General features: G+C 39.9%; 3 protein-coding genes across 3 annotated transcripts; all 3 read right to left on the bottom strand.

The window, feature by feature from the left end:
* Window positions 1-24872: 24872 nt before the first annotated feature.
* On the bottom strand, window positions 24873-37766 carry cygb2 (cytoglobin 2; the record flags this gene model as incomplete). The annotated part of the gene is made up of 3 exons (XM_083972833.1): window positions 24873-25037; window positions 27472-27703; window positions 37564-37766. The coding sequence occupies 3 exons, from the start codon at window positions 37764-37766 to the stop codon at window positions 24873-24875; spliced, it is 600 nt and encodes a 199-aa protein (XP_083828959.1).
* A 7745-nt stretch (window positions 37767-45511) lies between these two features.
* LOC310994432 (GTPase IMAP family member 8-like) lies at window positions 45512-50978 on the bottom strand (the record flags this gene model as incomplete). The annotated part of the gene is made up of 6 exons (XM_083983132.1): window positions 50908-50978; window positions 49230-50296; window positions 47676-47793; window positions 47132-47176; window positions 46122-46845; window positions 45512-45527 (listed from the first exon to the last, which is right to left on the bottom strand). The coding sequence occupies exons 1-6, from the start codon at window positions 50921-50923 to the stop codon at window positions 45512-45514; spliced, it is 1986 nt and encodes a 661-aa protein (XP_083839258.1). The 5' UTR covers window positions 50924-50978.
* An 8799-nt stretch (window positions 50979-59777) lies between these two features.
* LOC310994423 (GTPase IMAP family member 8-like) lies at window positions 59778-65776 on the bottom strand (the record flags this gene model as incomplete). Its single annotated transcript, XM_083983120.1, has 5 exons — window positions 65702-65776; window positions 64029-65095; window positions 62462-62582; window positions 60717-61631; window positions 59778-59791 (listed from the first exon to the last, which is right to left on the bottom strand). Exons 1-5 carry the CDS (start codon window positions 65715-65717, stop codon window positions 59778-59780), a joined length of 2133 nt encoding a protein of 710 aa, XP_083839246.1. The 5' UTR covers window positions 65718-65776.
* Between the last annotated feature and the right edge of the window lie 6313 nt (window positions 65777-72089).

Genomic DNA, 72089 nt, shown 5'->3' with positions numbered 1-72089 from the left:
CAGACAACTGAGTGGGAGGAAGGAATGTCATATACCTCAACATTAAGTTAACATTGGCATCTAACATGACAGATACCCTGTCTGGGTCGCTTAGCACTGATGGCTTGCAGAAAGGTTTCGCCTGTCTGCCTAGCTCTCCTTCAGTTGCCCCTTAATTCTGCTCTGTTTCTTCAGATGCCCACCCCCTTTATCAAGACGCTGTCGTAATTATATAAGAGTTATGCAAACCTGTCTCTTGCTGGCAAACAATGAAACATTCCTAGCCCTGAAATGAGAGATATACAGCCACACATTGCGAAAATTATCATTTAAAACTAATAAAGTTGTCACTGCGAGGGTGCCTCGTGGAGAATAATTTTGTGTCATTTCATGCAAAACCATTCTCAATCTTCTGTAGACCAGCTACTGTGAAAACTGAAAATGTGATTCTAAATGGGATGATGAGGAGATGAAAGCCGAGCTAGCAGCTTTGTGAGGCTTTAAAACACAGCAGGACTTTGAGTTAAATGGTAACATCAGCATGCTAACATGCTCACAATATGCTGATATTTAGGTGGTGCAATGTTAATGTTTATGTTGTGCCAGCATTTGTTAAAATTACTGACACACAATATCAGTCATTTTGCAGGTATGTGGTTAAGGTATGGGATGAGGTATGATCTCAGGTCACTTCACTCTGAGGAGACATACATCATCATAATTTTCAGTGCAGACATTCATCCAAGAGAAGAGATAGAGTTAGATATTTCACTCAAAAACCACTAATGGTGAACTGATGGTGTCACATAAGGGGACACCAAAGTCAGGGGGATTTATCCTCTGGGGACCAAATGTCATGGTAACAGTTATTAAGATTTTCAATTCAATTCACACCAAGATAATAGACCAACCAACTGACCAACATAAACAAGTCGTATGATATAAGTTTTAAGAGATGAACACAATAGATGAGATAAAAACCAAACAATATCATTTTTGTTATAAACAGATAACAGGGATAAAGATAGAAATGTTTTTTTTTTAAGAAAAAGAAAAAGTTTGCCCTTCACACCCATTTCAGCTTTCTAAAATAAGGGCATCTTTTTGTCCTGACCTCTCTCTCTCTTTCTCTGTGTTTCATTTGTCCTGTTCAGTGGTCTGAAAGCAATTCCATCTTTAATCTGTACCAAACTGAAGATATTCAAATGCTGTCGCAGAGGAGAAAGAAAACCAGCACATATTCACATTCTCATACCTGCTGCAACCAGTAAATCCTGCATATTATCCATGACCTTTGGCAGATCCGTTTTCTCACTCTGAATCAGCTGAGTCAGCACCAGATAGCTATGTTACATTTAATAACTGATTATTTATCATAGGCCTATGTACTCATCCCTGATGCGTGAGTCATTGGTGTTATTAAGTGCACGGCTCTCTTCTTGAAATACAAAGAGCAGCAAATTCCAGTATCCTGAAAACACCAGGAGGAGAGAAGCAGCTTGTAGGGCCCACCAGGCCATCTTTAATTCAGCTGCAACCCAGCCGCCATGGGGCATTCAGAGGGCTGAGTCACTCACTGAACTGAAGATATGCCAGGAGGAACAGACGGGGGAAAGCCCAGGCCTCTCCCTCGGCAGTGGGGGGAATCACGCCTTGTTACATGGAGATGTGGTTTATCAGGTCACCTCCATTCTCATGGCCTGGCTGTTGAAGCGTGGTTGTGGGTTTTTTTTTTTGTGTGCAAGCAACTGGATTAGTATGATGGTATGAGCACTGATATGTGTCATAGGAGGAGATATGCACGCTTGCAAAACGACTGAACAAACTTGCCTGACTCGATTAGAGGGAGTCCATGTAACTCTAGAAATGCGGCGTCGTTTTGGAAATGCGCAGATATTTGCAGCCATGCGGGCATTACTGACATGTCCTGGGGGTAGGGTGTGTTTACTGAGATGTGGCGTAGATGGGGCAGTATGTTGGCAGGCAGCAGCCACTTCTTTGCATGTACAGTTTTAGATGGCAAATGTCATGGCATGGTGAAGCAGCCAAAGAAAGAGACAGAGAGAGATCCATTTAATGTCAATGCGTTTGTGTCAAAATCTTCAATACACAGTCACATATTTATGGCAGCGACAACCACAGTACATGTATCAGGCCGCTCACTGCTGTGGTTTTCCATCATCTCATTTCCTCCATCACAGTGTCAACCATGGGGTCAGCTCTCATGAGGCTTATATGTAACCTATTATAAGTAGCTCCTCTGTATATCGCTGCTCATTTCCTGAAGTGGTGGCCTGGTGGTGCTGAAAGAGGAGAACAAACACATCATGCTGGCTGAAGAGACACCGTTCCCACAACCTCTCTGATCCACTCAGACCCCCTGACAAAACCACACAACCTATACAACCTTAGAGAAAAAGAGAGCAAGTGAACGCGCACGTGCGTGTGTGGGGGCGTTTTCAACTGTGTATGTCTGAGGGGGCTGGTTGAGAGTTGAGAAGCCCGTTATTGTTGCTGGTGCGTGTTAATTGCCTCTGAGTGGAATCTTGTCAGACTTTTTGCTCTCACTGCAGGAGGCCGTCGCTCACTGTACCAACCTGCTGCTGATTACTGAGGTGCTCCGCTCTGTGTTTGCGTTACCTCTGAGGCACGTTTATTTGCAGACATTTCAAAAACCAGAGGTGTTGCTTCAGCAAAAAGATGAAAAGCTGCCCACACATAGCCATCTGGCTCCACAAAGCACTCTATGGACATGACGTTGTTTTTGACTACAGATGATCTTCTTTAAGGTAAATATATCCCATCAACATGTATTTGTGCTATAGGTACAAAACACATGCCAGTGTTACTGTGCCCTTAAGTAAACATGACTCATGCAGGAATCTTGATGATTTCATTACTGCTGGGCGTACTATTAATTGCTGTTGCTCCCCATTATGATCAAGTCACTAATAGTTAATTAGATTAGTTAATGCTCAATGGATCATCAATTAATGAGTGTTATCTCAATTATTTCACACATTCATTTATATGTCACTGAATTAGTTCAGTTAAATGGAACAGGGCATTGCAGACTGTTGTATCTCTCCGCGTTAATATAGTATTCTCATAGTGTAAACAAGACACAGCATTATTCTAGGGGTGGCAATAATGGTCTGACTGACAAATGGTCCAGGCAGGCTGATATTTGTCAATAACCACTGTGTGGACTGACAGAAAATTCCTGGACAATGAGTTCTAATGATCCCTCGACTTCTGTTCGAGCTCCATGTGACGTGGAGTCTCTTGAGAAGTTTGCCGTGAGACTTGCTACCGACCTAATATGCCTCTCAGCATAACTATGAATCCCTGAATAAAACTGCTGTTTGTCCAGTACTTTGGTTTATCATCATCATCATCATCATCATCATCATCATCATCATCATCATCATCATCATCATCATCATCATCATCATCATCATCATCATCATCATCATCATCATCAACAACAACAACAACAACAACAACAACAACAACAACAACAACAACTGTATTTTCATTCAACCTTAACTAAAGCAAGCTACTGTTTATCATGTTAATGTCAAATCCCATAGTGCAATAAAAGATTACAGTGATGAATTCATTTTATTTTTTTCTTTTGATGCAGTGACCATTGACTTATTAAAGCCATCCTAAAACAAAATGTTTGGTGAATGGACGAATGTATCCTTGAATGTATGAAAAAACAAAACAAACCATATACAATACTGTAGGTCTGAATGTCCACCTCTCCCTGCATGGCATGACTAATATGCTAACAAAAGCTGCCCTATGTTTGATGCTAACTTGACTCCTTCTTTATGGTACAGTAACATAAACACATACAAGCAATGCCTGTGGGCTACTATGATTCATACCAGATAACTTTAAAACAGGTCACAATATTGAGCTGATGTCTAAATGCCCTGCATCCTTGTGCTGCCAACAGTCAACAGCACAACTATAAGCCTCTGAAAGCCAATTCATTTACTTATTTTCCTGCCTGTCCTTGCTCAGGGTTTTCTCTACATTGAATCTCAAAATCTAGTGGAGAGATGATTGAGTCTGCAGATCAACTGTGCTGCCCCGATGATTGGGGAAGAAAGGCCTCTGTATAAGAGTCTCCATCAGTCCCTATAGCTCTCTCTCTATCTTTCTCTGAGGACATTATGAGTCGCGGCTCTCTCCCCCATCATTAGATTAACTCCCATGCTTTGCCAGAGAGTGCAGGAAGACCATACTCATTACCCAAGCTGCTCTGCTTTAGCAAGCACACAAAAGCCCCGCTTTCACCTTGTAATTTGAGTCAGATAGGCTCATCAGGGCAGGAGGCAACAGCGAGATATGGAAGTGCTGCTGCCACTATCGGCAGATACTCGTGTCCTATACCGCCTTGATTACACAGGCGGATTCAAAGTGCATGGTTGGCAGAGGCGATGTTCCTGGGGACATATTAGGCACATTAGTTCCTATGGCAAGAGCAAAGAGAGATTTGGTGCACGGTTGTCACAATAACAAATAGAAACATCTCGGATAATAGAGCTCTTAATAACACCAAGCCACATTCCTGTCACAGTGATGCTTTTGGTCCCTTTTCAAAAATAACTCTGTAGCCTGGTGGTCCCAGTGGAACATAAATTGAATGCACACCGGTGTCCCCCGGACAACAAACAGGAAAACAACCTTAATATCAACAAGGATTCAATCATAAATGTAATCAGGGAGGAAATAACAAGATCTCATTTCGTGCGAGGGAAATGGATACATAGAAAACAGAGTTCGTAGCAGAGATCCTGCACATAAGTTCTTACTGTATAAGACTATTATAATGCTCATTTAATGGGTTAACATGACTGAAAAAAATAAATAAAAATGATACAATAGAAAAACCCTGGTGGCTTGTTTTTATGTGTGTGGTGCTTTTGTGCTGTTGAGAGTGTGGATGTGGATTTTCCTTCGAATAAAGACGTGATGTGAACATCAGAGAGAAAACACTTTAATTTCTGAAATGGCAGCAGAGTAATGACAAAAAGTTCAGCAGTTGTGTAACATTAACTTGGAAACCACTTGCCATTGCTTATGGGACAGGTGAGTAATTATACAGTTACTTTCATCCTCTGAAGAACGGACAATAACTTAATTAATAGAAGAAGAGAAAACTGGGTTCAATCAAAGTTGCCTGTTACATCTGTTACAGTTTTGGTGCTCATGACACAAAATACAAAGCATACAGTACAGTGCCATCCCAGCAGGCTTGTAGTGGGCGAACGACAAGACTTTGATATCTGTTTAAATGCAGTTTGTGAAGTCATTGGACAAATTTCAAAATCAGGACAGTGTGTAATACCAATTACAGCTGAGCTTGATTTTTTTTGTAATGTTCAGTAATAACAACCAGACTCTTTCCAACGTCTTATGCTAACGCCATTTTGACATATGCATGATAGGAGTAAAACCCAACCAATTTTAAACATCACAATGTCAAATCGCCAACATTGAGTCTTGATGTCAACACAGTTTAAAATTTCCAACCAAAAAGTCATTACAGTCAACGTCTCACTGATGTAATATTGACATAGTGCCTGCTGGGATAGGTGCCTATCTTGGTGACATCCCTATTTTCCTACAAACATTTAAGATAATTAATAGGACAAAGACAAACATATTGTTTGATTTGAATAAAAGTGTATAATTAGTTGCAAGATAGTTGAATAGCTGAACATCTAAAGCCGCCGACTGGGGAGAGACTTGCTGTTGTTTGAAGAAGATGGAGGACGACACAGTTGATGGTTCCCACTTACGTTGTGTGATATTTCTGGGAACAAGAAAAGGTATCTCTTATTAATTGTATTGTAGGTTCTGAATACCTATTGGCCACTCGTTGTATATCTTCCTCATGCTGTGAATATTTATGATTAATTGTTTGACTGATTCATGCCAGCTGGTGGTATTCAGGGAGGTCCTGAATGTTGTATACAGTATATATGGGCTACACCCATTCAGCTCATTCACACTGAGGAAAGCCAAGGGCTGAAACGCGTCCGTTTGACACTGCTGTGCGTTTAATAAACGTTATAAGTTTCTATCGTGAATGCTGACATTTCTGTTTGTTTGTTTGTTTTTTTAACAAGAAAAGGTAAATCAGTTTGACACGTTATTGCTCATAAGAGGCTACAAACAATCACATCCAAAAACACCTCATGAGTTCACAATTGTTAGGTTCCTCCTGATATTTTTTGGTCAAAAGAATTTTATGTGTTTTATAAAATTGTGCCAAAACTCACTTTTTGAGACCTGGATGGTAAATGATGATTTTATAACTGACACTGGAAACAACAAACTGTTACAGATGGCAGCTAAGTTGAGGGATTTTTTTTTTCAGTTTTACACAACCACAAGTAGAGGTCTCAGGATACACGGCATAGATATGATGGTCAATGGCAGGATCTTTGTTAAGTACCTCATAAACAGGTAAACGGTCAGTCAGGTAAACAAATCCAGTGGATGAGGCTAAACTCTTATTGGCCAATGAAGAAACTGGTCATACACACCAAACAAACACAGAAAATATTGGTATCTATGTGTATATGTACAGTATGCAATGCATGTATGCAAATACAGACGTAACGCAAACACAACTGATGGCACTAAAAGCTCAGACTCTGACTGTAATTTAAAAAAAAAAGGCCAGCTTGATGAAAAATAGTTAATTGAAAGGAGGAACAGCAGACAGAGGAACTTCAGCAACATCAGTGGCATAAATGAAGGTGAGAGATAATAAGCAGAAAATACAAGTAATACAAAAGACTAGGAGGAAAAAAACAAAAGACTTAACTCTACTGTTTCCAAGAAAACCGTGTTGTATTTGTTCTGCCTGAGCCAATAGTGCTTCATCATTCAATTGTGACAGGATTTTGACATTATATAATCAGAGGGCTGTGGGCTGCCTGTGGTTTCCACAGTTTTCACTGTGCATCAGTTTTGCTCTGGAGGATGTGACAATGGTGATACTCTCTACAAACCACACATAATACATATAGACCCATATACTTAAAGCATCACAAGCCGTGTAAACTGTAAGGAGGAACTAATGATATCACTTTATTATCCACTCTGACTTCATCTGCTCCGTCATATACAATCGATATTTGAACATAGCTTCCCAGTTCCCACAAGCAAAATGGCTTCTGTGGTGTGTGCCTCTCGTGAAGTACTCACCAGCTGTCTGGCCATGGACCCGAGGATGCCCTGCACATCTGCAACTCACATCTGTGGAGAGGAGAGTGAGAGAGGGAGGGTGGGAGCAGAGGGGACAATGTGAAAGTGACAAATTGACAATGAAATATTTCATCATTTATAGAGACAGGATGCAAAGCGGAATCGGCTCGTGTTGCTTTTGATCATAGTAGACCCACTTCTGATTGAATGGAGCAGTTTCACATTTTGGCTGATGAAATTTTTAAAAAGCTCAGGGGCTTTTAATAGATATCTAGTTCGATTGTTGCTACGGCACTGTCATGGTCTGTGTCTTTCGTTCCCTGTTGAGTTCCTGCTTTATTTTGAAGTTCAGTGTCCTGTCTTCCTATGTGCTCCCACCTGTGATTACCTCATGTGTCTCACCTCTGTCTTGTTTCCTTGTGTATTTAACCTCATTGTTTTCCCAGTGTCCTCTATCGGTTCATCTGCGTTGTTGCCTTGAGTCCATGTCGTGTTCCTGTGTTTTCCCCTGCATGTTCCTTCAGTTTTCCCGTAAGTTTTATAAAATATTTTTGTTGCACTTTATTTGTTTCCATGGCAAGTCTATATTTTTGGGTCCAGTTACTGAAAACCTGACAGAACCAACCAACCAATATGGACCGAGCAGACCCTCTTTTTAAACAGGACCCGTACGAGCTGCGTTACGACCTAAGGTGTCTGGTTGCACAGTGTCGGGAGGAGTTTGGCCTGCTGTCTGGCATACACCAGGATCATGGAAGCACCGTGGTTGCAAGGACTTAATCCAGAGCTTTGGTTTCCAGCTCACTGCACTGCGATAGTACAACTTCGCAGGCTAATTCACGGCCAAATCAGGTGCCGTCTCCTGCTGGACTGCAGCTACCTCCATAGTTTCATCCAGTTGGGCCTCCTGTCCCCTCTTCTGCTCCTTCCCTGTTCCAGCTTCCCCAACCTGCTCTGGCTGGGAAGCGGTCTCCACGTCCCCCTCCCGCTGGGCGGCAGCCACCACCTGCCCCCTCTCCGGCCCCGACCATGGCTGGGCCTTCGCTTCCTGTGTCTCAGCTTCTCGCGAAACCCACTTCTGTCTCAGCGCCAGGGGTCAGTGCAACAGCACCATGCTCAGTAGAAAAGGTCAAAGCACCTAGGAGGAGATGTAGGAGACAAACACGCCGATCCTCGGCACCATTCAGCCGGTGGTGCATCCATCTACAGCCCCTGACCTCCAGTGGGCAGTCCAGTTCACCTCGGTCCCAGGTCTCCAGTTGGCAGTCCTCCGACTTTGATCCATCGCAGTCTCTGGTCTCCAGTCGGTGGTCTGCTTGCACCATTGCCCTTCCGCCTGGCCTTCAGAGGGGTCTCACCAGCAGTGTTGCCCTCCAGCCCTGCCTCCCGAGGGGACTTGCAAGCGGCGTTGCCCCCCTGGTTGGTCCCCAGAGCCCCTGTGCCTGTCTGTCCAGCCTCCTGGCCTGTCTCCAGAATAACCATGCCCGTCATCATCGTCTTCATGACTAGTCTCTGCTTTTGTTTTTACTGTTGTCTTTCTCCTTGTGCCTGACAGGCACAGCAATTGAAGAAAACACATGACAATACATATACAGTATAGTCTGCAGATTTATAATAAGACGAAGATATTTTCTCACACAGGGAGTAAGGTCCAGTTTCCAGATCTTGGACAGATATGTATTAAATTAAAACATAAATTAGAGATACTTTTATGTCTTTAATACACTGTCCTAAAATGTCCTGTTGGTTTTTATCTCTAAAAGCTTTTTTAAATAGATTGTTCATAATGGGAAAAAAAAACACATGAACTGTCATTATACATTTTAATACATGAAACCATCCAATAAATATATAAAAGAATATGTAGTACCAGCAAGCTCAGGTATATACTGCTTCTGAGGATGATATTTTATTCACCCAGAACAATGGGACTCAATCATGTATGAATCGTATTTTTATAAAAACATACAAAGACTCAAGAGAGCTGTTACACAACAGCCCCAATACAGTTAAGAGATAAGTAAAGAAGAACTGCCAATGATTGATCCTCTGGACAATACCCAGAGGCACTGTACATAGAATAGCCTACATAACAGACTTTCTAAATGACTTAGTATTGACTGAACCAGGAGAAAACAACGAATAGTACTGTAGCTTTGTGTTCAGTCTGTTTGCACTTAAATGTGCAAAAGCTATGCGAAGGACTATTCCTAGAAAACAGGATCACAAAATGTTCAGGCCTCTGTGTGCAGAACTGTCTAACTCTGTGGCTTTGTCTCTTCTCTTTGCTACAATCTCTCATCCCTCCTGTGCCCTGGCCAACATGCATCATTAGCCCGACCGTCTCCCCTCCTAGCCGTGATGTCCCCTCCACCAAGCCAGTGCGCTGGGTCACTGCACTAAGCGCGTCCGCCCCCTCAAGTGTCCAACACAGTTTCCTGCGATGTAACTCGACTCTAGTAACTGATACTCTAAAGCAAAAAGCTGAACTGTGGGTGGGAACGGTGTGCAGGATCGAAATTATTCTGCTCGACAGATAATGTGGCGGCACTGCAGTCCTATTATCAGTCCGAAAGCTGACACAATGCACATCTCAAAATCTAGATGTCCTTTTCACTGCAGTGTTTCTGATCAGCTGAAACTGTTTCATTGTGTTATAAACATTACAGGATCCCAGAGTGTAGGTTTGGCTACATGTGCCAGTCAGAATAATGCAGGTCTCACCTGGTGAACATAGTCCTATTGAGTCTGAGCTTTAAATGTAGTTCCCAGCTGGAGGCTGCCTACACATCTGTGGAGACATCAAACACATTATGATTAAATGGGGCAGCAGTGTTATTGTAGCTATATAGTTTTATTGGAGTTATTAGAGTTTAGACTCTGATTTTATTGAAGTCATATCAAAATATTTCAGATGTTTTATGTAAATCCTAGAAAATATTGCAGAAATTTAAAATGTGGGTGGACAACTTCCCCTTTGGTTTATTTATAGTCTGCATCAGCCAAAGATTCTTCACTGACTTTACAGGTTTAAATCTCCACATTAGTCAATAACACTTAACACTTATTGTAACAGATACACACACTGTGACGTTTCAACCTTTTGTCTCCAGCTCTTCCCTAATTAAACTAACTCAAAGTCTTCACCCTAAAATGTAGGATTTATCTCAGGATATGGGGATGAAGCCTACTGTTGATCCGCCTAAAGAGGTTTGTGTGAACAGAGACATGCGTTTGTCGTGGCAATGTCAGTCAAAGGATCTGAACAGATATTAAATCTATTGACAAAGGAAACACTGCTACTTCTTTTTCATCTTGTCCTTTAAGGATCTACAGCACTTGGCATGCATCATGTTGTATTACTGCTTCGCTCTGACTTTAATCACCCATTACAAGCTTAAGGCTAATTAGTCCAGTTGCTTTCAGAAACGTTAATACATGTTTCCTCCCCACCTTTGAGCAAATCTTTAACGCTGATCTCTACTTATCCTAGACCCTCGAGCCCTTATCTTTCACGATGGATACTCGTTTGTGCTAAATCACTTTAAAATACCAACAATCATGGCTGCAATTGAACAGCAAAATTATTTTCTCTTGCTCATTTATTTTTCAGGCTGCTGTGACCCTTTTTTGCTCCGAAACAATCTTATAAGTGAAATGAATCTATCTACCCATTGCACTAGTATGACGGTAGTGACTACAGAGATGCTGATTGTATTATTTGTCCCAGATTTTAAAAGCCTTAACCCATCAATGTTCTGTCTAAGGAAACACAGCTGTTACTAGTTTTTATCATTAAATAAAACGTTTCTAATACACCTGTCTAGGTCAGTTTTTGAGTCATTTTTTGACTCAAAAATTGAGCAACGGCAGACCTTTTATACTGTAGTTAGCAGAAAGCACACAAAGTCTGAGATGCAGTTGGTGGTTCTGGTGACATTACACAATCAAAATGGTTCTGTGTGAAAAGAGGAAAGCTTTCACAGAAAGGATTGCCCTCTGGTTGAAAAAAAAGTCACTTTTTCCACAAACGGCTGATCCCAGGGTTGACTCTGACATGCCGACCTTCTGTCAGAAAAGCAGAGAAGCAGTGATCTGTGGGAGAATAAAACTGTATCTCTATCATTGTATACCTGAGGTGGATGCCTGGTAACACACTGGGCCTCACTTTTCAGCATCTCTGCTGCTCTGCACTCGGGACGCCTCGTTCTCCCCCGAGTCTTTTGGGAAACTGAGAGGAGGAAGTGATGGAGGTGAGGAAGAGGTCAGCAGAGTGGGAAGTGGGTAGAAATGTACATTAAGATTATAATGAATTAAATGAGGGAGATCATGATGAGAAACATTTTTGAGGGTGATAAGTGGAGTAATGATGGTGGGATAACAATTACCATAGAAAGTCGGGAGCAGTAATCCAAATAGAGAGAGTAGGCTTATGAGTCACACTGTCTCAGATTGTGTGTGTGTGTGTGTGTGTGAGAGAGAGAGAGAGAGAGAGAGAGAGAGAGAGAGAGAGAGAGAGAGAGAGAGAGAGAGAGAGAGAGAGAGAGACTTTGTTGAAGGAACGTTTCAACAAAGTATTTTAAGTCATTTGAATGCAAATGCAAAATGAATCTGTTTGGCAGTGGTTTATTCTGCGCGATCACTTTCTGAACCAGCGGTTATGTTGTTACTGCAGTTTGTAGCTGGTTGGTAGAATTACTCAAGTGCACACAAAGCAAATTTGATTCCTTGATGATGTCTTTTAATCCAATCAAGAGAAGAAACAGTGTAAAAACTTCATTTTCTACTTGTGCTGCTGAACATTTTACAAAGTGGGTTTTAACATGCACATTTCTAGTGTATAAGCAGCTACTCTGAAAAAAACTTTTAATTTCTAGTGTAACTTGTAATACTGTAAGTCACAAATAATTAAACATTTGATTTTGTTTTATTTTGTCACACAACCGTCTTGGTAAGAGTTTAGCCAAGGTGTTTTTTCAGCTGTTGGATCTTTGCTAACAATAAATTCTGTAGCAGAATGCCAAATACCTGTTTACAGTAGTGTAAAAATATTGTCTCAGCAACATAGTTCACTCACCAGAGAGCATAACGACCTAATTTAGATTTTTACTGTAGCTGTTCAGTCCACCTGTTTTCCCCAGACAGAGATACAATTTCCCAATAATTTTATACAAGACATTCAATGTTCCCAGAGGATATATCATAATAACCCAAACATGCATTATCATACCAGCCAAACATCAATTGTAATTGCCATAATGTTAGTATACTAACCTTAATGTTTTGGGCATTTGTGCCTCACAGGGCTGAAAGTGTGATGATAGACTGTTGAGCTTGTTTAATTTGATCCCATATGTTACAGTACCTCACAGGTCATTATCACAGTAATGGATCCAAATAAAACTTGTCTAGGTGAGTAATATCTTTATATTCAAGAAATGTATGATAAACAGATGTTATTTTTGTTATGATAGATTAAATCATTCTGTAAATTGACCTTCACTTTTATATAAAACGAAGGAATAAGCTGCTTGTCAAAGGTTGAAAAATTCAAAAACTCATGAGCTTTAATCATGTTTTAGGTGCCACCAGCAGACGTTTTAAGGAAGATAAATGTGTAAACTGCAGCAGGACCACCGCTCAACCCAGACCAGTCCAGAAGAAAAGAAAGGGCTTCTGCACACTCAGATCTGTGCAATATTTCACTTTAATGTGATCTTTCGGTCTAGCAGACCTTCATCAGAGCATACATGATTCAACAATGAAGAAGGAAGATGAATATATTATTTGTGACATTTTTCAAGTCTATCCAACAGAGTATTATCAGATTTAGACTCTACAGGGATGCTATGCACATTAGTGTGTTAACATTTACAGAGAAGACAAAGTAGAGCTACAGCTGAGGCTGCATTTTCTTTTATGTGAAAATGAGTCCACATGTTGAAATTATGTCTGGATGGTAATGTGTTTTCTCAACGTACATCCGTTAGTTGGTGCAAAATAATATACAAGCATAATTAATTTAATTAGGCACTATAGCTGAGCATGGAAAGCAAGGTTATTTCATTACTGGCCTTTGACACTGATTAAAAAACAAAAACAAAAATGAATACTTTTACTTTTTCCTTTCTCTCTGCATGTCTGTTGAGTCTTTTGGTAGCTGACGACAATACAATTATCTGTTCTCTGTTTATTTAGTTTAATGTCAAAACAAATAGATGATTATTACTGGATGTACCTGATTGCGATCAGTTTAGATCTGTGGTGTTTCATGAGAAAACACGCTGTTCCTGAGGAAAGTTCTGTCTACATTTATCACATACAAGTTGTTCATGACATTCCTATATTGAACTTCCTCTGAAATGTCATATTTATGCCACGTCCAATCATGGCGTCATTGTAAACTTTATAGTCATGGAGCCAACCTAAACATCTGTCATATAATGATGAGTTGTTTGTTCAGACATTTATGCGAAAACAACCCTCGATAACCCTACATCAGTATTTGAACTGTGTTACTGTTCTCAACATAATAGTCCTGGCATTTGCAATCAGTATTTACCAACTCAAAATAGCATCCAGCTCTTGGAGATTCCCTTTAGTGACAAATCAGTCAGTATGAGGCTGACTAACCCAGACAGACAAAAACATTTCACAGTAATCAGCACTCGTTTCCCAGCACACAGTCACCTTGGAATCAATTCAGGCCCCAAACCGTGGTGTTATTCACACCACATGATTACTTTGTTCGTCCGCGGATGTTCAACGTCGTAATGAGCTAAAGATCCAACGACAGACACTGCCCGGGGTTGAGCATCTGAAGGCAAGAAAGCTTCTCAGAAAATGACTCATGCAGTGGTCTCTACTTGTCATGCTCTGGCATTAGACATGGATCTCCAACTGAGGCACCGTACCTCATTACGCATAATTGTGTGGATAGATCAACATCTGACACCCTGAAGATGATAACATCTAAAGCAATTTATTCTCAAATATTAGGACACATCCAGAGCACCAAAGGAAAGCAAAGCTATTTCACAGTATTTAATGAAAGAGATTTCAATCTGAACCTCCTGAGCAGTAAAACTGGACCAGACACAAGGTGAATTAATGTTTTCAACATCACTTAATTGTGCTACAATACAGATGGAGGATAGAAAAGATGTGTTGAACAAGCTTTTGTCCTGTGTTGACTTCATAGAAAGTGAACAGATTTAACTTGTTCTAAAGTTTGGATTACTACTGAATTAAACAAGATTAATTTCAATCGTGTATTATGTTATGTCATAATTAGTTAGAGCATATGTGCTGGCCTGAGGGTGCTCATTAAAGCTGGAATGGCTCACAAAAAGGCCAACGTTTGGTGATAATTGCATGTGTGATATTTTGACCGAGCTGGCAATGAGGCCTCTGAATTTTTTAAATAAACTATTTGTTTTTCTAAAACAAACAAACATTTTTGTGACGAAATCCAGCCTAGACAAGCTCTCAGTCTGTAACAGGGCTTACATCTAAAGCAATAAATAGCAAGAAGCAATTGCAATAAAACAACTGCAACTTCACATGCTTTGTGACAGTATATCAAAGTGAAAACTTGTCAAAAGTAGACGGTTGGTTCAACAGAGATTTCACAGATGTGTTCTGTTTCAAAGTATTTTGAGGCAGTCAAGTTGTAAAAAATGAACATGAATGAAAAAATTATTGTAGTACCTAGAAGGGGTATGAATAACTGACAAAACCTTGTGCTTTACACATAAAGTTTAAGCAGAAAAAAAAAAACTTACGTTTTGGCTCCGCTGGTGAAATGCTGGCGCAGTACGAGAGCCAGAGTGGAGAGGAGCATGATGGTGGTGCACATGGTCCCCAGAGACCACCACCCTGCAGCCAAACAGGCAGCAGGGTCAACATGAACCAGCCATAGTGAACAGCGGACTTCTCCAGTCACCAGGTGTTTGTCTCTCCCTCTCTCTCTGCCTGCTTGCCTGGATAAGGAGTGTCAGGGGATTAGTCAATCCCAGATTAGAAAAGATGACATGGTGCATTATTGAGGCGCAGTGCTGCTGCACATCTAAGCTATGTTATGATGTGTGTGCAGTTATTATGTTATGTGCATGATGCAGATATTAATGTGAAAATCTCTAATGAAAAGCATCTATCTTCATGTTTCTTTTGTTTTTTTTTATGACAGCACCACCTTACTTTTTTTAAGTTTTGCATTATTCTCTGGTTTATGCCATTTCTCTTTGCTCTAACATTTTATACCAGACTCTGCCTCATGGCCCAGCAGCTGTGCACTCCCTGCTGATCTCCAGTCACCTGCTCCAGGTGGGCAGGGCTGGGGCAATGGCTGAAGGTGGTGACTGCTTTGTTGTGACATCACAAATTAATGGATGCCCTAGCTGACGGCTCATTTTAAGGCTCAGTATTTTCAGTATTGCTGTGTACTTTTCTCTGTGCGCAAAGTGCTTTGATATTTTCTGTTATTATAGAACACAGACCTGAATAAATGTGGAAATATCAGTTAATACAATGTTGGATCTTTAAATTTGTGTTTGGATACAAACTGAAATTAATATTCTGTGATAGTTAAGGCTTAACAATCAGTGCTGTACAGTTGTCATGATGATGTGAAAGTTTACAAGTGCAACCATGGGGGATTGTATTTGTCTACCTTTGTTGACAGTTTATCTGTTGCTTAGAAAAACCTATGGTATCTAATTTCCCAAGCAAATGTAGAAAAATATTGGCAATATGGTTGTCAGGAGGAAAGAAAAACAAAAGGTCCCAACCTCTGGATTTGGAGAGTGGTCTGCACTGTGGTCAATACGTGATCAGAAGCTAATAGACTGAATAAACTATAGCGTCACTTAAGTACCCGTTTTCTCTCATGGACTGGACACATTGTCTTGTAACCTCCTCACCTGCTATGCCTCTGTGCTTTGGGACCCACACAACACTTGACACAGCAGAGCAACAGAGCAACACAGCTCTGATCCATAGCAAACTGACTGCAACAATTTGGACTTTTACCAACATTAGATGATAAAGAAAAAGCAATGACCTTACTCTTCACTTTTGTTTGCTGTTCATATGGCACAGTGACCTGAGCCTGTCAATAATGGAGGATAACCTGCAGCAGCATTTCAAGCCACATCCAAAGCTGAATCCCACTCAGGTATTTTAACATGATGACCATTGTTAAATAGCCTGGCTAACACCAGACCTCATCTCAATGTAGATTGAGATTCCGTCTGGGAACCACCTGTTCAACTTTTCATATTTGAGGCATGGTTTACGAAAGCCCAGAGCTGTTTATTGGGCGCTATGAATGTCTATCAAATGCGTACGTAGCTTAGCCAATCGTATCAATCATACCCAATGACGTATGTAGAGCGACAGCAGGGCAAAGACATCCTTCTTGATAATGAAATAATTTAACGCTTAACACTACTACTTAAAACACCTTCTAATGCTGCATTGAAAGGTAAAGCGTCTGCCGCCATGTTGGATCGACAAGCTATCAACAAAGTCACTTTGGTGTGTCGTCATCGTCTTGCTGCCCTTTCCCCGTTCTGTGATTGGCTCCCTCGTTGAGGTGTAAAATTGGGTCCATGGTTTCCCGGCTGACTTGCAGAGCGAATAAAATCGCCCGCAAGGCAGCATAGGTACACCCAGGCTAATTGTTAAATGGAACTAAACTACAACTTGCTTACATAACGAGTATGGATCCAAGACAGAGAAAGGCTATGAATACCCACAACACACCCAGTGGACACACACATCTCTGTCTCATTAGGCTGAAGTTATATTTCTTGCAGACAGCAGGATGTGGATATTCTCAAGTCAGTGATGACATTCACCACAACAGCCTCTGTGACTCTGCTGTCACCTCGCTCTGTCACGAAACCTATGGTGCGTGGATGGCGTACGGATCGAGCTTCACACAAGTGGCTGTCAGGAATGTCAAGTTGCAGCGATGTGGCTGTGCATCTCATCTGCAGCTTTGAGACAACCTCATGCCGCCTAATTGGAAAATTCTTCAGGCCTCCTCTCAGGCTTTGTGGTGATGGAGAGCTGTTCAGACTCACCAGTGCCTAAAAATCATTGGGATTAGGTGCCACAGAGCTTTTATTTGTGTTGACTTGCATGTGCTGCCCGGCTTAGACATGCTCTGAGCCGGTTTGAATCAGAGAATTAAGGGATTTATTGCAGCAAATTTGTCAGTATTTTGGAAACTAGACCTGCAATATCATGTGTGCTGGATAGTTTTTTGTCATCCAGGGACTGTAATGTTGTAGGCTACCAGACTGAAATATCTCAAGCTGCTGGATGGATTGACATAAATGTTGTTCAGACATTCATGGTGCCCAGAGGGAGTCATCTAATGACTTTTACATATTTTAGTGCAAACAAATAATCCATGGTCTTCATGTCTGCATGACTGCGAGGGTTTGCATTATGTATGTTTCACCATATCTGTGAAAATGTCTGCATCCAGCCCAGAAGCTGCGATTGCACACACTGTCTGCACCTGTGGTAGGGAAATAGAATGACCATTCATTTTGTGAACAACACAAAACAACATGCATGCTGTTTCTATTCCTTTTTCTTTCTGTCTTTTTTTGTTGTTGACTTTTTGATGTTTCTTTCACCAAACGTAGCAATAGGTCTTCTTGTTGTCAGGAGGTAAAACTCTTGCGACACTAGGAAGTCATAGCTTTATCAGAGTTTTTTCTGTCCTGTTAATGAAAAAAAGCTGATGAGAGCTGACCACGTAATATAATGAAAACAATGAACTGAAAAACAGTATTGAGAATGTGAGGGTTTGTCTGTCTCTATGATCAGCTTCCTACGTTACACTCACATTTCCAATTTGATCCTTAGTTCTCACATGAAAACGTGGATCATAATAATTTTCCAGTATACCACCTGTGATACAGTGAAATTCACAAATTCCAATCCTGCGTGTCTGTCCAGTAACCCTCAGAATAAGTGGTTAATTTGAATATCTCATGACCTGCTGAGACAGACACATGTGAATGTGTCAGTATGATTAAATGAGAAATGTCCATGCATCTTCAAGAGTAGCTTGGATCTAGAAAATATGTCAAGCTATTTCTGTCAGTGAGCGATGGATTTTCTTTTCCAGTTTTAGCCTGTATGTGTTTTCAGGTGGGTGTGAAAGTAGTTGGTCCAGGTGGGTTTGCACATCAGTCCCATGGGATGCGATGCGCCCCTGTTGCCAGCGCTCTCTGGAAATGACAATATCTGGCAGTGGGAAAATGTGTCGCCATGGTGACAAGTCCGTGTCCTGTCGACCACGCTGTGCACGATGGATACACTAATGGGAAAATGACTCTATTTTCTGACTCGTGGTGCTGTTCACTTGCTTCACCTGTTCCTGTTCCTCAAGCCAGGCAGCAGGGAGGTAGAATTGATTTCCTAATTATCATATTGATTCCCAAAGATAGTGTTTCAGCCCGACCACTGCACAGCATCATGCTGTGAAACTGCTGTAAATATCTTTAATTTTTTTCATAGCACACATGAATGTGTTTATGACAGTAAGAGGAAAATATCACTTCAAAATGCTTGTGTGCATTCATAGAGCAGATATAACAGAGTCTTCCATTTGATGATGGGATGTATGGTCTGAATAAATTATTGTATGGATTTGGAAAATTAGTCTCTTCCTCTCTGCATGAACCTCCCACTGGAGTCTTAGATAGAGTCTCGCCTGCAGCATCAAACAGCGAACAGGCAACCATTAATCATTGATTAAGAACATTTACATCTCATTCCATTTAATTATCTCTTGTTCCTGAAACTGTGGGACTGCCAGGCAGAGTATATTTGCACCAACTACCTGCAGGCAGGAGATCTGTGTGCATGAGGCTTGCTTAATTGGGTCAAGCTCAACTTTTACTGAAGAAATGTAAAACAAAGAACAATTTGGACATGATAATGAAAACAACAACAACAACAAAACATTTGTCCTCAGATGTCATTTTCATAAAAAATCCCCTCTCCTCACTCAGCTGGCTCAGTAACACATGACAGTGGAAAACATCACACCAGCTCTCAGATCTCTGCACCGGCTCCTTGTGTGTCAAAGAATTGATTTTAAAATACTGCTGGTTTATAAAACACTGAACGGTTCAGAGCCAAAATACATTTCTGCTCTGCTGCTACGTTATGAACCATCCAGGCCTCCCATGGAGAAGCAGCATTCATTTTCCAAGCATCACATATCAAACCCTCAGCTTTCAGCTAAATCAAGGCTTAAAACCTTTCTGTTTTTATCCACATGTCGCAATAAACAGTCATGTCTTACTCTTCCATTTTACTACTTTTCACTTTCTTTTATCATGTATTTCTTTCTATTTTTTATTTTATTTTACATGTTTTCATGTTTCATGTCTTTTATATTTTTATTTCTGCTTTTCCTTTTGGGCTGATTAGAGCACTAAGCCTCTGACCTTTCGTTTTACATTTATAGTTTAATAAACCTAATTTCAGCGTGCAAAAACATATACAAAGTTTGTATAATGTTTTCATAAACTTGCAAGTGTAAACTATCTATATATTTATAGATATGCTGCATAAGCTCTCAGGGCCACTGTACATAATATATTAAATCTTTGTTACTTGTATTTTTGGTGATTGAGGAATTAATTTCAGTTCTACTCTTATCCACACTGCAAGTCACTTTGGATAAATAACGAAAATAAAAGCGAGTGTATGATGTAACCTGGATGTAATATTTCTCAGTGAGCAGAGACTAGTGGAATAACCACACCTTAGCCAACTTCTGTCTTCTCTTATTGATTGAGAACTGATCATTTCACCATAGATGTCTGATTATTTTGTGGCTAGATGTTGATTTAAGGGTTAAGGATAAAGTTAAGGTTAAGGCCATCTTGTGCATGTGTGTTGTATGTAGCATTAGTTAAAGCTAAAAGTCATATCTTCATTTGGATCATCTATGTCTGAAATCTGATGCATCCTTTAAAAACGTCAGTCAGGATTGGACAGACAGAGAAAAACTAACTTAAGTATATTTTATTGATGGTCATGATTCATTTTCCCCAGGTCTGCAAAGATACAAGTTTGTGGTAGGCTGTGCAAACATGCTCAAAACACTACAAAGCCACTGCACTCGCTCCCACCAACAACGCAATACAATGACATATTCATTTACAGTATTCAAATACATAAGATTCGTTCTTATAGATATATTTAGAAAAATATAAAGTCCTAACTTTTCAACTGATAGACAGAAACATTACACAACAAAGACACATACAGTAGTTCCACATATGCTGTGATGCCCTTATTTGCTGGAAGGAAATGTGTGAAATTTCTTAATAAGCAAAAGAAAATTTGTCCAACTTTCAGCTGAAAATGGTTGAAAACATAAACTGGATTAGGTGCAGCTGTAGTGCACTTGGCATGCAAGGACATGTCCAGCGAGGCCGATTTAATGCAGGACCATATTTGTGTGCGTGTGTGTGAGAAGCGATAAAGAAACTGAGTGAGCATGATTGGGTGTGTCTGAACATAACTGAATGTGTGTGTGTCTAGTGGGAGGAGAAACATGCTGCATATAGAGGAAAAGGGACACAAAACCTGTAGCTTGGCAAGAAAAACAATACATCTCCATTTCGAATGAGTGTGTTTGCAGATGGATTTCATACCACACAGTGTTTAATAAACAAGGTGTCGGGGGAACTCTGCTTAACAAAAATATACGTGAACCTTGAGCCACTCAAATGTTGAGGTTTGACCTCAGGGGGACACAACATCAGGGGTGGTGTGTACTTTGAAACGGATCCTTTATGACCGACAACAGCTTTACGACCTCCAGACCTATTTGAGCCGAAGTGGAAATAGTTTAACTTGAGGTCTGTTTGACTCGTTTGTGTATTTTATTCTACTTGTGTGACTGGACCTGCTTATGTCTCTCCAGTTGAAAGTTTAATGTGGGCTTTTCATAAACGTCAGCATGGAGCTGGATGTTAATGGCCTGTGTGTGCAGACACTGAAGCTGAGAGTGGCTGTGGTCGCCATAACTGTTCTTAATCCTGATATTTCAACATTACAAGTTAACTGGTCATCTCATGGTAACTTAACTGTGCCACGGCAATTTAATGATGTTACAGGGTATAGACTTGCAAGTTATTAACTCTTGATAATGAGTCTTAAAAAATATGATGGCTGTCCCCAACTCAGTGAATACATCTAAAATGACATTTCACAGGAGATATTCTGGGATTTATAGCAAAACTCACCCTGAAATACAATGCCTGAACCATTTACGTTAATCTCATTTCTTTCAGACCAAATAAAGTGTCAAAACCACATTTCCATTCACCACTTTATGCAAATATTATAATTGGGTGCATTGAGCTGAAGAAACGAATGCACAGAATAGACAACAGCTGTAGAGTCACACAAACTTCTGCCTCAGCCAAGTGAATTTCAACCTTTTTTCTTCTTGGAAATTAAAAAGAGCCCATACAGGGGGAGCACAACTGACCAGTGAAAACACATGAGCAGATGTTTAGACTTGACAAACACAGGTGTATCCAATAGGCTTTTAATTGCTGTGTGCCCACGATTACTGGATCAGAGTGATCGTTAATGTTATTAGTCACACCTGTGTATGACAAGTCAGAGCGTCTGCTCCGGCTAAAGGTCTGTAACTCAGATTCATTTATCAGGTTGGCAAGATGCGCTCAGGAAGCAAGACAACAAGTAAAGTTCAAGGTGAACAGATGTTTGACACTGCAGAAAAGAAGCCTTGTTTCTTCCTATGCACAGTTTTACAAATTTTAATGTGCACTTGTGCAATAGAAACTAATTAGCTAAATAATTAGAGACACTCTGATCAGATTTTCAAACTTGATCCTTTCATTTCTCTCCAGTTTCCCCAGTATTTTACTTTTGATTGATAAAAAGTCAATCAATCTACCCACCAGGGGGTAAAAGGGGGAGCATGATAGGAAAAGTTTAGAAAGCATAGTGTGTAATTAATACCCTCAGGAAGTCACTTAAACACTTTTTTTTTTAAATCTATGAAATTTATCCTTGAACATTCCTATGTTAACTTGCTCTCCTCCAAGTAAATGAAAGAGATTTTTATAAAGTGGTGTTGTGAATTGCTGCCATGGCATGGTGGCTTTAAGGCCATCTGTCCAGTCATAATTGTTTTTATTCTCTGTGACGCGGCCCTAACGGAGGCAATGGGAAGTTACAGTAGATGAATGGCCAAATGAGGAGGAGAGGAGACTCATTACCTCCTCATTAATGCCAGATGCCGATGCCAAGGGGGGTTCAGACGGCAGATACAGGACGTCACTGGAGCAGATGCAAACTGAAGATTGGATCAAATGTCCATCCTAAACAGATTTGCTGCGTAGGTTTGGGAATTGACTGGAGAGAGACCCGCAAATGGGGACTGCACACAGCCATGCATGCACTGGTGACAAGAAGGTGGGGTTACGTCAGGTAAAGAAAGTTAGTTTGACAGTATGCAGTATGTTTGGAGGAGGGGCAGACAACTAAATGTGATGTCTGCAGAAACTGTCAAAATGATGACATTAATCTTGAACCACTTTGCTTGTGAAATATGAAGGAATTTCAAATTTTGCAGTTCAGGTATATTATTTCTTGAGTTGGATTGGTCCAAAGTCAAAAGAAGCTCACTGATGGTGTTTCTAATGTTGACATGTTTTTCTGAGACCTCCAGAGAGCTTCTAAAGCCCTTGATGGAGCCTTTAATGCAGCATGTCTCTCTGATGGGGTTTGGAAGAGGTAAACGATCTGACAGTCCTGTAAATATTAACACAGGGGAGGTCCAATATAGCATTGCCTCTGTGTGAATGTGTACATGTGCGGGTGCTGACTGTGTCCACCTGCTGATATTTTCAGTCACGTGTGTTTGCATGATGAAAGTGATAGATGGGAAGAATTTTAAAGCGTTGTTGATAGTCCAAGACTTATAGCAAAGAAAAAACAGCCCTCTTTAACACGCCAACGAGTCAACGTGCCAATGAGTTGTAAACAAAGGCAGAAGAGTATGCACACTTGCCCACTGTACAGTTATACAAACAACACCTCAGGTTTAACAAGACAATGCATCAATAGAGAGAGAAAGGGGCACGTGTCCCCTAAACATGAGGATATACTGTAGTAGAACACAAAGATAATCTATTAACAGTCAGCAGCTCCATGGTCCCATAGCCGGGGCTTCAACTACAAACCGCCCCCCTCTCGTAGCTTAAAAATCATTCCTTGTCTTAACATTTCTTAACCTCCTTGTCAAAATATGGAGTGTGTTAGCTTAGCTGGAGGGTATTTCCCTCACTGCAGGTTTCCACAGAAATGAACTTTATAAAGTAATAATCCACAACATTTTGCTATGAATAAATGTCTGACATCCCCAACTGACCATTCACTAAAGCGCTGCCCTGAACTGCGACTGTCCAGTCACACCTCATGTAACTTGACATGGCAATTAATGAAATAGACTTTGGTTACCTTTACAGATCAAACTTTTTACTTAATTTAAACTGCAAATACTAGCATCTCTGCTTCAGGAGTTTATAACATCAGCAGTAAACTAACTTTAAGGCTAAGGAGTATGTCATTAGCTGACCGCATTATTTTGTGAGGTAACAATTTTGTAGTATTTCCCCAGCACTGGAGCTATACCCAGGTGATATGTTCTTTTTTCTCTTCTCTTACCATGCTGAACTGTAACACTAAGCCTATCCTAACCAGCTGCTCTGCAATGCAAAAATCATTTAATCTGATTTCTTTTAAATAGACACTGGATATTTTGTCTCAGCCTTTTAACTTGATGTTTGTAGCTGCTACAGCTTCACCCTTCAGTGCTGATTACGAGATTGTTGACTTCAAACAAGTTAGCATCAGATGTCTATTTTAATTTTTAAGTTTATCTAACAACTAGCTAGCAATAACTGACTTAGTCTGCAAGCCACATTTCATATCTAGCTGAGGAATGATGCACTGGCCTTTGCTTATATCAATGTCTTGTCATCTCAAAGACCAATTATTTCAAAGATTACTGAGAAATGTGATTAGTAATCTATAACTTTTATCACTGGAAAACTTGACAGGTCAATCAGCAGGCTTGGTGAAAGGTCAATTGTCAATGAATGTAAAAAAAAAAAAAATCAACCAGTTGATTAAAGCTTTTGGATTTGTCTAAGCACTTGGTAGATTTCCAACAGGGAAAATCCAATGCTACAGAGAAAGAGATGCATTACATATTTTTGGCTGGGAGTTTGTCTTGAATAAACTGTAGAGGGATGGGATAGTTAGCATTAGCAAGTATCCTGTGCTAAAACTGAAAGTAAAATGATATGTGGCTACATCATTTGGTGTCCACATGGCCTCTAGGAACTGCGATGCAGAAACATCACCACAACAAAGGCTTAGCACCAAAATGTCACCAAAATAAAGTTGAGTTGTGTGAATTACCTCATCCATATCTGTGAAACCATCCTTACAGAACCTCTTGCAATCCCACTCATCTCCTCGTCAACATTTTACATAACCACAAATGCATCATCTTCTATTTTTCATTAAGTCCACTGGAAACTCCTTTACCCCCTCTCCTTCCTAACTCTTCACACCGCTGAGCTGGAGACCTGGAGCCAGCCCACCTCTGTGTAGGCCCCTGTCACATGCCAGTACACCGCCCCCATCAGTTTGGTCCACACCATCTGCACCTCTGCCGTGAAGAATTCTGGGAAATCTTCAGACAACACCTCCAGCATCACGCCGCTCAGGATCTGGGAAGGAGGGTGAGAAAGAAATTTAATTAACAAAGAAAAGAGCAGGGCAACAGTACAAGAAAGAAAGGATGGGAATATGCAGCTATCAAGATAATGGCAGCTGGAGGGAGGAGAGGGAAATGCAGAGAAATCGTATTCAAGGGGCAAAGTGGGAGCGAATAGGTGGACAAAAAAGAATCCAATTCACTGGACATAAAAGTAGGCGAGACAGGTGAGAATTGAAAATGATAACAGTAAAACATGAAAGCAGTGGGCGGACAGGCAACACAAAGGGAATGAAAATGACAAAGTAGAGAGAAGGGACAACACAGGTGGGAAGTGAAAAAAAGTAGTTATAAAGGGAAAGCAAAAATAAAGAGAGAAGCATGAATTTATAAATATTGTGGATGAACAGTGGTGTTGAAGCTATAGCAATGAAATGCAATCTGTGAGAAATGAGGACATGTAGAAACTGCCTAAGTTACATGTTAGTGTGGCAATAATACCATTACAAACACAATGAACAGTAAAACAGTAAAAAGCCCTTTTCCCCGTCTCCATTTACTTTGTGTTTACAAAACCTTTCAGCACATGGCGAGTGTTAGGTTGCTATCGCGTGATCAGCATGTGGTTTAGATTGCGTATTCAACGGGTGGTCATATGTACATATGGGCAGAGATTGTAACCACGGTCAAGAGTCAAAGACCTCCTCAATGTATCTCTAGCTGTTTCCATGACAACTGAGCCAGTCCGTCTTCTGAGGAAGGCCATGAGTGAGTTTAACCTTGTATGGAAAATTTTCTTTTTTTTTAAAGTCAAGAAAGAAGCCTCCATCCATCCATTATATCTGTACCACTGCTCTGTGCAAGATCGCCAGAGACTGGCATAGGGTGAGGACAGGGTTCATCAAAGGGCTGAAACAACACACACACACACACACACACACATACGGATAATTTGGGGTCTCCGATTCGCCCATTGCAAATGTTTTTAGACCACCACATGCTCTTCAATAATCAATTTTCTTTATCATAGCCTAAAATAAATGGCAGTGTTAAAACAATGACACTATGTGAAACAGCCTTGTACATGAGGGGTTAAGAGTTCAGGAAATACACACAGAGACTAATCAATTTAATGATTCACTCCCGAACTGATCAATTAAATGTTAATGTATTCTACAGTAAATCAGAAGTTAGCGTTGCTTCACTGGAAGCAGTGTGTTAGTTCTCCGCAGCTGCATTTATTAACAAACTTCAGATGACATTCAAAAGACTTGAGGAGGCGACGCATACTTCCCCTCTTCAATCAGATGAAGAGCGGAAGTATGTTGGATTTTCACACTCAAAATTATGCAACCGTATGGTTTAAAATTGAAAAAACAGATTACACTGATTCTGTGCTTTTCTGCCTCAGCACTGTTGTATCTGGTGACAGTCACACCCTTATCAATCAAAAACAGATGTCAATATGGTACTGTATAGTACGTTTTTTAGTCTCATGTCATGTCTTAAATGCATGAACACTGACTGATTTAACTCTTCCTGTGTTGCAGTGACTTCAGGCTGTGTAACTGCTGCAGATGTGATTTGAAAGTCATGCTTGATTTGTAGTAGTTTCATTATACTCTTTAAAGGGACAACGAGGAGTTTCTATTCGGTTATAAAAAAGTCTCACGTTAATGTGGATGAACCTCCGCTACCCACACTTGTTAATGGGCCCATTTTCGATAAATATATCGTTCTGTCTCTATTGTTATTTTGTTATTATTAGTGGTGGCGGAGATGCTGGTCGAGCCGACCAGCGTTTTTTACTTTCGGTTTCGCAACGAGTCATGAGAATAACACAGCTGAATCGCCGTTTATGGTCGGAACTACGACGGTATGTGAACCTCTTTGAAACTCTGACTTTAATTCTTGATGAATGAAAACATGAGTCCGTCTTGCGCCGGTCAAAATAATTTTACGGTGCGCGCGGAGGCTCATAAATGTAGTGTGAAAACGCTTCGCTTTTCCAAAACTCCTCGTTGTCCCTTTAATACAGAAGATCAATCATCAAAAAGATTTGAGGAAGATGAAGGCTCATTGTCTATCCCATAAAACTCTTCTTTCACTCTTTCTGCCTGAGGAGATTTAAATTAGTAGAATCATATTAGATTGGTAATTAAAATTTCCTTTTTCACATGGGGTATTTCCATAAGTCAGGGGGCTGTTGAAGCAATAAAATACTTCCATTGTGCTACTTCTGCAGCAAGGTTAGAGAGAGAGAGCTCGACAATTAGATACAGGACACCAGTGGCCAAAACTAGAGAACAACACCCTTGTGGAAATTTGGCTTGGTTGGTGACAGCAAAAACTCTGAGAAAAAAACAAAAAAACAAGACACAATTTAAAGCAGAATGTGGCTGACAAAGTTTGTAGGAATCCGAGTATGCAACAATTCCTAAAGTTACCTTGAAGTACATGGGCTCCACCTTGTGTTTGATGGCATGGGCCTTTCCCACCAGGGCCAGCACTGATGACACCTTCTCGGGGTCATGGAGGTTCTCCACCACAGTATTGATGGCGTTCATCACCCTGCGGGCATGGTGCCGAAGTTGGCTGCTTCGCTCCATCTCCTCTGGATCCTCCATGTCCTGGAACTGGCTGAAGTACTGTTTGGCTGATGGGAAGTTGATAAAGAACCTAAGGAGGCAAAGAAAAAAAAAAGTCACATTAGATCTAAAAGACGATTTGTCTTACAGTGGGATGGCAGTGCTGGCCTATCAACTACTTTTCCTGCTGTGACATTTTTCATTAAGGAAAATTAATCACAACGACTTTGATGAACCCTAATGTTAGATCTAGAGTCACCAGCATGTCAGAGTTTCCAATTATCCAGTGAAATTGCACAGCATGTGTGAATAAATCGGTTAAAAAAAATGAATAAAAGGTTCATAGTCCTTATGTCTTTGTTAAACTCTTTACTTTTCCTTCCAACTTCACCAGCCTTTTTAGGCTCTATATGGTTCATAGTGATACGTCTAAGTGATGTCTTAATAACAGTACCATGAAAATTAGGTAATAATACGTTTTTCTGAGAATTCATTGGTGAGCCCATAACCTCTCATTGCCCTGCACTGTCATCATCAGGTTAATTATATCCAGTTGGATGCTGTTGCCTGACATCAAAGCTGTAGTCAAAGCTCTTTTTTGGGCAGATTTGGACAATTAAGTGTTTTGCTTTGTGAGCGAACGTTGATGTTGAACTTGCTAAAAATGTGAATTTTCTGTGTATAGCCATTTAATATTCACTATTAGCCAGTTAGTAACAATAAGCCTCACAAAGCTAACACTTTAATGTGGTTAGCCTCTTTTGCATGCCCTAAAGGGTACACCACTTTTCATTCTGTTTCAGAAAATACAGTGAATTATACTGACTTATGCAGAAATTCATTGATCAACTAAACTTACTTCAGTAGTTTGGGGGGGGGGGGGGGGGGGGGGGGGGGGTTATCTTAAGGACATGGCTGTGGTATTGTTTTTCTCATCTAACTCTCAGTGTTTTCCCAACATAAGTGGCAGCTGTGGACAGGCACTGTTATTTTCCCCTAGCCTTCCCTAAATAGAGGTGTATAGAACATCTGCTGTATTTCAACAGTGCTATGTTTTGTCGATCCCAACAAGACACAGAATATGCCATTTCAAGTGGTCTAAAATCAAATGCCACCAGCAAGGTAGTTTATGCCGCAGAATATTAAAGCAACCCTTACAGTTTTGGCATTTCACACAGCACAGCACAAAAAATTGAAAATCACCAACTGCACCTCCCTCCAAAGTCCCACCCACCTCTTTCTCCTGCCTCACCTCTGGTTGACTCTGGTTCACTTACATTTTTGTGTGTCATCAGATTATTAATAGCATGTTAACTTAAAAAATGTAAATGTCCAGAAAGGTAAGGGTTGCTTTAAGAAAGAAAAAAAGTAAGAAAAATGATTCATAGCCTGTTAGAGCTGCAACTTAAGTCACATACAATAGGTTTAAGGTATGAATGGATTGATTATCACATGGCACACAATGATGCTGGACAAATAGCCAACTCTTCACCAGTGGTGTGTCCCCAATCGCGCACTTCTGCACTTACACTTAATATTTTGAGTACATAAGTGCGTTCACACTGTGTGCAAATATGTAGTGTGCTATGCACACTCAATTGGCGCACTCTAACGGCCAGAAAATTGAGTGTGGATTGTTGGACACTTTCCACCCTCAACGGCCGCCATTTTAGTGACGTGGTGGTCAAATGGCGGCGGTTGATTTGAGCAGCAACGGAGCTGACACCGGCGTAAATGTCTTTAAAAAACACTCATAACAACACAACAACAACACTAACACAATAAAACACAACTTAGTAGCTTGTTTTGATCGGCAAAAAAGCGCTGTCAAGTGTCGGCGATAGGGCTCCAACAGCCGGTTGCAATCAGAATTTTAAAAATAGAAGAAGAAGCTGTCGAGTCGCAGCGGCAGTGTTTGATTTGAGACGGTACTACCCTGTCAAAATTTGTGCACTGTGCAAGTAAGTGCATTATAGTGTACTGTAAAGAAGTGCACTAGTAGCCTATGCGATTTGAGACACACCACAATAAATCAATTGTGTACACCAGGAAAATAACGTTGTACTTTTTAAGAGACAATAACTAACACAAGCAAACATTACAGAATACACTTCATTTTCCATTTCAACCACCAGATCAGTGTCAAACCTAGTAAAGCCCAATATAAATCTTTAAAAAGCAATCTGTGATATTTATTCTTTACAAAGCAATATAGAGCAATATAATTTGGTTAACCTACCAAATTGTACAAAGAAAAAAAGGAAAAAATCCAGAGTGCTCAGAAGGTTCAAAACATGTGACGAAGGTGGTACCAAATTGTACCTTTATGCCGTAGACAAGAGCAGGGATGCTATAGTTATATATATGATACATATGCTATATATAGCAGTATGAAATTACCTAGTGTTTTGGCTGTTGTTTTTTTTAAACAGAGTTTGTAGGTGAAGAAAGGCTGAGAAATGCAAGAGGAGGAATTACAGAAATGCTCCTGCCGGGTGTAATTTTCTGGTTGTGTACTGTACTGCATATTTGGAAGAATTTCCCAAAGAGCTTAAGAAGAAAGACATACTTTATCATCCTACACTGAGAGCATTAAGACTACGTGCACTGGAACAAGGAAGACATTGTCACCTCACATTGTTGTTTCTATTTATCCTTGAATTGTTATTGGCAAAAAACAGATAGCTATGACATCTATTAGACTTAACTGGGACAAATCCCTTTAGAGTCCCATATTAAATCCCAAACGAATGTGAGGACTCATGCTTGAAAAATTTGAATTAACCAGGAAATGAATGACCCACGGCTACAGAGTCAGTCTTTCATATTACGAAAACACGACCCAGAGTCAAACGATGAACAATGTCCTGAAGCCTTTAAATTCACAGCATGACATGACATCTAATTAGTCTCTTGTGATTTTCTTCCTAAGTAAGTAGTTTTTTTTCACCAAAGAGCGATTCACACATTCACACATGCTTTTTCATGCCTGCAAAGTGTGTTATCCACCTCTGCACTATCAGTATGCCGGGAAGGAAGTGCCTTGGCATAAACCTTAGAGTGTGGCAGTGCCGATGAGACCTCGATGGTTAAGACTGATCAGCCTCTTTGACTGTAATTAGATGCAGGTGTGCTGAAGAGAGGTGTTTAATTTTCAAGCATGTCTGGTGCTGTGTGTGCCAACGGATCAACCTGAATGGCGTCTACTGTTGGCACAGTTTCAGGCAGATTAAAAAAGCTGTAGCTATAATACCGTTTTACCTTCAACAATATCATATCCATGAATTCTAATAAATCAAGCTTTAATCACTTCGCTGTCGAGAGCAGCAGACACACGTCTTTGTTTAAAGATGAACACGTAAATCTGCAATCTGGACAGCAGAATCCAAAAATGAGCAGTCTCAGACTTTTTGGACCCCACTACATAATGTACCCAATGCTGCGTAATCTGAGAAAGGTCTATGTGTTACTATTTGTTGTTGATAAAATACTTTCCACATTCTCCAAGACTAAGAGCTGAGGCCACAGGTAGTGTAAATCTCATTAGTTCAATATGTTTGTTGTACATAAAAAAGATGCAATGGTGATAGTGATGAAAATTCAATGGATTCCTCCTCTGGACACTAAGAAAGTCTAAACCAAATTTCACTGCAATCCATTTTATAGTGTTTGAGATTTTGTAGTTTAGGCTCTGGAATAATTATTTTAAGATTTAAAAAGATTGTGTAGTTAGCCTGTCCCGACATGATCCTGCAAACCTGAGTAAGAGTTTCAGCTGGTCCTTTCCAAGCTTTACTGTAGCGCTTTTCAAAACTCTGCTCCACCATAAAGACTGGTGATGTGGAAGAAAATGACACTTATCTCTGATGTGCCCGGGTTGTGTTTAATCTTATTCTTTAAGGAGCTATTTTAGGTGCAGATGTAGTAAATTCCATTCTTGAACCACCCTGGTAGATGTAAGTGAAGAGATAAACAAAGAAAATGTAAATTGTCCCGTGGGACTCTAGTTACGAAGGCTTGCTTTGATTCAGGGGACAGTTTTCATCACAGGCGACTGTGAGCTAATCGCAGCTCTGTATGAGAGAGGAAAGAGTGTACGCCAACGAAATATAGTTTCCACAAGCTTAACTGAAGCGGCTTGTGAGACATCTGACAGATGAAGTAAAATGTGTAGCTAACACAAAGCTTTTGAACTTTACAGACCAACACTGACTGAAAAACAGATGGATATACATGTTTGCACATACACACACAGACAGACGGACCCACACACACTTATGCTGTGACCCACTTTAAATCTTGTCCGTCCTCCAGCTGACTAGAATTGCTAGTACAGTTATTTCCCAGTTGGAGTTTGGCCCTGGGCAGCACTGCTACACTACATCCACATCCCCCAGATCTTGTGTCATGCTAGGCCTACAAAGGCTCGGGTCGCTTGTAGCACTTCTAGCTTGGCTCTACCAGCTGTCACGATACATACACACACACACTTCTTTCCTCGACGAGAGGGAGAATACAGACTGTCTAGCAGCCCTTGTACAGCTTAGACAAACATGAGAGTTAACTGCAGCGCTTTAAGAAAACAGGCTGCTGCTGCTCTGAAGCTTTCTTTGAGGTAAAACAGAGTCCCTGTCCCCTTGTGTTAGGATGAAACGCCATTAATCCCTCACAGCCAAGGCATGGTTTTACAGTACATAAAAAGAAAATAAGCAACAGGCACATCACCACACGCAGCAAACCTTTTTGATCTGGTCTTTCTGTAAGTCTAAAAGTCCCTGTCATACTTTCAAGTCAGATCCTCACTGTTTAAGAGCTGTTCAGTTTTCCAAGTGTGCATAGTAGGAAGTATGTATTCTGAAGGACTACACTCGCTCATTGGGGTTTGATCTCCTTAGTTAAAAATCATTCATGTCAGTCTCATGTTGACACTACAGTCAGAGTCAAATGCATACATCGTCTGGGAACTATTCATAAACAGCAAATGCGCCAAAACATTCAATGGATGTAAAGTCACCTAAATTGGAGGGATTCATTCTCTACAAAGCAACATTTTCAATCCTGTCAGTTATCGTTAGTATATATGAGCCTGGACCTACTGTAAGTGGTGGACAGAATTGACCGATCAAAAGACAGAACAATCAACTGACATAAAAATGTTCCCTTTGGTGCATCCCTCCAGCTAGCATAGCTAAAACTGTGACTCTATATTCCAGAAGTGTAATCCTACTTGTCCATTAAGGCATGGTGGGAAACATTTTGTTCCAGTGTGAGACAAGTACCTGTGTTTAGTGCTTTGGAGGGCTCTGAACACATTCTTGCACCTGTCTCTGCATTTAAATGAATTCATCAAAGCCATTAGTGGGGCTTGTTAATCACACCTTGATTAGACTGGAAAGGTTTTTTATAATTCTGTGGAGTTCTTTCAACAACCTTGAGCTTCGCTGCCAGAACTTAAAGGACGTCTTCACAAGGCAAACTCTATGACACCATACTGCTTGCTCAATTATTAACAATTAATGATTATAATAATGATGAAAACAATTCACAGGAAACTTATTTCAGAAGACCAATTATTAAATAAATCTACAATTTACTACACATTTCATATTGGAACAGCATTGTGTCTCCTGTCTGCAGTGGGGCAGACCTCTTGAAGATTTTGAGAGGTTTTGGGGGCTGCCCTTGCATCTCAATCAGTTGTTATATTTATTATCAGAAGTATCTCCAAAGATAATGGTTACTGAAAGACACAGAGGTGGGAAAGGTGTTATGCTGGACAGCAATGTAGGTCTCAGACTGAAACGTCTTTATAACTGTTGGATGGATCACCATGAAACCTTGTGCAGATGTTCAGACAGCATTTCAACACATTCACATTCTTGAGTGCTGTGTTCTTTTATATTTTATCTATATATGCTAAATTAAAAAGAAATGAAGTGCTTCCTGCTGTGTATGACGACTTCATCATGCACCACTAAACATTTAGACTAAACCAATCCCAAGTTAGATTTTCTCTAGATTCTGTATCATTGTGACACTTAAATATCGTCCTCTGTGAACATGCGCTTGAATCCACCTATAAGCACTTTATTATTTTTCTGTGCACAGTTTGATTATATTCACAAAGCTTCCATACTGTATGCACTGTTGTGTTAACGCCTGGGGTGCGCTCACTCTTTGGTGCAATTGCATTTGTACGCGTTGGTGAAATCAACTGAGGCTAATGTCACTGTCTCTCCATGCATAAAGCAGATGGATCGACATAATAATGCAAATCCATTGGATGTGGCGCACTGATCTCACAAATAAGATCTAGACCATGCAGGACCGTGACCCTGAATCAGCCTCAGGTTATGTTACGTAGGTAACTGGGGAACTGCCAGCCAACTGTTGATAATTGCACAGAGAGAGAACAATTTAAATGTCATGGAAAGTGGAGAAAAAATATTTTGACTCAAATAATAGATCAACAGATAATTCCTTGAACATCCTTCTGATAAATGATTTACCATTTCAGTCTTTTTATTACGTAAGTGAAAATGCCAAACATTACTCACTGATACTTGGAATATTACAATTTTAAAAATGTTCAATCAAGTTTCTTTTTCTGTTTCATTGTAATCTGAGGGTTTGGTCAGGCAAAAGCAGTCCGAAGGCATCAGTCAGTTTGAAGGTATCAGCTCTCAGATATTGTGATGGAGATTTTGAACATTTTACAATAAAAATGTCTTTTGTTTGTAGAAATCAAATAGGTGGGTCTCAACATTTAAAAAAAAAAAAGCTTGAAGGAAGTTTAAAAAAAAAAAACACTGGAGTTGTGTTTATTCTGCTCCTGTCACATCATGTTTGTTCTGATGCTCCTTGGCTGTGAGAAGTGAACTATCAATATACATCGACAGCAAAGCCAGCGGAACAAATGTCTGGATATGTAATGTGCTCGGCAGCTTTGAATGGATGGATTTTGCTGACAATCACAACCAAAGATAAGTCACCTATTCATCATCAAGGGAGGAAAAATGTGGCAAATGAGGGAAAGAAATATGTAAAGAATTGAAAGTAGTGACAGAGAGATGGCAGACAGTGAGGCTTGGAGGGAGGCATGAAGTGCCAAAGCTTGTTGCTGTCATCCACAGATAAGAGCACAAGACACACATACACACAAACACGGTCTTTGCCCCTTCTGCTCTCTCCCCTCAGGGATTCTCCTCACCCCAAACTGAAAATCAGTTTGTCTCACTCACATCGGTCTCCTTGGCTACGACTCGCTGTCCATTTTAACAAGCCCTTAAAGGCCTTCTTAGTGTAACACTGAGACACTTTAGCTGGGGACATTCAAACGCATCAAGTCTTCCTCTGTGACACATAAAAAAACATGAAAAGAAGCAGGAAAAACACAGTCAAGCTGTGTTACATCCAGTTAGTCTGAGACACTTTGCAGCTCCAAAGAGCATTACTGCCTGTTGAAGATTAAGCTCTTGGAGAAAATGCCTGGTTTTCTGTTTACGGCTACAGTTTGACAACTTAAGAGGAAAGTAGCAGTAGGTGAGCAAGAGCTGTGATTAATATAGAAACAAGGAGCTTACTTTATATCCAAAGAATTAGAATTACAATGAATGAATTGTCCTCTATACGTGAATTACACCATGAGCAAATACAAATGCTTAAATGCTTGAGGAACAAAATCAGTGTGTTACCCATCTGAAAAGACGGTGCATGACTTGTCAAAGTGAACAAAGATGGGAACTATGGAGATTTTCCTCGGCATCCTAATGAGAGAGGAATGAAATGTTCCTTCTATCCCTACACTTGTGACAGCACAGTTATTGGTGAGAGGTTGAGGGAGTGGGTGCAGAATGTGTGCGTGCATGTGTGTGTGTGTGTGTGTGTGTGTGTGTGTGTGTGTGTGTGTGTGTGTGTGTGAGTGATTGGCCTATGCAAAATGCAGCCTCCATTTATCATATGTATGGCTGGGTTTCCTACACCATGTGTCAGTATCTGTTGCTTACTCTTCTTAATGCTAAGACACACTTACTCTGCACATGAACAGACCATGTACCTCTTTATTTTTCTCTGATTGCATGTATGTATGTGTGTGTGTGTGTGTGTGTGTGTGTGTGTGTGTGTGTGTGTGTGTGTGTGTGTGTGTGTGTGTGTGTGTGTGTGTGTGTGTGTGTGTGTGTGTGTGTGTGTGTGTGTGTGTGTGTGTGTGTGTGTGTGTGTGTCTCTGCATGACTCCTGTCACTGAACAAAAACCTCCCTTTGTGATCATATGAAAGGATTGTTTCTACAAAACATGGTGTAATTAAGAAGTTAAGAAAAAAAAAAAAGGTATCAAATTATTCCGCAGTACCTTGGCCAACTACTGTAATAGCAGTATATTTTACTGAGATACATCATACTGCCCTTTCAGGTCTGTAACTCCACACACCCTGTGGTGCAACCCAATGCAGCAAGTTAGAAACTCGAGGTCCATGAAAAGAAGATAGCTTCTGACTTTGTAAACATATAGTCACCAGGGCATATTAATAAAGCCAATTTCCAAGGTTTTTACAGTATGCATATGATACAGCAACCCACCTAGGGTGTATCTTGCCTCCAGACACACCCACAACCCTCAAAAGGATGGGCAATATGGGTATGGTATAACACACAAGTCGCACCAATACGGAGGTGTTGAGCAGAAAATCATTGCCCTGAGTTCGTACTGTTGATAATCTCAGCAAGGGCATGACCAGAAGTGCACTAACTGAAATATAGTATAGTATCTTTAGTTGTAATCCTTGGGATAAAATCTGAAGTTGAAAATAGTCCTTTTGAGGTTAAAGATCATTGAGGTTAGCTGAGACTTTGGTGTGGTAACCGTGACAACAGAGAAAACCTTCAGGCTGATCAGATCTGTACGGACCAATGTTTAAGGCATCACAGACGAATGCTGTGCTCCCCATTCCTCCCAGTAAAAGCTGCACATTGAAACGGTTTTCTCAGACTTCTGGATTTTCTCACTTCTGCTGATTCACCGCTCATGTAGATGACGTAAATAATAACTTCTTCTACATCTTCATTATTGGGAGCTAAAAAAATTTCTCACATTTTTTTGTAATAGCCGTGCACAGCAAAATCTGTTTTGGGAATATGTGCATAACTATACCTGCAATTTTCCTCACAGCCCATCACTGTTCAGCTCAGCAGGTTGGTGAGGATTTGCAGATACTGAGCACAAGCATGACTGTGCGGTCTGTGATCTGTAAACTGTAGAACTGACCAATCTGTCCGTTCAGAAGCCACTGAATCAATAATCAAGAAACTTTAAAGCTATAAAACCCTTATGAGTGAATTAGCAGCAACAAAATGCCATTATTATGTGTGAAACCAATTTTACTTATAAACTCAACCCAATGTCAGTTTTCTAGTGAGTTTCTCATGCTTCTTAAATCTGACTGTGATGAGCTCTTCTGGTGCACAATAGTAAGATGTGGCTAGATTTTCCCCCACATTTTTTCACAGTGTGTGATTGCTGTATTCCTTCATTCACTGTTGAGAGCAGAAAACCTACTTTAGAAATAGAAAAACATGTTTTAGATTTGGAGTGGATGTCTATTCATTTACCTTCATTGTGTTTTTCATAAATGAAAACACAAAGAATGGAGAGGACAAATGAGAAGAATGATCCCAATACTCAACTTTTCAACCACTGATTATTAAAGATGCTCTGGACGATGAGTTGCTGTCCGAATATTAATAGAAAGTGAGAATAAAGCATGTAGCCTACGTACATCCAGGCAGACCTACAGACAGTGAGGGCTCAAGCAGCAGGGAAACCAAAGATGTGACCACTCATCTGTGGTCACTCACTCATCTGATCTGTCATCTGTTCATAAGTCAACTGATGCTGAGACCAATCTGACCTAACCACCCTAGTAGGCTACACACACATTTCTTAACAAAACTCACCTTATGAGCACAGACACCCCCACGTCGTCGCAGTTCTTGTAGACGTGCCCCCACGTGTCCTGGATGATCTCCCTCTCGGCGTCGGACAGCGGCTTGGCCCGCTCCGGACGGTCCTCACACTGCACCTCTCCTCTCCTCATCACTCCCAGCAGCTGCGGAGGTGGAGGCGGCGAGGGCGGCGGCGGAGACTCCCTGCGAGACATCCCCCTGCGGCGCAGCAGCCCGGAGGCTCCCAGCAGGGCCCGGGGGAGGTAGGGGGCGAGGGAGGGGGGGAGGGAGACGGAGAGCTGAGAACCCACGGCGGGAGCTGGGAGAGGAGAGTCGGGGTGAGAAGAGGAGCAGAGAGGAGGAAGAAGAGGAGGAGGAGGAGGAGGAGGAGGAGGGGAGACGGAGAGGAGCGGAGGCAGGCAGCGCTCACAGCCAAAAAAAAGAAAAGGAAAAACGTAGCACCGGATCCCCCCACTGCCACCCACCGAGCTCTCTCACAAACTTTCGCTCACTTGTCCTCCTGCCTCTTAAAAACTTATCTCTCTCACTGTTTTCATTCCTCTGTTTTTCTTTTCTTCTCACTCTTGCCACTTCTCTCCTCTCTCCCTCTCTCCCCCAGTGAGGGAGATGCTTGTCAGTGGTGCTGATGTTGCTCCACTGTCACTTCTGCTCTCCCTCTCTCTGATCCTCTCGCTCTGGTGGAGGAGAGGAGGCGTTCAGCGGCTGCGGTGTGTGTGTTGTGAGGACCTGATGGAATGAGAGAGCCAGGGTGGGGAGAAAAACAGAGAGAGAGAGAGAGAGAGAGAGAGAGAGAGAGAGAGAGAGAGAGAGAGAGAGAGGTGGAGAAATCTGGAGATAAAGAGGGGGAGAGTGAAACAGAGCCGTTAGAAGTTTTGAAAATCGCCTTGTGTGGTTTTTGGTCATTTTCTCCAAAACCACCGGCCCGATTTCAACCAAACCTTCTGCGTTGGACTCCGCTCGGACCCCCAGATGATATATTCGAGTTTGGAGACATTTGAATTTTGTGTGGGAAAGGCAATTAATCAGAAATTGGGGAGGACATGGGTGACATGGGTCACACAAAGACATGACCCCACTGAGCATCATCTCATGACCTTCAGCTCCCCGTTTCAGTGGTGTCCTCCAGCAGCAGCAGCAGGCAGCAGATGCATTGTGTAAAAAATGAAAGGTCTGATCAATGCACAGTGCAGTGCAGATACACACAGTTTAAGATTAGCTATTGAACATACTTATTGTAGCAGACGGCAATTCATAGATATAGATCCAAAATATTTAAAGTGGATAGCAAATCGGGTGAAAAGAGGAATGATGGGAAGATGTCAAGTTACCAGATACTGTATATTTGAAATTTGTTTATTTGGATAAAACCCCTTGAGATGTATCATCTCGTTTTCGAGGGGGTCCAAACATTTAAACAGACATAGATTCAACAGACAAACATGTACTCAACAATATAGAAAAACAGACAAATAAACAAACAAACCAAAAGACAAAAACAACAGTACAAACAAGGACAAACCACAGTTATTATAACTACATCGGGACAAAACAAAACAACCATAGTAGGGGCACAAAGGTCAATACTGGGACTAAAATGACAGTATATAATGAATAGTAACAGATCAACAAATCAGAAATGAGTCTTCAGGGAAAACAGGAACAGGTCACCATGAAGTGAAAAGACAAGGCATGCTTGAAAGTACAAAGAGTGGAAATGGATCTGATATTAGCAGGAAGGTTGTTCCAATCAGCAGGTGCTTTAAACATAAAAGCTCTTCTACCAAATGATTTGTTGACATTGGGAACAGAAAAAAATAGCTGCGATGAATGTCTAATGTGATAACTTGTTGTATATGGTATAAGATACTGCTGTAGATAGGATGGGTAATTAAGATAAATGCATTTGTATATCAGCTGTAACCAGTGCATGTGTCTTCTCATGTTCAATGTTGGCCAGTTGAGTCGAGTATACATTGTGCAGTGATGAGTAAGAAAAGGACATCCAAGGACAAATCTACAGAGTCTGTTATAGGCTATGTTGAGTGGGGCAAGGTCTGATTTATGGGCACTCTGATATATAACATCACAATAATCTATAATTGGGAGTATAAGTTGAGTGGCCAGTTTCTTACGTACATTAAATGAAAAACAAGTACGAGAACGGTACAACATATTAATCCCAAAATTGACTTTGCGTAAAAGATGATTAATGTGAGGTTTAAAAGTAAGTTCAGAGTCTAGCCAAACACCGAGATATTTGAAGGTGTCAACTTTATGCAGTGGAGAGCCGTCATTACAATTTATAACACAAGAACCAGGGATGGATTTAAGTTTTTGTCTGGTACCAAATATCATAATATAGGATTTTGATTTATTAAGAAGAAGTTTATTACAAGACAACCATTCCTGCACAGAAATAAAATCAGACTGAAGGGAAGACTGAATTTGAGTTATGTCAGACTGGGATGTATATATGACGGTATCATCAGCATAAAGTTGAACACAGCATTTAGTAAGACTTGTTGGAAGATTATTTACATAGATCGAAAATAGAATTGGGCCAAGAGTTGACCCCTGAGGGACACCATATTGTTGCGTAAGAAAATCAGATTGATATCCATTTAAGACAACACACTGTTTTCTGTTGTGAAGGTAAGAGCTGAACCACTGGACTGCATTGAGAGAGAGACCAATATTGTACAATTTGTCTAATAGAAAATAACGATCAACAAAATCAAAAGCTTTACTTAAATCAATAAAGATTGCACCAGTGAGTTCACCATTTTCAGCAGCAGAAAACACATCATTTGTAAATTTCAAAAGAGCAGTTGTTGTTGAATAGTTCGACCTGAAACCCGACTGGAAAGGTGTTAATATATTGTTAATTGTGAGATAGTGAGAAAGTTGATTATAAATTAACTTTTCGAATACTTTAGCGATGGAACATATGATAGAGATTGGTCTGTAATTATTGGTGTCAAGTACATCGCCTCCTTTATGGAGTGGGGTGATGCGAGCACATTTCCAAACAGCTGGTATCTCACAGGTAGACAATGAAAGGTTAAATAGATCAGCAAGTGGATATATTAGAACATGGGAAGCTAATTTAATATACCTGTTCTCTAAACCATCAAGTCCTGGACTGCTATTCACCTTCAGGTCATTGTAGGTCACTGTAAGTAAAAGATAAATTGTGACAGAGGAACCCAGTCGCAAACACAGAGCACAACGCGTCCAGTTCAGGGTTTCAACTGTTTATTATAAGACTGCACAGAGTATGAATGAGTGAATGAATGATGAATGAATGGAGGGATCTGAGCAGGTGAGGAGCAGATGACCCGGGGTTGGGTCCTGAGTGCACACAAAAGCACGATAAGTGAAACACACAAAAGGGACGCAAGGATAAAAAAAAACATGAAGATGAACACAGGACCAGAAAAAATGAAACAAATATCTCTCTAGTCTTCAAGTCCACAGGTACAGATCTCAATTTTTCTGAGCAATTCAAAATATCTTGTCACCTGGCTTGATAGGAAATGTCAACTTGAATATCATTTGGAAATTCTTGCAGTGGCTGAACCATCTGTCCTGACATGTACAAAGAAGATAGTTGCTGCTGCCTTCGCCCCGAGGCCCCTAGATCTCATTTACCACCCTGCCCCCAGGTTCATCACTGCTGATCATTACACACTCACCACAGCACTATCAGGATATAGTTGGCTGGCCCTCCCTGTCTGAGAAATGAAATGACTGCAGGTACTGATACAACATGGTTGGAAAATTGCCATCTTATATCTCGTGTTTGCTGGCCCATGTCTCTCCTTTTCCATTCAAGTAACCATCTCATGGAGTAACACACTGTGTCGACTAAAAATCAAAACATTCAGATGTCTATAAAACTGAAAAACACTCTCAATCGTTGCCTGTCGTAACTGTTTTCACTGAGCCTGTACCTTATGTATTGATTGTCAGTTTGGGGTTTTATTAATGACTCTGTTTGTTCTTGCTGTTTAGTTTTAGCTGCTTCATTAAACAGGGTTGTGCTGTAAAAGAGCATGCATGCTCAGCCCTAAAGGCTACATAAATTAATGGGTATAAAAGTTTTGAGCAAAGTATTCCAGATGTTCCAACCCTGACAGATGATGAAGAACATATCTGTTGTGATAAAACAGAAACATTTAGGACCAGGAGTCTATTATCTGCTGCCACTTGGCCACACAGACTTGTATTGATAAACTTCCAGTGTCACCTTGACCATGACCTGCTGTAACCTTATCCTAATCCTAATATGTTATAAACTGCCATAGGCTATATGAACCCTCTGACATGACAAGATGTTATAGGATGTCATATGATTTCCTGTAATTCCCTATAGTAAAAATTACATTTTTATCAATTGACTAACCTGTCGATTAGAATCTGGGGTAATTGGTTAAATGTTTTCTCTATGAAATGTCAGATATTCCCTCTGTCCAAGTAACATATTCACATATTTGTTTCATTCAAACAAAAGTTCAAAAGCCAAACATATTGTGGTTACTACAGTGACAAAGAAAACTATCATATCTGCCAATGTTTCAGTCATTTCTAAACAGTATGCTCTGTTTACTCTTTCACAGTTATTTTGTTATGTGTGTTATTCTTACCAATACATTCCTTGACTCTGTACACATTGCCAGTCTATCACAGGGCCGACCGATAGAGACAAACAACCTCATGTGCTCATATTTACATTAGGCCTACTGTTTCTATACTAAACATAGATGTATCTACAAGACCTGGTCTGAGATTCCAAGATACCTGTGTTTCAAAGGTAGCTGCTCTGAGAAGTACATATAAAGAGTAAGAGGAGGTTCTGCTAACTGTCTGTGCTGTGGACATTGCCGCAGACAGTTTGCCAGGTAAGGAGGAAGCTGAGGGCGACCGGGGGCAGGAATGGAGATAGATCAGAATGTCATTACTGTCAGTGCACTGGCTGCCACATACAGTAATCATGATATCTTTGCTTTATTAACCCTTCAAATCTTAATTACTTTCTTTTTTATTTTCATATAATACCGCAATATTCAGTAATGACAAACTGACATGACTGGTTTTCAAAAAAGTAAGATTATCGGTGTTGAAAACGGAAATGAATTAAATAAATAAATAATTCCAAAAACAATTTCAATCCAAAAGAAAACACCTAAGAATTCAACAATTCACAAAATGTCCTACTGAGAGCAAGTGCCAAGAGAGCACATCAATCTGTACTTTTGCAGAAAACCGAAGACAGTGCCCGAGGAGGTCAAATATTAATCTGTGTCTAATCTGGCATCTGGTACTCAAAACGCCACATTTGATCTTCCTTATCTGAACAAAGAAAAAGAAAAAGGAGATGTTTGATAAACTGCTGTCTAGACAAAAGCAGGAGAGAGATGGTGGAGGACGCTGCTGATGACAGGTCTATTATGCCAAAGAGGCGACTGGAGAAGCCAACAATTGAGAGATGGAGCTGTCACAGCATTTTGCAAAATGGCAGATTTCTGCACCACACCAAAGGGTGTCACTCTGTCACTCGTCAAGACAAGATGAAATAACTCACTCAGACATCTTGCACCCATCACTCAAGCATTGCCAATGCTCTGTAGCATGAAATTTTAAAAATAAAAAAGTATATATTATGTGTATACAATACATACTCTGTCTAGTATTTTGTGACTGATGAATCTGTTTGGCAATGCATGACTGGTTCACATGCTGGAGGCGGTTGTAAGCAGGGAGGATACAAGGAAACACAACCTGCTAGTAAATCTGTCTGATTCTTATTATCAACTTAAAGACACTATAATGTTAGTTTCACTGTGAAATCTACACAAGACTGAATAATCCACATGGACATGTGGTTCACAAATGTGTAAATCAGTTGTTTATGACCTGAGCTGGATCTGTCAAACTGAAGGTCTCCAAGGCTTTCACTTTAGTGCTGCTGCCTTCTACTGTCCGCTGCTGTTCACTGAACACGAGGCAATTCTGATTTGTCAATTAACTTGAGGAACACAGGGATGAAATGGTACAATGGCTGCTCTTAAAAATGTGTTATATCAAGGTTGTTACGAAATGTAGTTTGCAGTTTCCATCAGATTTGAAAGTTGTACCGTCTGTAATTGTGTATTTTCACTTAGAGTAAAGTGCTTAAGCGGTGCCTGAACAGGTGCTTAAACAATGGAAAACATGCAAACTTTATCCAAAAATGGTGCCTTTTTATTTTTAAGGAATTTTGTCACATGCAAGTTGAACAGATTAGTAATTTAAATAATATAAATACAACTAAGACTAATAGATTAACCAATATAAAATAAAATTCACAACAAATTGTCATAATTATCATCAAAACCAACAGCAATACAGAATACAGACATTTATTGATATCACATGGATTGAGTTTCATGTCTCATATTACTCACTAACATTGCAGAGCTTTAATTAAATCACACCAAACCTCATCTAAAACCGGGACACTCTGTCAAATAATTTTGGGATCAGAGATAACCATGGCAACTATGAGCTTCCTATCAGCGTCTGGACTAAGCACATGAGCTCAAGTACTTGTACTATATCTAAGTCTTTTCTTTCCATACCAATTTCCATACCATTTCTACATTTCAGAGGAAAAATTTGATCACATGCTGCTTTGCTCTAAGACATATTACAGGCAGCTGAAATTAAATGAAACTAATTCCTTTGATAATAGTTTAAATCTTTTTCTCATGTGAAGTGCTGAACATTTCCAGCTAAGCAATAACAATTTGACAGCCTCCTCTTTAAGTATTCAAGTTTTTGTTTTTCTTGATTCATCTTTTGCTACTTTTGAGCAGGGAACAGTTGAAGATAACACCTTAGATTGGATGAGCATGCTCTTTATTTGGTGATTTACTGATTAATCCATTAGAATGATAATCAGTAGCTGCAGTCTGATACAAAATAGTTTTGTACAAAGTTTTCCACCTACAGTAAACCAGATTTGATCCTGATTTATTCATTTATTTTTACTGATCTATCATTTGTAATAAATCTGAAACAGTTCTGTTAATTTTACTATTAATGAAGAAAGTTTGTTTCTCTCAGTATAGCTTTTTTTCAGTGTTGGACTTTTATTTTGCAGCGGATCATTTTCAATGTGGTATTATTCCCCTTGAATAGGATCTGAAAAGTTCCCTCCCCTCTGCCCCTCAGGATCACTGAACAGTGGCTCACTGGCTCCATCTAGTGACTCCTTACAGTTCACTAATAAATTACTGTAAATCTGTGTTTTTGCCAAACTTGGCATACACAAAATGGCATACAGCCAAATTAAAAATGAATGTGTAACTAATTTTGATGTCATTTAAATCCAGTTGATGAGCATCAGTATTTTAGTTGTTTGCCGCAGCCATCTCTTGGATTCAAGGTACAGATTTCAGCGTAACTAATGTGATGTAGATCCTCTGTTTAAGTTTGTTTGTTTGTCTTCAGGTTGTTCCAGATTTATGCAAATATGATAAATATTCAGAGTTACATCCACGTGGTTTGCACACAAGCTGCTTTTCCACTGTTGTTGTTTGTTGCACAAAAAGCCTGTGGTTAATTGTTGTTGTCCTTACCTATTGGCACAGGCAATAGGCAAGGCAGCTTTATTCATGTAGCAAATGTCATTGGGGCAATTCAAAGTGCTTTACAGGTCAATAAAATATAAAACACCATAGGCTACAGATTTACAATAACACTAAAAAGAAAAACCACTATTCACAAAACAAAACCATAAAATTCAAGTGCAGGCAAGGGGTGAAAAAAATGAATAGATTTAAATAAACTTAAAATCAGGTTTAAAAGTAGGATAGGAGTCATTATAGTAAAAGGGCTATTTTTTAGCTTTGATGGTGCATAGCTGTCCAGTTCAAATTCAATTCACTCAAGTGGGTCACACAGCAAAAGCACTGAAATAAAAGATGACAGCATGAGGACAGATTATAAAGTATGACAAGGACAACTTGATCGCCAAACTGATGACATGGACTCGGGCAAGAGGGAGACAATCACAAACCAGAGGTACTCTTTCTCATTTCTGTATCCCATTAGCAGGGTGCTTGTAATGACTAAGGAGATGACATGTGGTAAATGAACAGTTAATAAAGCATCAAAACAACCAGTGGATGGCCTAAGATGTTACAAGTAGCTGACTTGGTCACTGCACTCCGGCACATGAAAGAAAAAAAGAAGCAGGAAAAACAAATCAGAGAATTGTACAATCATCATCTGAGCGAGATGAGTGATAGAAAACTTGTTGTTCTGCTTCTGCTTGCCTTCTCAATCTCTCTCTTTCCTCTTGTAGCTCTCTCTCACGCTGTTCCTCCAGTTCTCTCCTCGCGTTTGCCAAAGTCCTCTCCATTTCCTCCTCATATCTCCTCTGTTCTGCTTCTCTTAACTCCATCTCCCTTGCCCTCTCCCAGTTGATCCTCATAATTTCCCTCCGTCTCTCCTCCTCTCTCTCTATTCTCTCCCTCTCTCTCTCAGCTCGGCGTTCCGCATACATTCTCTTCTTCTGTATTTCCAAATTGTTTTGAAGTCTCCTCTCCATTTCCTCTTCCTGTCTGCGTCTCTGCTCTTCTTTCTCTTTCAGGATGCGTTGTTTCTGCTCCTTAATTGCCCTCTCGGCTTCCTGGAACATCTCATTGGTGTAGTGGCTTCCTCCGTTCCTCTGGACCAAAGCCTTGATCTTCTGGAGCAGCTCTCTGACCTGAGAGCCATCCTTCAGCTTGTTGTTAAACACATGATATTGACCATTACACTTGGCAACAAGTTCTTGGAGGTCTGGGCTCTCATCCAAGAACGCCTCAATAGTGGTGCCTTCAAGGTCATCACCATGTGTGAAGAGGACCATGCTGTATCTGTCTGCAGCCTGGCCAAACATTTCCTGAATCTTTTGCACCGTCCGCTTTTCCTCTTCAGTGTATCTGCCCAGTCTGATGACAACCAGGAAGACATGGGGTCCAGGAGCAGCATAAGAAATACACTGATGTATACTGTCAGATGTTTTATCCATACCAAACCTGGTGTCAAACAGGCCTGGGGTGTCAATGACAGCAACCTGTTGTCTATCTACAGTAGCTTTGTCTTTAGAGCAGTCGACAGTCATAGACTTAGCACTGCACTTTGACTCAAAGCAGTGTCGACCCAGGATGGTGTTTCCAGTGGCACTTTTCCCAACACCCGTCTTCCCCAGCATCACAATCCTTACATCAACATCATCTTGTTCTGTGTGGAACAACAAATATCAGTAAATAAGAATGAACACTCTAGCTTTATGATATACAAAGGTTTCCTGATTTGCCTTCTAAAACTGATGCTTTCACTAATCTACAGTCATTTCAAGTTAGTAACAACCCCCAACTGTACATATACAGTATAGTAGATTTATACGATCAAATAGAATAGAAGATACTGTAAAAGTAAGCACATGTCAAAACTACAGTAAGTTGCTTCAAGTAAACATGTTGTATATATGTATCTGTATCCTTACTAAATAAAGTCCATGGCTTACCATAGTAGTTTTTGCTGGCCATGTTTGTGTCACCGGGTGCCAAAGCTCAAGGTAAGTAACAGAGTCTTTTTCTTTCGCCTTTTTATAAGATGGATCCATGCAGCAAACCACTCCCACTCTGTGAACGTCAGAGTGAAACTGAAAATAACCAAAGTGAAAGTGATACTGAGCTTAGCTTTGTTCTCTTATAGCAGGGGTATTTCCATGATAAAAGTACAGATATTGTGTAGTAAGGAAGGATAATTGTGGCACAGACTTTCCTCTTCATATATACACAAATACATCAGGTTTTGTCCTTTTGTCCTTACACATATAGTAAAGGATTCTCTATGTTGATTTTATTTTCTATTTCTTTCCAGCCTGTTTTTTCCTAATTCTTTTCATTTACAAAATCATTTCAGTCCTTCAGTAGTATTTAAAGAACTGTTTGCCTTAACACCTGTCCTGCTGTCAGCTCTGATTTTTATCTGAGTATACAATGGTACATGCCTTTATCAGTCTGTATCAGTATCTGTCATTACGTATTAGACTTTAGCCCTCTCACCCCTCCCTCCACCATTTACAAGAAGTAGTCTCAGTTCCCAGCTAGAAACACCCTGGTTGGTGGGTGTGTCTACAACACTGCTCCTGTCAGCTTCTCTCTCAGTGGAGTTTGGAGGCATCTGGATTTTTGGATTTGTTGCATTAGAAATTAATTTCTATTTTGACAGAAAACATGATTAAAAACACAGCTCTTGAAATGTCTTGAAATGCAGCTGCTAGAATCATTGTGACATCTTTAGTGCAGATGGCAGATGGAAAAGACAAAAGTGTTTGCCTTGTCTTTTCCCTGCAAAAACTTTTTCTTCATGCACTATGTGTTACAATATATTATCTTTATAATAAATGAACACAAGATACATAAGACTAATAAACTGAGGAAAACTAACATTAAACATTATTGATCTCATTGGGGAAATTAAAATAGAGGCCCACGGATATAAGTCTCCGTCCACTCCTCCCACCTCCTCACCTTCCATCCTAAACCTGCATCTGACCCCAACTTTTATCTCTCTCCACCACCTGCCTCCCTCTCAAACCAACCTGTCAACACCAACAACTGCCACTCTGAGTCTGGTTCTGTTTGCTTGCTCATTGTACGGACTGTTGGGTGGCTGTCAGGGCAAGGTCTTCTACACCCATCCTGTAAAGTAAATCATTGATGTAATCTAAATAAGATTGAACAGTGAATTGAATGGAGCAGCAAATGTGTCTCAGAGTGAAATGTTCTCCAACAGTGTTGTTGAATGTCTGACATCAAGTACAGGTTTCTGTTAGAAAGTTGTCAAGAATGGAGTTCAGTTTATTTTTCATCACTGTTTATCAAACAGAAATATCACATATCAAGAGTATAAAAGTAAGTACTTTTTTATAAATCCAAAACTCAAAGAGAGAAAAATAAATTCCCTTCAAGCTGAGGTAATGAAAATATTAAAGACTTGCCAAAAGTTTGTTTAATTCAGTCAAGTGTGTGCAAAAAGTGCCATTTAAAAGTGTTTTTTCTTTTACTAGAGTGTTTATTCTGTATCCCTCCACCCCACATTACCCTGTATTATCTGGTGTACAATAATATTCTTTTTCCAATATAAAAGTTACTGTATTTATGGATTTTATTTCTAAAACATACTTTCATCATCAAAAGTGTCATCTTTGTTGTACAGTATGTCAAACAGGCAGATATGTTTTACAGAATATTCAAATTGCATTTGCATTTTTACTAATATAAAATTTTACTTGGCATCATCAACATTCACCTTTTCTTTCTTCAAATTGAAACACAGATTTGTACTAGAGTCACAAAAACAAACCATGTGATCTTGGTGAAAACAATTGTCCTTACAGTATGTTTTATCTTCAACTTTAAAAAGAGTAGAATTTACATACATGTACATACACATATTTCCAATATGGCATAACATTATCCGCCACACATATTGGATATCACCCTCTTTGATAAAGATAAAAGGATTTGTGATTATTATTCTGTGGATTCATTTTTCTATTCATTGTATGTTCTGTGAGAGCTTCTGGAAGCTCATTTGAATAAGTTTCCCAATGCTTTAAATCCTTGTACTATTGATTTGCCAGCAAAATCTACAGCTTTTACCAGGGCAAAGAGTGGATTCAATTCTTCAGCTTCATCTCTGGCTTCATTTTCATGTCTGGACTGCAACGTATGTCTTTCCTCTCTCAGTTCTCTCTCATGTTCTTCCTTCATTCTGTTCATCACTCTTTCCATCTCCATTTCTTTCTCCTCTCTCTCTCTGCTTCTCTCTGCCGCTCTCTCTTCCCTCTCCCTCCTTCTCTCCTCATCCATCTCTTCCCTCTCCCTCTCCCTCTCCTCCTCTCTCTCTCTTCTCTCCCTCTCTCTCTCAGCTTGGAGCTGCTCATTCATTTTCTTCATCTGTATTTCATATTTTTCTTGAAGCTTCCTCTCCAGTTCTTCCTTCTCTTTACGTATTTTCTCTTCTTTCTCTTTCAGGATGCGTTGTTTCTTCTCCTCAATTGCCCTCTCGGCTTCCTGGAACATCTCATTGTTGTAGTGGCTTCCTCCGTTCCTCTGGACTAAAGCCTTGATCTTCTGGAGCAGCTCTCTGACCTGAGAGCCATCCTTCAGCTTGTTGTCAAAAACATGGTATTGACCATTACACCTGGCCACGAGTTCTTGAAGGTCTGGGCTCTCATCCAAGAACGCCTCAATAGTGTTGCCTTCAAGAAGGTCACCATGTGTGAAGAGGACCATGCTGTATCTGTCTGCAGCCTGGCCAAACATTTCTTGAACTCTTTGCACCGTCCGCTTTTCCTCTTCAGTGTATCTGCCCAGTCTGATGACAACCAGGAAGACATGGGGTCCAGGAGCAGCATAAGAAATGCACTGGCAGACATCTTTAGTTGTTTTATCCATGCCAAACCTGGTATCAAACAGGCCTGGGGTGTCAATGACAGCAACCTGCTGTCTATCTACTGTAGCTCTGCCTTTGGAGCAGTCGACAGTCATAGACTTAGCACTGAACTTTGACTCAAAGCAGTGTCGACCCAGGATGGTGTTTCCAGTGGCACTCTTCCCAATTCCAGTCTTCCCCACCATCACAATCCTCAGCTCTTCATCATTTGTCCTGCTAAATCCTGTGTTGAGACATTCAGACAGATTGATTTATGTAATAGCATAAAAGCTACTTCAGACCCAAAAATGCCCCAAATCTTTACGTAAATCAGAAGTAAGCGATCCGGTGGTTTTGGCTAACTTCTTGTCAGCCAATGGAGTTAGCAGTCCCCGCCCTTGTCCCTACGTCACCACATTCACGCGCATCCCTTGGCTGCACACACAGAGAGGACTGCCCCTTTATGCCGTTCTCTCTCCTCATTGGATAAAGGTTGTAGGATACAAGGAAAGTTTTCTCCTCGGCTTACAGCAGAGCAGAGTGAATGACAGACCCGTGTTTCAGACCAAACACTCTATATAAGTAAGATAGTAAGTAAGTAAGATATAACTATTTAAGACTTATATTAACACAAACATTCCGCTTACTTCTGCTTTACAGTAACATACCCATTTTCAATCTAAAGTAATAACTGAGAAAATGCAAGATGTATGAGCAGTCAGGAGTACAGAAATAACACATATGCAGTTCTGTCTGAGCATCAGGACCTGTAGCCTACTTTATGTGAAGTTTGATTCAGCACTAAAATACTGGAAAGGTTCACTGAAAACATGATGATTCTGTAGCATGACTTACCTGAGTTGTTTGCCATGTTTAGGTTGTAAAAGCTGCTGCCTGTGTTTAAGGTGAACAGACCAGAGTAGACACTGCAGTCAAATCAAAGAGTGAAGTGTTGTGCATGTGTCAGTTTCTTTTATATGAGCTCAATGTACCAAACACACCCACAAGCATCTGCAGTGTTCTCATAAGGAAACTGAAAGAAAAACCCGATCAGGAAGTTTTGTTTTCACTTATAGTTGGGATATAATAAGAATATATTCAAAACCATGCTTTGGCTTAGCAAGAGTTGTTTTAATATGCCCCATTATAATTTAAGTAACAATTCGCTATCTGAAGTAGATTTTTAGAGTTTGACAAGAGGTAGCAATTAACCACTATCAGCTTATCTTAGTTGTGGAAAAGTTTCATTTGGTAAATCACATTATATCAAACCAACATATCAAATGATCCCAGCACAGCGGACATAAAAATGGAGATGTTTTTGCTCATTGGTGTCCCCTTGTTGACATCATTCCAGTTATAACAAGGCTGGTTATCTTTGTTTTCTTGATGAACTGCTCACACATTCTTCGTCCTACTTATTATTTGCAAGTCTTCCAATTTAGTACCACGGTGTTTCCTTATATCAGACAAGAAAATAACTTATCTAAAGATTACAGATTAATTAATGCCTTTTCTCAATCAATTGTAATACTGTGTGGCTTTACGTACAGATACATGAGATTTTTCAAAGATGCTCTGTGTTGATGATCTTTTCTATTTGTATATAAGGTCCTCCACTATTTTTTGGCTCAAGACCCGTTCTGCTGTGTCAACTCAGATTTTTACCACATAGAAGGGATGTGTTAAAAAAAAATTACACAAAAGATGTGTTGTTAAAACTGTACACATTTTGTGTAAATGTCAACATAAGATGTGAAATACATTCTTTGGGGGAAAGGATGTGTTGAACAAAATACACAGAAGATGTGTTGTTACTGTTTTAATGCATTTTGTGTGAATTTCAACACACTGTGTAATGGTGTTTCAGTCAGGGCCAGCACTAACAAAATAACAAAAGTAACAAAGCCTCTCCCTCCACCATTTACAAGAAGTAGTCTCAGTTCTCAGCTGGAAACACCCTGTTTGGTGGGTGTGGGTCTACATCCTGTCAGCTCTCTCTCTCTCTCTTGGGTGGCTATCTGTCACGGTAAAGTCTACATCCATCCTGTAAAGTAAATCCTTGATGTAATCTATCAATAGTGAATTGAAAGGAGTAGCCTAGTAAACGTGTCTCAGTGTTGTTGAATGTCTGACATCAAGTACAGGTTTCTGTTGTCAAGTTGTCAAGAATGGAGTTCAGTTTTTTTTTATTTTTTTTATATATATATTTATCATCATTGTTTATCAAACAGAAATATAGAGAGTATAAAAGTAAGTAGCCTACTTTTTTTTTTTATAAATCCAAAACTCAATGAGAGAAAAATAAATTCCCTTCAAGCAGAGGTAATGAAAATATTAAAGATTTGAGACACAAGCTCTTTTTGTAGTGTGAGAGCTCATTTCCTTTGTTTGTAATTGAAAGTGAAACTGATCTGACATGGTCTGCTTTATCTTTCCAACTCTGAACCCATATGTGTTTTGAAAAGAAGTGCATGCACACATAGATCTGCCCAGGGCCGGCCCCTGGCATAAACACTCTATGCGGTTACTCCCAGAGTCCTCAAATCTTCAGACAGGAACGCAGTGCATGGAGTGCTTCTTGGGTGTTGTAGAAAAGTGTATCCCTCAGGTGCTCTTCAGTTGGGGAGATCCATAAAGGGTTGCAGACAGAAAACCAAGGCACTCGTGAGGGTACGACCAATTAAAATGCCTTTATTGGTACATGGCTAATCTATTTAAAAGCGAGTCAACGCGTTTCAGCCAAACTGGCCTTCGTCAGGACAAAAGTGAAAATGTTTGTCAGTCTCAGTTCACAATTAAGTAGGTAATTGCAGACAGCTGCTCAGTGTGAGCAGGTAGGAGGTCACATGACCTGAACAGCAAGACCTGCTAATGACAAGCAGACTCTGTACAAAAAGAAAGAAATAATAAAATCACAGAGTCAATAAATCAGCATTGCACATTACATAATCAATTAAACAAATCAGAAATGCATACAATATAAGTATTGAGCCTAATAAGAGACTGAGGAACCGTCAACAGAGTCAATCTTAAAGGACAACAACACACACCAAAAGTCACAAAATACACTCACAGAAAAGGAGAAAAATCGAGTTCTCCATTCAACCCTGGATACTGAGTGGCCTTTAATGTATAAATCCAGAATGACTCTCTTTGCAGGAGTGTTTTGAGTCTATCTCCTCCCCTGATAGAGTCTTTAATATGTTCTATACCTGATATCTTTAAAGAGTCGCAACTACCATGACTTACATCTTTGTAATGGACAGCCATGGGGTACTGTGGGTTACTAGTTCTAATGGCATGCTTATGTTCTGCCAATCTTGCCTTCAATTTACGCTTTGTTCTCCCAATGTAGAAGCGTCCACAGGGGCACTCAAGTCTGTAAACAACATAAGAGGTATTGCAATTAATAAATGCATTTATGTCAAATGTATGACCAGATGTCACATCAGTAAAATAATTGGCATTTATCATATTGCTACAGTGATTGCAATGTCCACACCTGTGATTACCCTTTAAGGTTGAAAGCCAGGTTTTCTGTGATACAGGAGGGAGATGACTCTTAACAAGTTTGTCTTTCAGAGTAGGAGCTCTTCTGAAGCTAATAGTTGGTGAATCTGGAAGAGCTTCTCTAAGAAGACTATCACTTTTCAAAATGCCCCAATTGTTTTGAACAATTTGTTTAATTGCATTTGCATGGTCACTGTATTGTGTCACAAAATATACCTGATCAGAATTTTGTTCTTCTTTCTGTTTAGGGGCTAACAGTTGTTCTCTAGGGAGACATTTTGCTTTGTTGTAAGCTCTGAATATAGTTTTATGTTGATATCCTCTTGCCTTAAATCTCTGGGTCATATCTAAAGCATTTTTTTCATAATCTTCTTCTGAATCACATATACGTTTAAGTCTCTGAAACTGACCAAAAGGAATATTATCTGTTAACCAAGGAGGATGAAAACTATCTGCTCGAAGAATTGTGTTGCGGTCAGTTGGTTTTCTAAAGATGGAGGTATGTAAATCTCCTTTGCCATCTTTAGAAATTTTAAAGTCTAAGAAATTTATTTCAGATGGGGAGAAATCAAGACTAAGTTTAAGATTTCTGTTGGTGTTATTTAAATATGAATGAAATGAAAGAAGTTCAGTTTTTGAACCTGACCAGAGTAAAATGATATCATCAATATATCTTCCCCACCAAATAATTTTATCCAAGAAAACATTAAGGTCAGAGTAAACAAACGTTTCTTCCCATACTCCCATAAACAGATTTGAATAGTTTGGTGCAAAACAGGCTCCCATTGCTGTACCTTTTCTTTGTTTAAAAAATTGATTCTGAAATAGAAACACGTTGTTATGTAAAGTCCATTCAGCCAGTTGCAGGATAAAGGCAGCAGGGGGCATCTGTTCTGGATGCCTCTCTTCCAGGTAATGTGATAAGGCATCTAGTCCTTCTGTATGATCAATGTTAGTATAAAGAGCCTCCACATCCATGGTAGCCAGAAGGGAAGATCCAATGTTCTTAATGTCTTTGATTTTATTTAATACATGAGTACTATCTTGAATAAAAGAAGGAAGTTCTGAAACATATGGTTTAATAAAGAAATCAACAAATTGAGAAGCTGGTTCTGTAACTGACCCATTCCCACTGATTATAGGTCTTCCTGGTGGATTCTCTAGGTTCTTATGCACTTTGGGAAGCATATAGAACGAGGGAATTCTGGGGCTATTACAAAATAAAAAATCATATTCTTTTTGTGAAATCCAGTTCTCATTTTTAGCATGTGAAAGTATTTCCATAAGTTCAGTCTTCATTTGTTCTATTGGGTTAGACAGTAAAGGTTCATAGTACTCACGATTATCCAGCTGTCTCATGGCCTCTGTGATGTACTGGTTTCTACCCCACACGACCACAGCTCCTCCTTTGTCGGCTCTTTTTATTATGATGTTTTCATTAGTTGACAGCCATTTCAATGCCTCTGTTTCTTCTTTTGTCAAGTTGTGTTCCTTTTTTTTCTTCTTTGATGCAAAAAGCTGGTCTACTTCATACGTTACTTTTCTATAGAAAGTGTTAAGAGTGTGATTACATACATTTGGTGTGAAGGTGGACTTGGGTCTGAATGGAGTTGTTGTAGTAGGTTGTATCCATGAACGAGAGGCAGCTTGGCTGGGTGTGGTGTGGTACCAAACTTTCAGCTGGAGGTTACGATGGAACTTAAAAAGATCCACTTTAGTTTGGAATTCACTGGCTGTGTTCTTGGGGGCAAAAGTGAGGCCTTTAGAAAGAACTGAGACATGGCTGGTTAGGAGAGGGATACCTGAGATGTTAATTACTTGTTCATCCTGATCTTGCTTCTGCTCCTGGTGTGTCGGGCTCCTGATGGACCAACGTCTTCCTCTTCCTCTTCTGGTCTTGCGCTTTGTTGTCTTTGTGATCTGTTGTTTCTTTTGGGTTTGATGCCTAAAAAACTGGATGAGGAAAAATCTTCTTTCTCTGAGTGGTCCTCATCACTGCTTGGTAGTCGGAAGGAAACAGTTCTTCTCCGTTGTGGCTGAGTTCTGTAACTCTGTCTTCGTTTCCACTGATAGACTTTATTTTCCTTGTAGTCTGATTGATCTCTTTTAAATTTCCTCAGTTTCTCTTGTTTAAGTTCTTTCTGTAGCCGATTTAGATCTTCTTGCAGCTCTTTTTCAAAGGGGGGTTGTTGTTCATCAAAACCTTTTGAAATCTCTTCTTTCAGGTTGACAATTTCATTCTGAGTATGACTTTTCTGTTTCTTAGCCTCTTCAATAAGAAGAAGCATAAGGTCTAGGGAGCACTTGTTCAATATAGCTTCCCATTTGTCTTTAAACTCAGAATCTTCTGCAATTTCTTAGACTTAAAAATTTCTAAAGATGGCAAAGGAGATTTACATACCTCCATCTTTAGAAAACCAACTGACCGCAACACAATTCTTCGAGCAGATAGTTTTCATCCTCCTTGGTTAACAGATAATATTCCTTTTGGTCAGTTTCAGAGACTTAAACGTATATGTGATTCAGAAGAAGATTATGAAAAAAATGCTTTAGATATGACCCAGAGATTTAAGGCAAGAGGATATCAACATAAAACTATATTCAGAGCTTACAACAAAGCAAAATGTCTCCCTAGAGAACAACTGTTAGCCCCTAAACAGAAAGAAGAACAAAATTCTGATCAGGTATATTTTGTGACACAATACAGTGACCATGCAAATGCAATTAAACAAATTGTTCAAAACAATTGGGGCATTTTGAAAAGTGATAGTCTTCTTAGAGAAGCTCTTCCAGATTCACCAACTATTAGCTTCAGAAGAGCTCCTACTCTGAAAGACAAACTTGTTAAGAGTCATCTCCCTCCTGTATCACAGAAAACCTGGCTTTCAACCTTAAAGGGTAATCACAGGTGTGGACATTGCAATCACTGTAGCAATATGATAAATGCCAATTATTTTACTGATGTGACATCTGGTCATACATTTGACATAAATGCATTTATTAATTGCAATACCTCTTATGTTGTTTACAGACTTGAGTGCCCCTGTGGACGCTTCTACATTGGGAGAACAAAGCGTAAATTGAAGGCAAGATTGGCAGAACATAAGCATGCCATTAGAACTAGTAACCCACAGTACCCCATGGCTGTCCATTACAAAGATGTAAGTCATGGTAGTTGCGACTCTTTAAAGATATCAGGTATAGAACATATTAAAGACTCTATCAGGGGAGGAGATAGACTCAAAACACTCCTGCAAAGAGAGTCATTCTGGATTTATACATTAAAGGCCACTCAGTATCCAGGGTTGAATGGAGAACTCGATTTTTCTCCTTTTCTGTGAGTGTATTTTGTGACTTTTGGTGTGTGTTGTTGTCCTTTAAGATTGACTCTGTTGACGGTTCCTCAGTCTCTTATTAGGCTCAATACTTATATTGTATGCATTTCTGATTTGTTTAATTGATTATGTAATGTGCAATGCTGATTTATTGACTCTGTGATTTTATTATTTCTTTCTTTTTGTACAGAGTCTGCTTGTCATTAGCAGGTCTTGCTGTTCAGGTCATGTGACCTCCTACCTGCTCACACTGAGCAGCTGTCTGCAATTACCTACTTAATTGTGAACTGAGACTGACAAACATTTTCACTTTTGTCCTGACGAAGGCCAGTTTGGCTGAAACGCGTTGACTCGCTTTTAAATAGATTAGCCATGTACCAATAAAGGCATTTTAATTGGTCGTACCCTCACGAGTGCCTTGGTTTTCTGTCTGCAACTCTATGCGGTTGTTTAGGGCCACAGCCGTTAGGTGGGGTCCACATGATCAGAAAGGTCATCAAGTCATTTAAACATCCTGAGGTCTGCATGTGCACTCTATGAGCTTTATATGCCAAAAGTGTGTTTAATTCAGAGTGATACATTCAACTCAGTTCCTGTATTCTTAATCACCGGGGTAGGGTGCTCCATAGAAACACAACCTGCTATAAATCTGTCTGATTCTTATTACCAATTTAAAGACATTATGATGTTAGTTTCACTGTGAAATCTACACAAGACTGAATAATCCACATGGACATGTGGTTCACAAATGTGTAAATCAGTTGTCTATGACCTGAGCTGGATCGGTCAAACTGAAGGTCTCCAAGGCTTTCACTTTAGTGCTGCTGCCCTCTACTGTCCGCTGCTGTTCACTGAACACGAGGCAATTCTGATTTGTCAATTAACTTGAGGAACACTGGGATGAAATGGTACAATGGCTGCTCTTAAAAATGTGTTATATCAAGGTTGTTACGAAATGTAGTTTGCAGTTTCCATCAGATTTGAAAGTTGTACCGTCTGTTATTGTGTATTTTCACTTAGAGTAAAGTGCTTAAGCGGTGCCTGAACAGGTGCTTAAAAAATGGAAAACATGCAAACTTTATCCAAAAATGGTGCCTTTTTATTTTTAAGGCATTTTTTCACATGGAAGTTGAACAGATTAGTAATTTAAATAATATAAATACAACTAAGACTAATAGATTAACCAATATAAAATAAAATTCACAACAAACTGTCATAATTATCATAATAAAAATAGCAGTCTATCAAAACCAACAGCAATACAGAATACAGACGTTTATTGATATCACATGGATTGAGTTTCATGTCTCATATTACTCACTAACATTGCAGAGCTTTAGCCTAATTAAATCACACCAAACCTCATCTAAAACCGGGACACTCTGTCAAATAATTTTGGGATCAGAGATAACCATGGCAACTATGAGCTTCCTATCAGCGTCTGGACTAAGCACATGAGCTCAAGTACTTGTACTATATCTAAGTCTTTTCTTTCCATACCAATTTCCATACCATTTCAACACTTCAGAGGAAAATTTTGATCACATGATGCTTTGCTCTATAAGACATATAGTACAGACCAATTAAATTAAATGAAACTAATTCCTTTGATAATAGTTTAAATCTTTTTCTCATGTGAAGTGCTGAACATTTCCAGCTAAGCAATAACAATTTGACAGCCTCCTCTTTAATTATTGAAGTTTTTTTTTTCTTGATTAATCTTTTGCTACTTTTGAGCAGGGAACAGTTGAAGATAACACCTTAGATTGGATGAGCATGCTCTTTATTCGCTGATTTACTGATTAATCCATTAGAATGATAATCAGTAGCTGCAGTCTGATACAAAATAGTTTTGTACAAAGTTTTCCACCTAAACCAGATTTGATCCTGATTTATTCATTTATTTTTACTGATCTATCATTTGTAATAAATCTGAAACAGTTCGGTTAAATTTTACTATTAATGAAGAAAGTTTGTCTCTCTGAGTATAGCTTTTTTCAGTGTTGGACTTTTATTTTGCAGCAGATCATTTTCAATGTGGTATTAGTCCCCTTGAGTAGGATCTGAAAGGTTCTCTCCCCTCTGCCCCTCAGGATCACTGAACAGTGGCTCACTGGCTCCATCTAGTGACTCCTTACAGTTCACTAATAAATTAAATCTGTGTTTTGAGTGTTTTTGCCAAACTTGGGGCTCTTATCACAAAATGGCATACAGCCAAATTAAAAATGAACGTGTAACTAATTTTGATGTCATTTGAATCCAGTTCATGAGCATCAGTATTTTAGTTGTTTGCCGCAGCCATCTCTTGGATTCAAGGTACAGATTTCAGCGTAACTAATGTGATGTAGATCCTCTGTTTAAGTTTGTTTGTTTGTTTTCAGGTTGTTCCAGATTTATGCAAATATGATAAATATTAAGAGTTACATCCACGTGGTTTGCACACAAGCTGCTTTTCCACGGTTGTTGTTTGTTGCACAAAAAGCCTGTGGTTAATTGTTGTTGTCCTTACCTATTAGCACAGGCAATAGGCAACGCAGCTTTATTCATGTAGCAAATGTCATTGGGGCAATTCAAAGTGCTTTACATGTCAATAAAATATAAAACACCATAGGCAGATTTACAATAACACTAAAAAGAAAAACCACTATTCACAAAACAAAACCATAAAATTCAAGTGCAGGCAAGGGGTGAAAAAATGAATAGATGTAAATAAACTTAAAATCAGGTTTAAAAGTAGGATAGGATTCATTATTGGGTACAGTAAAAGGGCTATTTTTTAGCTTTGATGAGCAGAATCATGGTGTATTAAATTTCTAGATTTTTTTTCCTGGCTGTGGTGCATAGCTGTCCAGTTCAAATTCAATTCACTCAAGTGGGTCACAGCAAAAGCACTGGAATAAAAGATGACAGCATGAGGACAGATTATAGTAAGTAGCCTATGTATGACAAGGACAACTTGATCGCCAAATTGATGACATGGACTTGGGCAAGAGGGAGACAATCACAAACCAGAGGTACTCTTTCTCATTTCTGTATCCCATTAGCAGAGTGCTTGTAATGACTAAGGAGATGACATGTGGTAAATGAACAGTTAAAGCAGAAGTGAGTGATCCGGTCGTTTTCGCTAATGCTGCGTTCCAGGCAGGCTTTTGAAATCGTAAATTACAGCTTCAAGTCACAACTTACGACTTTGTAGCGTTCCAGGCAACCCACTCGTGTTTTTCCGACCTGTTTTACCGGTGAAAGTCACTATAACGGCCACTCGTAACTTCCGACCGGTGAACTCGTACCAGATCGAACTGGTACCACTTCACGGTCGGAAAAATACGAGTTTCCTTGAACGCACCATAACAGTCCTCGTCGCTACGTCACCACATTCACGGCGTCCCTTGGCTGCACACACAGCCCTGCATGCCGTTCTCTCTCCTCATTGGATAAAAACTGTAGGATACGATAAATGTTTTCTCTTCGGCTCAGAGCAGAGCAGAGGGACTGAGAGACCCGTGTTTCAGTCCAAACACTCTATGTAAGTGATTGCTGTCGGAAGATATAACTATTTAAGACTTATATTAACACAAATATATCACTCACTTCTGCTTTAATAGAGCATCAAAACAAACCAGTGGACGGCCTAAGATGTTACAAGTAGTTGAATTGGTCACTGCACTCCGGGACATAAAAGAAAAAAAGTAGCAGGAAAAACAAATCAGTGAATTGTACAACCACCATTTGAGCGAGATGAGTGATAGATAACTTGTTGCACTGCTTCTACTTGTCTTCTCAATCTCTCTCTTTCCTCTTGTAGCGCTCTCTCACGCTGTGCCTCCAGTTCTCTCCTCGCGTTTGCCAAAGTCCTCTCCCTTTCCTCCTCATGTCTCCTCTGTTCTGCTTCTTTTAACTCCTTCTCCCTTGCCCTCTCCAAGTTAATCCTCATAACTTCCCTCTGTCTCTCCTCCTCTCTTTCTCTTCTCTCCCTCTCTCTCTCAGCTTGGAGCTGCTCATACATTCTCTTCTTCTGTATTTCCAAATTGTTTTGAAGTCTCCTCTCCATTTCCTCTTCCTGTCTGCGTCTCTGCTCTTCTTTCTCTTTCAGGATGCGTTGTTTCTCCTCCTCAATTGCCCTCTCAGCTTCCTGGAACATCTCATTGGTGTAGTGGCTTCCTCCGTTCCTCTGGACCAAAGCCTTGATCTTCTGGAGCAGCTCTCTGACCTGAGAGCCATCCTTCACCTTGTTGTTAAACACATGATATTGACCATTACACTTGGCAACTAGTTCTTGGAGGTCTGGGCTCTCATCCAAGAACGCCTCAATAGTGTTGCCTTCAAGGTCATCACCATGTGTGAAGAGGACCATGCTGTATCTGTCTGCAGCCTGGCCAAACATTTCCTGAATCTTTTGCACCGTCTGCTTTTCCTCTTCAGTGTATCTGCCCAGTCTGATGACAACCAGGAAGACATGGGGTCCAGGAGCAGCATAAGAAATGCACTGATGTATACTGTCAGATGTTTTATCCATACCAAACCTGGTGTCAAACAGGCCTGGGGTGTCAATGACAGCAACCTGTTGTCCGTCTACAGTAGCTTTGTCTTTAGAGCAGTCGACAGTCATAGACTTAGCACTGCACTTTGACTCAAAGCAGTGTCGACCCAGGATGGTGTTTCCAGTGGCACTTTTCCCAACACCCGTCTTCCCCAGCATCACAATCCTTACATCAACATCATCATCTTGTTCTGTGTGGAACAACAAATATCAGTAAATAAGAATGAACACTCTAGCTTTATGATATACAAAGGTTTCCTGATTTGCCTTCTAAAACTGATGCTTTCACTAATCTACAGTCATTTCAAGTTAGTAACAACCCCCAACTGTACATATACAGTATAGTAGATTTATACGATCAAATAGAATAGAAGATACTGTAAAAGTAAGCACATGTCAAAACTACAGTAAGTTGCTTCAAGTAAACATGTTGTATATATGTATCTGTATCCTTACTAAATAAAGTCCATGGCTTACCATAGTAGTTTTTGCTGGCCATGTTTGTGTCACCGGGTGCCAAAGCTCAAGGTAAATAACAGAGTCTTTTTCTTTCGCCTTTTTATAAGATGGATCCATGCAGCAAACCACTCCCACTCTGTGAACGTCAGAGTGAAACTGAAAATAACCAAAGTGAAAGTGATACTGAGCTTAGCTTTGTTCTCTTATAGCAGGGGTATTTCCATGATAAAAGTACAGATATTGTGTAAGGAAGGATAATTGTGGCACAGACTTTCCTCTTCATATATACACAAATACATCAGGTTTTGTCCTTTTGTCCTTACACATATAGTAAAGGATTCTCTATGTTGATTTTATTTTCTATTTCTTTCCAGCCTGTTTTTTCCTAATTCTTTTCATTTACAAAATCATTTCAGTCCTTCAGTAGTACTATTTAAAGAACTGTTTGCCTTAACACCTGTCCTGCTGTCAACTCTGATTTTTATCTGAGTATACAATGGTACATGCCTTTATCAGTCTGTATCAGTATCTGTCATTACGTATTAGACTTTAGCCCTCTCACCCCTCCCTCCACCATTTACAAGAAGTAGTCTCAGTTCCCAGCTGGAAACACCCTGGTTGGTGGGTGTGTCTACAACACTGCTCCTGTCAGCTTGTTCTCTCTCAATGGAGTTTGGAAGCATCTGGATTTTTGGATTTGTTGCATTAGAAATTAATTTCTATTTTGACAGAAAACATGATTAAAAACACAGCTCTTGAAATGTCTTGAAATGCAGCTGCTACTGTAGAACCATTGTGACATCTTTAGTGCAGATGGCAGATGGAAAAGACAAAAGTGTTTGCCTTGTCTTTTCCCTGCAAAAACTTTTTCTTCATGCACTATGTGTTACAATATATTATCTTTATAATAAATGAACACAAGATACATAAGACTAATAAACTGAGGAAAACTAACATTAAACATTATTGATCTCATTGGGGAAATTAAAATAGAGGCCCACGGATATACTGTAAGTCTCTGTCCACTCCTCCCACCTCCTCACCTTCCATCCTAAACCTGCATCTGACCCCAACTTTTATCTCTCTCCACCACCTGCCTCCCTCTCAAACCAACCTGTCAACACCAACAACTGCCACTCTGAGTCTGGTTCTGTTTGCTTGCTCATTGTACGGACTGTTGGGTGGCTGTCAGGGCAAGGTCTTCTACACCCATCCTGTAAAGTAAATCATTGATGTAATCTAAATAAGATTGAACAGTGAATTGAATGGAGCAGCAAATGTGTCTCAGAGTGAAATGTTCTCCAACAGTGTTGTTGAATGTCTGACATCAAGTACAGGTTTCTGTTAGAAAGTTGTCAAGAATGGAGTTCAGTTTATTTTTCATCACTGTTTATCAAACAGAAATATCACATATCAAGAGTATAAAAGTAAGTACTTTTTTATAAATCCAAAACTCAAAGAGAGAAAAATAAATTCCCTTCAAGCTGAGGTAATGAAAATATTAAAGACTTGCCAAAAGTTTGTTTAATTCAGTCAAGTGTGTGCAAAAAGTGCCATTTAAAAGTGTTTTTTCTTTTACTAGAGTGTTTATTCTGTATCCCTCCACCCCACATTACCCTGTATTATCTGGTGTACAATAATATTCTTTTTCCAATATAAAAGTTACTTTATTTATGGATTTTATTTCTAAAACATACTTTCATCATCAAAAGTGTCATCTTTGTTGTACAGTATGTCAAACAGGCAGATATGTTTTACAGAATATTCAAATTGCATTTGTATTTTTACTAATATAAAATTTTACTTGGCATCATCAACATTCACCTTTTCTTTCTTCAAATTGAAACACAGATTTGTACTAGAGTCACAAAAACAAACCATGTGATCTTGGTGAAAACAATTGTCCTTACAGTATGTTTTATCTTCAACTTTAAAAAGAGTAGAATTTACATACATGTACATACACATATTTCCAATATGGCACAACATTATCCGCCACACATATTGGATATCACCCTCTTTGATAAAGATAAAAGGATTTGTGATTATTATTCTGTGGATTCATTTTTCTATTCATTGTATGTTCTGTGAGAGCTTCTGGAAGCTCATTTGAATAAGTTTCCCAATGCTTTAAATCCTTGTACTATTGATTTGCCAGCAAAATCTACAGCTTTTACCAGAGCAAAGAGTGGATTCAATTCTTCAGCTTCATCTCTGGCTTCATTTTCATGTCTGGACTGCAACGTATGTCTTTCCTCTCTCAGTTCTCTCTCATGTTCTTCCTTCATTCTGTTCATCACTCTTTCCATCTCCATTTCTTTCTCCTCTCTCTCTCTGCTTCTCTCTGCCGCTCTCTCTTCCCTCTCCCTCCTTCTCTCCTCATCCATCTCTTCCCTCTCCCTCTCCCTCTCCTCCTCTCTCTCTCTTCTCTCCCTCTCTCTCTCAGCTTGGAGCTGCTCATTCATTTTCTTCATCTGTATTTCATATTTTTCTTGAAGCTTCCTCTCCAGTTCTTCCTTCTCTTTACGTATTTTCTCTTCTTTCTCTTTCAGGATGCGTTGTTTCTTCTCCTCAATTGCCCTCTCAGCTTCCTGGAACATCTCACTGGTGTAGTGGCTTCCTCCGTTCCTCTGGACTAAAGCCTTGATCTTCTGGAGCAGCTCTCTGACCTGAGAGCCATCCTTCAGCTTGTTGTCAAAAACATGGTATTGGCCATTACACCTGGCCACGAGTTCTTGAAGGTCTGGGCTCTCATCCAAGAACGCCTCAATAGTGTTGCCTTCAAGAAGGTCACCATGTGTGAAGAGGACCATGCTGTATCTGTCTGCAGCCTGGCCAAACATTTCCTGAACTCTTTGCACCGTCTGCTTTTCCTCTTCAGTGTATCTGCCCAGTCTGATGACAACCAGGAAGACATGGGGTCCAGGAGCAGCATAAGAAATGCACTGGCAGACATCTTTAGTTGTTTTATCCATGCCAAACCTGGTGTCAAACAGGCCTGGGGTGTCAATGACAGCAACCTGCTGTCTATCTACTGTAGCTCTGCCTTTGGAGCAGTCGACAGTCATAGACTTAGCACTGAACTTTGACTCAAAGCAGTGTCGACCCAGGATGGTGTTTCCAGTGGCACTTTTCCCAATTCCAGTCTTCCCCACCATCACAATCCTCAGCTCTTCATCATTTGTCCTGCTAAATCCTGTGTTGAGACATTCAGACAGATTGATTTATGTAATAGCATAAAAGCTACTTCAGACCCAAAAATGCCCCAAATCTTTACGTAAAGCAGAAGTAAGCGATCCGGTGGTTTTGGCTAACTTCCTGTCAGCCGATGGAGTTAGCAGTCCCCGCCCTCGTCCCTACGTCACCACATTCACGCGCATCCCTTCGCTGCACACACAGAGAGGACCGCCCCTTTATGCCATTCTCTCTCCTCATTGGATAAAGGTTGTAGGATACAAGGAAAGTTTTCTCCTCGGCTTACAGCAGAGCTGAGTGAATGACAGACCCGTGTTTCAGACCAAATACTCTATATAAGTAAGATAGTAAGTAAGTAAGATATAACTCCTTAAGAATTATATTAACACAAAAATTCCGATTACTTCTGCTTTACAGTAACATACCCATTTTCAATCTAAAGTAATAACTGGGAAAATTCAAGATGTATGAGCAGTCAGGAGTACAGAAATAACACATATGCAGTTCTGTCTGAACATCAGGACCTGTACTCTATGTGAAGTTTGATTCAGCACTAAAATACTGGAAAGGTTCACTGAAAACATGATAATTCTGTAGCATGACTTACCTGAGTTGTTTGCCATGTTTAGGTTGTAAAAGCTGCTGCCTGTGTTTAAGGTGAACAGACCAGAGTAGACACTGCAGTCAAATCAAAGAGTGAAGTGTTGTGCATGTGTCAGTTTCTTTTATATGGGCTCAATGTACCAAACACACCCACAAGCAGCTGCAGTGTTCTCATAAGGAAACTGAAAGAAAAACCTGATCAGGAAGTTTTGTTTTCACTTATAGTTGGGATATAATAAGGATATATTCAAAACCATGTTTTGGCTTAGCAAGAGTTGTTTTAATATGCCCCATTATAATTTAAGTAACAATTCGCTATCTGAAGTTATCTTAGTTGTGGAAAAGTTTCATTTGGTAAATCACATTATATCAAACCAACATATCCCATATGATCCCAGCACAGCGGACATAAAAATTGAGATGTTTTTGCTCATTGGTGTCCCCTTGTTGACATCATTCCAGTTATAAAAAGGCTGGTTATATTTGTTTTCTTGATGAACTGCTTCCACATTCTTTGTCCTACTCATTATTTGCAAGTCTTCCAATTTAGTACCACCGTGTTTCCTTATATCAGACAAGAAAATTACTAGGATCTTGTTCAAAGATTACAGATTACTAATGCATTTCCTCAATTAAGTGTAATACTGTGTGGCTTTACGTACAGATAAATGAGATTTTTCAAAGATGCTCTGTGTTAATGATCTTTTCTATTTTCTCCAACCTTTATTTATGAATAAGGTCCTCCACTATAGCATTTTATATATTTTATTGGCTCAAGACCTGTTCTGCTGTGTCAACTCAGATTTGTATTTGAGTAGGATATAGTAGACTACATGCCTGCGTCAGTATATTACGTATTAGACTTTACCCTCACCTCTCCCTCCACCATTTACAAGAAGTAGTCTCAGTTCTCAACTGGAAATACCCTGGTTGGTGGTTGTGTGTCTACATCATTGCTCCTGTCAGCTCGCTCTCTCGCTCTCAGTGGAATTTGGAGGCATCTGTATTTCTGTATTTCTTTTCATTAGATTTCTATTTGATATTTCGACAGAAAACTTAATTGGGTTTACAGCCATCTTTACATGCAGCAGCAAAAATATACATTTTTGGTGCTGAAGACCAGGGACATAGGCTAGATCAACTCAGATATTGACATAAAGAAATAACTTTCTGTTCTTCCTTTAAATTCAAACTTGGTTACGGCTATGGAAAAGAAGCCAGCGAGGCGGAAAGGCAGCGGCTGCGGCAACGAGGTAACAGACAACAGACAAGATATGGAGGCTGGTGCACACCTAAAAAAATCTTTGGTAGACAGGTGTGTAGGAGCATGAGATACGAGTAAACAAGGAAAACCGCACTGTCCAGTCAGTAGCAAAAGACTTTAATGTAGAAAAAACAATGTTTCGGTCCTCAGGACCTTTTTCAAGCAGAGATTTTTTTAAAACAGCAGTGACATTACAGGGAAATATACTGTACTATGGCCTACACTGTCAGAGATAGCCAATCAGAGGCTGAGTAAGCAGGGGGTCCCAGAGGGTCATACAGCTGCAGTCAACTAGCAGTGATTGGGCAGCTCCACCCAGAGGAGGTGACAACAAACTCATTGAGTACATGGATAAGTAATGAGACTATAATGTATTTTATTTTTGGTTTTAAAACAAAAATGGTGGACTGTCACACACAAAGTCTGAGAGTGCACACTGAGATTTAGTTACATCAGATTAGGCACAAGAGCGGGAAGGAGCCATGTGCTCCTCCTAAGAGGCGGCATCATACATTGTCCAATAACATTATTGCATTCTTGCAGAGTAAGTTTGCAACAGACCAATCAAAGTACAGGTTTGCACTTAGCATTGGGCTATTATAAGATTAACTCATATGTAAAGGCAGGAAGCTAGCGGTTATCTGTAACTGAAGGTTTGTTGTGGTTTTTTCACACCTCAGCGTGTTGACATCTCGTTGACATCCACCGTGGTTTTGAATATGGAGACAACTGCTTGCTTAAGCGTAATCATCACAAAAACAACAGGAACCAAGACGGACACCTGTACTATATTGCCCTATGCACAGCAGGAAAGTGCAACTTGCACTTTCTTCAAAGTTCACCTAAAGTTCATGAGCATACAACTTCAAAGTTCAACCAAGGGTCATAAACATAAAAATTTCCATTACAGCTGTTAATGTCAATAATAACTGGTGCAATAATAACAGTAGGCTCCATGGTGAGAGAGACTATCTGCTGCCCCGATGTTGAGGTCTTATGTATGACTCGCACCATGTGTGTGTTTTATAACGGCAAAAAAACAAAAAAAACATCATCGATCGTCCTGGATCAGGTTGCTGATTGGCACAACCCTAGTCACAGACACTCAATAGAGCGTTTGAACCAAGTTTGTCCCCTTTCAGCCACTGTACTCAAAGATGGCAATGCAACATATAGACGCCCCATGGACTACACGCAGGCGTAGCTCACAGTCTGCCATATTGAGGACAGGCAACTTGCTCTGACTCTGAATACAGTTACAGTGCAGTAAATAGGTGATCCAGTCATCTTCACGAAAAAAAACTATTCTTAACTCTGTGAAAAACAAATCAGTATGTAGCAATTACTTTAAAGCAGAAGTAAGTGATATATTTGTGTTAATATAAGTCTTAAATAGTTATATCTTCCGACAGCAATCACTTACATAGAGTGTTTGGACTGAAACACGGGTCTCTCAGTCCCTCTGATCTGCTCTGAGCCGAGGAGAAAACATTTATCGTATCCTACAGTTTTTATCCAATGAGGAGAGATAACGGCATGCAGGGCTGTGTGTGCAGCCAAGGAACGCCGTGAATGTGGCGACGTAGGGACGAGGACTGTTATGGTGCGTTCAAGGAAACTCGTATTTTTCCGACCGTGAAGTGGTACCAGTTCGATCTGGTACGAGTTCACCGGTCGGAAGTTATGAGTGGCCGTTATAGTGACTTTCACCAGTAAAACAGGTCGGAAAAACACGAGTGGGTTGCCTGGAACGCTACAAAGTCGTAAGTTGTGACTTGAAGCTGTAATTTACGATTTCAAAAGCCTGCCTGGAACGCAGCATTAGCGAAAACGACCGAACCACTTACTTCTGCTTTAACTATTTGCATAATGTTACTATAATGCTACTTTTATATATATATAAAAAAAATAAAGTACATGATTAAAATGATCCATGATTTTAAGTATGCTACATCATAACTGCATAAATGCTCTGGTCATTATAGCAGAACATGCACCATAGGCTTAATGCTCTGAGGGAGAGAGTTGCCCGTCCCAAGATGGCCACTGTGTAGCTACGCCGTGTCATTGGGCAGCAGTGGCAGGTGAATCATCTAGTCTTCTCATTTATATCTATGAGTGGAACAACTTGTTCTGAGGTCCCAGAGGTCAGTTTTATCAAGGGGTGATCAAACTTTTACTGAGCCAGTGAAATAAAAAGCCTGAAAAAAGCATAAAATAGATAAATGTGAAAGCATGCCTTTATTTATGAAGTTTTTTCCTTTTTTTAATATTTGAACAAGCATATAGATCAAAGACAAATCATCCACTTAGGGCAGATATGTGAATCCACAGAGAAACATGAAATTCTAATGTAGTCTTCCAAAAACCTTGTTGCAGAGACAAACAGACAACTGAGAATACCTTTACCTACCAAAAGAATCATACATAGTTAAGTATAGGGTGCAAAACAAACAAACAAAAAAGAAGTAAAGAAAAAGAAAGTAAATACTGTATATAAAAAAGAAAAGGAGGGAGGGATGAGCCACATTACTAGCAAAGTGCCATATATGAAGGCTTAGAGTACAAGTGTATCATGGGAGCAGTATACAATAATGTACTTTTGTACTTTAATGGTTAAGCAAAAGAACTGTCCCATTGCCAATTTCAAAGCAAGAGATTTATAAATCACTGATTTCCCTTTAATTTCGTCTCTGTGTCACTTCACACACAGATGTTCAGGGAGAAACCAGACACAACATCGTCTACTTTCTCAATTTTATCAGGAGCAGGCATGGTGATGACACGCTTCAAAAAGCATTCCTTTCTGAAAAATACAACCAACATCATTTCATAAATGCAGTTAATCATTCAACTCAAATGACTCAATGGCAGCTATGTTTTCAAGTTGGCATACATGCATGTATTAAGAATACTGTACCTCCGACTAATGACACTGAAGTTGTCATTGAGGTGGCTGTAGAACAGACAGTTACGGTCTGTATCACAGGCCTCCTTACATTCGTCAACAGTATCCTTTAGACTCACGCTTATGTCAGAACCAAAGAAGTCAACATTATCATATTGAGCCTTCACCCAGCCTGTTAGCAGAGAAGCACACATTTAATACAGAAACTCTCTATAGTGAAACAATGGATTGATAAATGTTCATCTGTGCTAAATGATTTTGGCCTTTGTCTTAGTATGTGTATATGTATATCATGTATTCATTCTGTAATATGGGGACTGTGAATATCTGTGCTTAGATGGCCTGTTCTGCTCTACTGTTGTTATGTCCTGACTAACATTTTTAGTGTTGATTAGTGATACATACTGCTATTCATCAGACACTCGTACACTGGAAGTCCAGATATGAATCCCACTTTGGCTTGTGTTATCAGTACATCTGAATTGTTCATCATGTTACATGTGAAGGTAGCACTGCAAAAATAGCAAAAATGAAATTACCACAGATTTAGATATTATTCCAATTTACAGTAATTTAGCACTTCGTCATTTCAGTTTGTGCCATCTTTGTTTGACTCCCAGGCATTACCTGTCATATGAGAAGTAGGTACAGCATGGATGAGCAGAGCACAGTGCCTGACAGTTCTCAGCAGAGGCAGCAGGCAGGGACTGGAAGCTGTTTTCTTGGATCTCAGTGTCTGGAAAAAGTGTGCTCTCACATTCTGGACAAAACACAGGCAACACATTAGGATGTATGCACACAACAACCTACAGGGTGTTTTATTGATGCTACAATACTGCGTACCGTTTGTAAAGTTTTTAAATATGTTTGATTTGTTGGAGAATCCAGAGACTACACCAGTCAGAGTGTTCATAGCGGGAGTTGGTATCGACCAGCTGTATTTAAGATGACATTTGTATCTGAAACAGAAATGAAGTGCATTGGATGGATTAATCAAAGTCCCAATTCATGTTGAAAACTAGAAAGTCATACAATATCTGTGGCTATGGAGGAGTTTTGTCACATCTGTGAAAATAACCCAGATAATATCACTGTGACATCACGCAGCTCGGACAAGAAGTTTTTGAACAGAAAACCAGAATTATAAGCTTTGGGTTATGGAGTGAGTGAAAAATACTAGCGAAACATGAACAAACAAAATAGGATCCAAATATTATGAAGCTTGACCACTGAGCCCTGTTCTCAAGATGCATCAGTGGTTTCTGTTAATGACCTTAGCAGACCTCTCACTCCACATCATGTACCTTTACAGTACATGCCCCGCTTTATTTCAGCCAATGACTTCCCCTAATGTCTCAAAAAGATGACAAACCACAAAGTAACATGATAACCAGTTTTACCTTTCTTCCGTTTTTGTGAAGTTTTCATTTACAAAAGTAAAGAACTGGCAAAAAGGGTCCCGCGTGCACACCCTCTGACATTCTTCATAGGTGGCCATGACCAAGGATGTGTAGTTTGTCCCCAGGAACTCAAGGTTGGGGTACACTTTAGACAGACAAAGGACTGGCAGAGAGACAGCCCAGCAGACAGACAACAGACAGACAGCAGACTTAGAGAGAACAAAACCATACCTCACCAACTATTAAACAATTACCGTAATGGTGTAAAATGTTGGTGAACTTACGTGGCTCCGGGTCACAGGGTTTGAGAGAATAACCAGAGGCGAGACCGTTTCCTGAGGCAACACCGCTTGGTTCTCCATTGGCAGTGAACTTATAATGGCACTTATAATGCCTGCAGACAGATACAGATGATCAAATAGACAAAAGGAAAACCCATGGATTACATTGACATAAGTATTCAGATCCTTCTTAGCTTCCTCTTGAAAAAGAGATTTCTCTTGATCATGTTGGAGACGGTGGACTGAGTGCCACCTGTGGTCAACACTGATTAGATATGTTTGGGAAAGACACACCTGTCTACATAAGATCCCTCAGTTGGTGATGCAGATCCGAGCAAAAAACAAAACAGAAGGAGGAGAGAAGGGGACAAAAACTGTTGTACTGTATTGAAGGGTCCCAATAACACTGTGGCCTCCATTATTCTTAAGTGGAATACATTTGCAGCAACCAGGACTCTTTAAGGAGCTTTCTGCCCTGACAGAATGAGCAAATGGGGAGAAATGAGCAAGAACCTGTAGGTCTCTGCCTGAGCTCCAGA

Source organism: Trachurus trachurus (genome assembly GCF_905171665.1).
Source record: "Trachurus trachurus genome assembly, chromosome: 1".
Taxonomy (NCBI): domain Eukaryota; kingdom Metazoa; phylum Chordata; class Actinopteri; order Carangiformes; family Carangidae; genus Trachurus; species Trachurus trachurus.
Note: the sequence above shows the minus strand (reverse complement) of the source record. Positions and strands in the feature narration are given on the sequence as shown.